This window comes from Amblyomma maculatum, chromosome 11, assembly GCF_055883805.1.
Source record: "Amblyomma maculatum isolate TAMU_Amacu chromosome 11, ASM5588380v1, whole genome shotgun sequence".
Taxonomy (NCBI): Eukaryota; Metazoa; Arthropoda; class Arachnida; order Ixodida; family Ixodidae; genus Amblyomma; species Amblyomma maculatum.
The window spans coordinates 26,591,719-26,663,807 of NC_139354.1; the positions used below are offsets into that span (position 1 = coordinate 26,591,719).

At 43.9% G+C, this 72,089-nt stretch overlaps 1 protein-coding gene across 1 annotated transcript; it reads left to right on the top strand.

Annotated features, from left to right (window-relative positions):
* Nucleotides 1-29,746: 29,746 nt before the first annotated feature.
* On the top strand, nt 29,747-54,573 carry Gpb5 (Glycoprotein hormone beta 5). The gene is made up of 2 exons (XM_084583891.1): nt 29,747-29,986; nt 54,358-54,573. The coding sequence occupies exons 1-2, from the start codon at nt 29,753-29,755 to the stop codon at nt 54,571-54,573; spliced, it is 450 nt and encodes a 149-aa protein (XP_084440017.1). The 5' UTR covers nt 29,747-29,752.
* Nucleotides 54,574-72,089: the final 17,516 nt, after the last annotated feature.

Sequence of the window (72,089 nt, forward strand, 5' to 3'; positions counted from 1 at the left end):
GTTCTTCACCGAAACCAGCACCACTATAGCGTCAGTGCGCGCTTCTATTCGAGCAGTACGGTTGAATTTCCGCGGTGGGATGCGGAAGAATTTTTAGGTAAGGGAAAGACAATACACACTCATATGTCCACTCCTATGATGTGACTTCGGGGAGTGGGAACGGGAGTGGACGGGCGAAGTCAGCAAAGCGAAGGACAAAGCGGCAGAAATGTGATCAAAGCCCTAAGAAATTGTGAAGTTGCTTAAACATTACTCAAATGCTGCAATGTCCCCAGCTTTCTGAGAATTAGGCTGAAAGCCATCAGGATTAACGAAGTGACCGAGCACCAACTAACTCCTGACACTCAGCGATATTGCATGAGAACAAGGCCAGCTTGGTGCAAGCAATCCAGGGGAGTGCATGGGGCTCAATGTGGTCTTGAAACGTTCGGTGAAATATGGCAACATCACCTAAACAGCACGTGCAGATCTCTCGTTTAATGACGCTTGGCATTCCATACATGACTTTCCGAAGTGTGTAGGGCTGGACCAGTTGGCAATATACGAAAAAAAAATTCCAATCACAGAAAACGAGGACGGACCTCGTTCGTGTTGATTGCCCATAATTTCGCTGTGTTTTCTTTTTTAGTATATGCTTATTAGGAGCAGAGGCCCTCGACCTTCTTCGGGGTTTTTATAGCTAGAGCGCGATTAAAGCAAAATTAGATAGGCCTTAAACGCGGTAAGAAATTGATTTAGGCTAACTTAGATATGTCCCCAGTATTCCTTCAAATTACGCTGGTGACATTAAAAATGATCGCAGCTATTTACTTTTGCAGTACATAAAAACTAAAAAGGTACAACCGCATGGGTTCGTTTCGTTTCATTTCGCATCAGAGCTCAATGCTTACTGGGTTGGAGATTATCTAACGTCTTTACCACCAACTCGCAGTTTGGCCTTTGGTGACTTACCAAACTCCAATTTCATGCCGTTGTTAGAGCGAAAACAGACACTATCGTCAGATTCGAGCGCAAACCGTAGCAACTGTGATGCAAGCTGTTTTCGAGCTACCGAAGGAGAAAATGGGGCGACGGCGCGCAATACAGGTACCCACGTTACAGGCCACTGCCTCATGTCGCCTCTGGCCTGCCATTTACTGGTATGGCATCACTAATCTTATGGCGCCAGATTTTTCCTCTTTCCTAAGAAAATATTGATACAATCATTGCTGCATTCAGAATAGTACGTGTAATACCATTTCGCCTCCCATTTGGCATTTTTTTTACTAGTAAAATTGGAGGCTAGCTTACAGTAGCAATTCTTTGTCAAAAGGCTTGTGTTGGCCTTCTTCTAAGCCATGTAAAGGCGCTCCTTTAGCATTCATGAAAATTCCTTCCCGTTGGAAAAGGTAAAACAAAATATATTTTTGCCTTCCGGATATTTGAGTGCTGGCAATGCATTCAAATCATTCGATGTGGCTCAGAAGGAAACTCTGGACTCCAAACTTTTGACAAAGTCTGTACCTTCAGTTGCCGTGCAATAATGACTTTTAATACTGCCAAATTCTTTGCCACTCTCCGAGTATTAAACCGCCAAGAAAAACAATATGAAACCGTGCCCAACATCGCTTGCGCACGTCTCAATCCTTTTAAGAGGAGTTAGAAGCTCGGTTAACCTTTCATTTCGTTAAGGAGCCGATGTTCAGCCTGGAATAAACCGACATTTGTCATACACCTTGGCTTGTATTCTATATTGCTTCGGATTTTGATTGATTTAAGCTCGTATGCTGAGCTGACATGAAGGGGGAAAATAATCGTCTGCTATCCTTCGGTTGTTGCATCCGTCTATCGGTATTTTCAGTGTAGTTTGTAGACCTCGCGAGAGATGGCGATATTAGTCAACGCTGCCTCATTTCTCTTTCTCGCGCTGGGGCGCCGCGATCGCGTATTCCACTCTCCCCTTCCCACGGGAAAAGTAACGGGCAACAGAGGCAAGGGGGATGATGGGAGGAAAGGGAATTACAACTCCAACTTAGGGATGGAAGAAGGGAAAGAATTCCCTGAACGAATGACGAGCCTCTCGCGTTTAGCCAATCAGCGCGAAGCTGGCGCGCGTTGCAAATGCTCTCCCGCACCGCGCTTCCCCTCCTCGCCAGCGCAGGCGTGCGCTAGAGGAGTATTACTTCAGCAACAGGCGACTTTTACCCGCTCGGCCTTCGGCGCTGGGCCGCTGTTCTGCAAGTTTCGGTTTCGCGTTCCCGCGGCCGCCACCAATAAATAAAGAGCACAAAACAGTTTGAGGAGAGAAGCGAAATTTTCTTTTTGTTTTTATTTCGCCTTTCTCTCGTTGTTAGAAAGGCGCCACTGATGCTAGTGACGAGCGTGGGTGCAGCGCGCATCTAGAACAACCGACTCGAAAAAGGTGACGCGCATTCGCTGAGGACTGGTGGTCGGGCATCTCCTCGCATCAACCGGCCCACCTTGGGTTCCTGGACACCCAGTCGGCCTCAGTCCTACCCTTCGCGCACCCGCTGCAATCTGCCCAACGAATCGCAGTTGTCGACGGCGGAGCGTTACCACCGACAGCTGTTCAATGTAAGTGTCCGCTGGTTCGCATATAAGTTGTTGTAAAGAATGCTTGTCCGACTGCTCGCACGTTCTCTTCGCTGCTTTCAGATTCGCGAAACATTATTTGACGCGATAAATGAGAGCTCGGTATTAGGAAAAGAGTTACATCGTCTTCACTACAGATTTCATTTTGAATGAAAGAGAAGTATCTGACAGGAACGGCGCAGAAAATTTGCAGTGGTGTACACTAGGAAAATGGGGGAGTGGACAAATATCTTTGTGTGTGTGTGTTGGCGTGGCATCTCTGTGACTTTGGTGCGGCCCAATATATATGAGGTGGCGGCACACCTCTTGCCTTAATTTGGTGCCACCAGTGGTACCGAAACCGAAACGGCTCGTTTCTCAGGGGGGATTACGCGAATAGCGATGTGAACCGGCCTTAATATTTTTTTTTTGTCTGAACTTCTGAGGAGACTTCCAATGCTCCCGGAACGTTGACGTTTTCATGGAGAGAAGGCAAATTAATTTCAGAGAACGTCACTCAGGAGTCGGGGATTGCGTCTTCAGCTTTGTCCGGCGCATATGTTGATTTGTCCGTTTATAGGTCATCTATAGTTGATACAGTTTTACTCTTAGTGATGTGCGCTGAATAACAGATGACAATGTAAACATCAGCGGAGCTTTTAAATAATGACCTGCAAATTCAGACACATTGCCACCAATCTTAGAAAAAAAAAGCAAAAGTCCTGAAAAAAAAGGGAAATCTTTGAAGATATCCAAAAACGGAGTGAGATCATTTACGTGAACTTACAGGAAGCGTGACTGTTGTTGCGAGCAGAGAAAAACAGCCGTCAAGCAATTGGTGAGCGCAGTGTTGTTTTGACACTTTCGTGGGCGTGTATCTGCTGAGAGTTACTTTCGGTCACAAACTGTGACCTTGTAGATATGCGCTTACAGGTGCCCACTAGCTCGCGAATGACGTTTTATTTGAACAGGTGATTCCCCGGTTCTACAGCACAAAATGTTGCCTATATACTTTCCGCCATTAAATGCTCTGTTTCCGTTTCGTGTATTCGAGTTACGAAATTGTGGCGGGAGGGGGGTGTTGATTTCGACGGCGCCCTCAAAATGTGATGCAGGGCGTTTTTTTTTTTTTTCGTTTTACGCTGGGGGTTCTTCGCGTAACTAGGTTGATAGAGCGCACACAAGCTTTACCGAAATGTTGTGCAAGAAAAACATTGTTTCTACCGACCTGTAGATGAGAATAAAGCCTGGTCTTCTAGACTTGACATTAACATTTCAACGTGGCAACGCGATATGGTTCTCGTAGTGTGAATAAACCTGTTAAATTTATGTATTCGTTATTAGGATAACATGGAAAATTATCCAGGAAACAGCAGATGCTAGTAACACTACCCTTGCAATTTACCTTTCTTTTTCAACTCCCAGAGGCTCAAAGATGCGAGCGTTTGGTAATGACTGTCTTTTGGCTTGGTTTGGTTTTGTTTGGTTTATGGGGTTTAACACCGCAAAGCGATTCAGGATACTAGAGACGCCTTAGGGGGGGCTCGAGAAATTTCGACCACCCGGGGTTCTTTAACGTGAAATGACGTCGCACAGCACACGGGCGCCTTGCTGTTCGCCCCGATCGAAAAGCGGCCGCCGCGGCAGGGATTCGATCCCGCATCCCCGGGAACAGCAACTAGTGGCGCGCCCTAACCACTGCACTACCGCGGCGGAGCTACTGTCTTTTACCTGAAGTTGCTAGTATATATATATATAGTACGTAAAGCCACTAGACCGGAGATAACGTCTGAATACTTTCCGAACCAGTGTATACTTCCTGATACATGCTCCCTTGTTAAACACGGTCTTGTAATATGAGCCTACGGTATCAATGAGCATGGCCGCTGAAATATCAACCCCCCCCCCCCCCCCCCCTCCTCAAATAATTTTCGGGTGTCTTTTAGTACCTTTTTATTTGATATGGAGGAATGCTGTTGTCGAGGAAACAGGTGTCGAAGAAAATAAGTAGCGTTATGATCATCAACATGACTAAACCAAACGTATGGCTAAGGTCTCTCCCATTTTCCTCCACTTAACAAGATCCTGCGCCAGCTGCACTTGCCTAATCCCAACAACTTTCCTAATCTCATCAGTCCATCTACTTTTCTGCCACACCTTGCAACGTTTTGCTTTTGTTGGAATCTAGCTACTCTTAGTGACCACCGGTCAATGTGTCTTCACATTAAATGTCCTGCCCATGACCATTTCTTCTCCTTGTTTTCGAATAGAATGTCATCAGCTCGAGTTTGCCCTCGAATACACTCTGCTCGGACCCTGCCTCTTACAGTAACACGTATCATCTTTCCATAAAGCTCTCTGCACTGGCCCCACTTTAAACTAAGTATTTTTCGATAGCCTCAACGCTATTGACTCATAGGTGAGCAGCGGTAACGTAAAGCTGTTATACACTTTCCTCTAGAGGTATACTAGTAAACAGCCATTCATTATCAGAGAATGCCTGTCAAATCTTCTCCATTCTATTCGTATTCCTCTAGTTATTTTACTGTATTGGTTCTGACCTGCGGGAACTGGCCGTACTGACTAGACGTGTTCTCTTACCACTACTAGAGCTTCCATAACTATCCAAAAACTTCTGGTGCCTTCCGAGGCTGTTGAAAATTGCTTTAGTTTCCTGGATACTAATTTTTAGACATACTGTCCTGATTTTTTTGTCTATAGGTCATTCAATGTCGTCTTCAATTCATCCCCTGAGATGGCATTAGCCAATCGCAGATTACTGAGATATTTTCTATTTGCACTTATACCTAACTTTTGCCAATACAGGCCTCTGAATATTTCCTGTAAGCAAGCGATGATTAGCAGTGAAGGAATCACGTCTTCCTTCCTAACACCCTTCCTGGGGATTTTGTTATTTTCTTCGTGGAGGACTTCGGTTGCTGTACAGGCACCGTAGACGCCAATAAGCGGCTCCTCTGCACCATGAGTTCTCTTCCCCTAACCCCCTACCCCTCAACATGCCTCCTCCTCCTCTCCAAAACCACCACCTCAGCAATGCCTAACTGCATAGGGTGTAACTAAGTCAAGGGCTTTCTCGTAATCTATGAAGGCTATACATAGAGTTTGGCCGTTTTTGCACATTTCTCTATCATTTCCTCGATAGTGTGGATATGATTTATTAAGGCTAAAACATTCCTTATGTATTGAGTGAGTGTACAGGATCTGACGAAAGAGTGTGTTCGCACGAATCATAAATCATTAATAAGGAAACTAATTTCAGAGAGAGAGATAGAATGTAGAAGATTCGAGTGTCAAAGCAGGGCTAAGACTCGTGGATTCAAGTATGGTTTCAATCCCGTAAATGTCATGGATTCGGGCTCCAAAGAAAGTCATTGGTTCGAGTAACTCGCTCTTGTCACACAACTGTGATGCCATGCATGATATGTCGAGGAGTCGAGTGCCTCGCACAACTCACAGTTGCCATGACAACTGCGATTCCAGCTGTTGTCGAGCCATCGAAGAGGCGAGCAGCACCATTGGCAGCAATAAGAGAAATTCTTTCGCATTATTGCACTTAGGCAAACTTAAATGCAACCGCGTAATTTTTCTCGCTTTTCGAGAGTCGCCTTTACCGGAAGCCTGCCTGGTCATTTGGGCGATTAAAGTCTAAGGTTCTCCCTTATACTTTAGTGCTTACCTTAGGAACTTCCTTGCATGTAACGGGCCGTAATCTGATCGGTCTGTACTTTTCAACTCTTTTACTACCACACTCTCTCCACCATCCTTCAAGACACCTGCCGTTACCTGATCCTCTTAGCTGCTTTCCTCCTTTGCTTCTAAAGCATCCCTTACTGCTCTTTATTTTACTGAAGAAATGCCCGATTCCTCTGCGTAACTGCAGCTTCCATTATCACCACGATTAGTTCGCTTACTGCATGATTAATGTAGAACTCTTCAGTTACACTGACTGTCTTATGCATATCGTTACTGAAATTACGTGTCTTGCCTTTAAGAGCGTATATCTGATTTTTTATGTGCCTTATTTCCTACTGGCCGAATTCACGATACCGCTGTTCTTGAGGGCATGCTCAATTTTCTCGACATTATGCTTCTTATGTGGGATACCTTACGCTTATTTGTTAGCTTTTATATATCTGTCAGTTCTAACTTGTCTGTCGGGTTTGAAGCTTTCATCCTTTGGTTTTTCTTAAACATACCTTTAGTCTCCCTAGATAGTTGGCCGCTATCCTCTCTAACTAACCTACCTCCGACCTCTACTCCTCATTTGGTAATGATATGCCTGAAATTATCGCTCATTGCCTCTACATTTAGGCCGTCCTCCTTCATTACATCTGAATATCTGGTCTACATTGAGATCAACCGTCAAATCACTGATGTTTGTTTTTCTTTTTAGGTTCTTCCGTTCCCTCTTCAAATCCAGACTAACTCGATATCTTATATCCATATGGTCACTGCATCGATGCTTTACCGATGACCTCCACATCCTGCACAATGCTGGTGTTAAAGCAGGATATGAAATCCATTTCGCTTATAATATCACCCTTCAGTCCTTTCCGTGTCCACTTCCGCTGCATAAGGTATTCATGATTCGTTAATTATTTTTTTTGCTGCGAGGTCTACAAGTAACTTCCCGCTGCTATTTCTAGAGCCTTTTCATAATCTCACACTTAACTGTTTTCAGTTTGCTCCTTGTTACTAAAGACTTTTTACATGTTACTTTAAAGAAAAAGTCAGTTTGCTTCTTGTTAAATGCAGCATACTGCACTGATGTCCGACTTAAGGCATTTAAGGCATTTTTACCTCACTCATTGCTGATTGCACGACTTCATAAAAGCTCTGGACTACCTGATCATCGTAACTAGATGTAGGCGTGTTACCTGTACAACCTTCTTTTTATACCTCTACAGGACTTGGTTAGGAGCCAGGCACCTGCCACACTCTCAAAATTCTGTAGAGCTTCGCTATGTTACCAGCTGTGCTTATTGACCAAGAATCTGGTTCTCGTCTGTTCGCTAGAACTAAAAAGCATGCACAGTATATGCCCACTGTTTAGTACAGTATATGTTTCATTTGTTTTCCTCACCTCACTGATCCCCATAATATCTCGTATAATTCTCGCCAATTCCTTGAAAATCACTACTAGACTAGTCTCAAAACGAAGGTTCTATCGGTTAACGTTGCCAGGGTCAATTTTCAATGTGCGCCACCGCTGGCCCTAGATAGTGTTGTAATTATCGGCAATTTTTATTTTCGTACAATTATCTTTGTGGACAAACCTCACCTGCTACCAAGTTGACGATTATAGTTTCGTGCGACTCTACGAATTGCTTTGCTCTCATCTCTGCATCGACTATAGCTCAGACTGAGAATAGGTTACTTCATTTAGACTCCTTTAGATAAAGACAATACGGTAGTAGCTGAAAGCTCGTTTGCACTTAACTCGGAGCATCCGCCAATTTTTCCTCAAGATCTTTGTTTTTGTAGTTATTGTGTGGTCCCTAGGGTTGGAACTATCGATAAGCGCCTTCTGCGCACATACCACGCCGTACAAATTATTGAGTAGATACATCCAGCGACCCCTCTCTCTGTGCAGCCGAAACCAAATTGTGTCAATTTTTCTAATCTTACAAATGCCCCTCCCCCCCCCCCCCCCCCCCCTCTTCCCCTCGCATAATTCCATGCTGTGACACACGGGCATCATTGATTAGCTACTCGAAAGCATACACATCTTATCGAAATCTTTGTTTTACCTCAGGGGATGTGTCTATCGGGCGGGATTTTATATCTCCCCAGCATCGGCAGCTATAGTTTCTTCAGCTGATAGTCACATGCACATTGCGCCCAATGGATAAAGTACACCATTGCAATTCATTCTTCCACGCATAATGTACTGCAGGATAAAAGTTAATTATATCTGCAATTACATTTACACAGTAATGTTGCGTGATTGCTTGGCGCCCCACTGATCACCGTTATTGGCCATTATCATCATCATCATCATCATCATCATCATCATCATCAGCTTGACTATGCCCACTGTAGGGCGAAGGCCTCTCCCCTATTTCTCCACTTAATCCGGTTCTGTGCTAGCTGCATCCACTTGACCCCTGCGAACTTCTTAATCTCATCCGCCCACCTAACTTTCTGCCGCCACCTGCTACGCTTTCCTTCCCTTGGAATCCAGTTTGTTACCTTAAGCGACCATCGGTTATCCTCTCTTCGCACTACGTGTCCTGCCCATGCCCATTGGCCATTATATGATCACATAAAGGACGTGCGATGTTCGAACGTGGAAACACGTTTCTTCATTGTAATTAACTACGGCTGGCCAATCTGAACGCAGGGGTGCGCCACTTTACAATGAGGCCGGACATAATATCAATCTAAATTCAAGTTGTAACTCAGTTCGAGGGCCTCGCAGCAGCTGACATGATATACAGTTTGGCACGCACATCTAACGCGGCGCCCTCTATTGAAGGCAGCTCATGTCTTGAGGCGGCTTCGTATCAGGTTTAACGACCGTCGTAGAATTCCCAAAATCGGTCCTGCATGATGTCGTTCGAATTCGGGGTCGACGCACTGTGTAGAAAGAATCTGCACCGACTCTTCAAAGCCGGCCATTTGTTGCAGAGAGAAGGCACCCGCTGCCTCCCCTATTTAAGATTCAGCACCTTTAAGACTTCCATCACGGAGTCAGACATCTCAATATCTGAAAGCGGAGAAAAGCGAGGCTGAGAGTCGCGACATTTCAAGTTTATTACTCTTTCCTTTCGGAATAAACAAGGTTGTTAAACAGCACCGCATAGGTTTCTTTCAGGCTCGACTGGAGGAGTGCTTTTGAGCAAGAAAAGCACCGAAAAAATTTGTACAATGCGTCGGCGATGAGCTGAGGTGTTAAATGTATTTATTGGCAATGCGATCGATTGTGCTGTGTTGCGTGTCGTGCCCACGGGAAGGAATTGTCGAAGGTACGCGTTTCAGATATTCTGTCTACCATTCAAGGAAAACCGGATACGGAAATAGGCCATTAATAAAGAACGATGCGTCCAAGTATGTACCATGCTAAAGCTGCCGGAAGCACTCCCAAACCGGAAGCGCTCAATGTTACCGTCTCTTCAGCCTTTTTACATCTGCCCACGGACAAAATGCGATTGTCGCTGCTTAGATTTCGATACGTGATGAGATAAAAAAATTGACAACTATTGCATTTCGTTTTTTTTTTTTTTTTTTTTTTTTTCGTTAGGGACACTTGCCCATATGCGTGTATGTGGCAATATACAGTTTTTGCAATGTCACGGTTGCGGTGATAACCTCTTCAGGTTTTCCAATATAGATTTAGAAAGACCGCCTTAGGGAGATGTTGTGTATTTATGGAAGTAAGCTGTATTAAAGTTTTTTTTTTTTATTTGAGGCCTTGCCTTATGGTGTAAGGTAGAACTGTTTGTATGTTATTGAAGGTCATGCAAGGTCATCACTGACAATGTTTTAATAATTGCTTTATCAAGCACGCATTCACAAGATGTTTTTCACCCGATAGACTTTAGCATTTGCCGTCGGCTTCTAAAGGTAGCGGTATACATAATTCTTTGTGTCTGGCGTGCTGTTCTTTTGTCCCGCTATGGAGCCTCAGTTGTTTAAGCACTCGAAAGCTGAACCATTTGTGCTCAGCTAAGCATTCACTTTGTGACGAATATTTGAATCTAGCTCAAAACGCATGGGTGTGACAAAAAAAAAAAAAAAAGAAAAGCGAAAACTACGGCTGATAAAAAAAAAAAAAAAAAAAACCAAATTGAGAATTGCGAGGCGATCCTCGGCAGCTCACTTCTGAAGGACTATATAAGCTCTGTTACGATGCTGGAGACATATACAGCCACGCCTAATGCTATCCTGGACTGATGATTCCACTCACAATGTCTTGCACAGTAACGATTTTTTTTTATAAAGATATATCAACACCGCGAATGCGGACGTGATCGCGGCCACAGCGACCGGTTTAAGTACTGACAAATCGCAAGAAACCAGTGTATTGTGTGAGGGCCTTGCACGACAAAGAACGCTAGGTGGTCAAAATTAATTCACAGGCCTTCACTAAGGCCTCAATTAAAGCTTATCTCGCTTTAGAACGTGAATATCTATGCACAATGGCGCGCTGGTTCATTTTCTTGGTGTAACTGCGAGACCACTGAACAACAGCTCTGTAGCTAATATAACAAGACTCTGGAGAGCGCAGTTGTAATACTTAACCAACACACGTTGTCGTACATTATACTTGGAGGGGAATTTAGTACAGAGCAGTTATACTTATGAGTAAAGTATCCCGGAGATTGGTGTCTGGGAACAATATTTTTATCCTGAACGTCAGATTCGCGCATATTTCGGCGACCCGCTTTGTCGGGATGAAAACCACTTATCTACTTCCTGTTATTCCGGTGTAATAGAAATGCAACTGACTCGGTTAATCGGCTAAATGTTGGATATTCAAGTTTTACGGCCTGTCGCAGTATTATTTCCGCACCGAAGTTTTCAGGTTATTATCCTGGCTCCTGGGTATAGCAGCCGTAGTAATGCGATCCATGGCGCCTGAATATTTTGGAAAGTTGGCAAGAATGAAAAGAAAAGTTATCTTCCTTGAGATATCTGGGCCGGGGTCGATGCAGATCCTGAAAGCGAATCTAGCGGTTCCGGAAATTTTAAAGAAACTTCATACATTGCGCATCATTTCACGCGGGAAATTTGTATTTATCTGCCGATGTTCCGAACCCGCTATCACGATCCTACCATTTTTTTGAAAATAGGGAGATTTAGTTTGCCGGATACGTTTACTAACGTAGACGTGTACCGGTTTACCGGGCGCTTAATGCGCACAGGCATTGACAGGGGTTGGGGCAGTCGTGGCCACTGTTCCTGCGGTTAGGGAGGGGGGGATAAACCAGTATGCTTCTACGTTAGTTCGTCTCCGCCTTGCTAAAAGCCTTTAATGTGTACGAGCGCCCAGATGTACCCGAAAAAAGAACCGGTGACAAAAGAACCGGGGAATATAAACGCTGCTTTCTCACACGAATTGGGATTCGTGCATGGACCAATGCCAGGAATGTAGTAGGAAACATTAGTCATATGATGGCCCGTTACTGTGACATTATTTTAAATTCTGTGGCACCAAGAGAGCACGCGTTCAGTAATGGGCCAAATTATTCATTATTTCCCTCACATACGGGGAACTAATACAATACTTCAAATTAGAAAGAAAACGATACGCAGAACCGCACAAAGACCTCAGCAGACAGGAAGCAGTAACCTGGAGGAACATAGAGGCTAGGACATTACCAAACCTAGCAAAGTACCACAAAATGTGGCCCGAAAAATTCAAACATAACACATGCACTGCATGCGGTGAAGTCTCGGACATCCTTCTCATGATATGGAACTGCAAAGAGCCATTAGAGAAATATAAAGCTCGAGCACTCAGCCAAGCGGAGTGGGAGGCAGAGCTGGCCCACACTGGTCTCTCTGAGCAGCGCAGCCTGCTCACCAGGGCCCGGGAGACAGCCCAGGCCAATGGTATCCTGGACTGAGGAAACCACCCACGCTATTCCGTTAAACAAATAAAGTTTACTCTCTCTTTCCCAAATACCGATCATGCCATCCTAAACAGCTGTTCATAACGCCTTAAGGTTGCCATTGCTTCTCCACGTTTGATCATACCCACACATTTTAAATAGTATAAAACGCAGAGGTGGCGCTAATATTATTCTGACAATGGGCACAAGGGGTATACACCGCCAGTGGCTTTACGATTTCAATAGACACTTTCGCCAAATGCCTCCTTTTATATAACGACAGTGTCGCCGCCACAAAATCCGACTTACTTCTGGGATACTTCGTTGAGAGTTTTGTTCGATAGGGTCAGTGCCGCTGCACGACAGGGTGGCAGGACCACTCACGAAATCTAAGACGTCTCAATCCAAATGCCGCGACTCGATCCCGTCCTCCTAAGACGAGAGAGAGAGCTTCCCCGAATTCGTTCATAAGATGTGGGCGGTGCCCGAGAACAGATGGGGAACTGAGTTCTAAGAAGAATGTATTGCCTCGCTTTCACACTCCTTATCCGGTCCGGCTCTGACTGGCTAAGCGCCCAAGTGCTTTTCTTCCGGCGAAGCCTATGATTTCAGGCTATCTTTTTTATCTATTTTATCAAATTCTTGTTATCAGATCATTGTTTTTGTATTTTCTCTTGTCACGCAGTTATCTTTTTCTCCGCTTTGAACGACTTGGGGCGAGGGCTTTTGATTAAACCGAGAGCGCTGACCATCGGCTTTTTGCGACACGCTTACGCAACAGTGAGGAAGGAGTAGCGTCACAGTACAAGCGTGCATTGTTTTCCTGCAATTTTCCTGTGGCCGACAGCAGCGGCTATAGATTTACAGGTACGCTCACAACCATCTTTCCAATGCGCAAAACTACATAAAACAGCGCGAGGTGGATTGCATCGAATATCCCAATAATGCTTATTTGCTTCCTTTTCCCCTTCTTCTGCTTCTCCTTCTACTGCGTAGCCCCGACAACAAAAGAGGAGATGGGACATAGTTGTGTATTACGTAAAGCGTCGAGGCGGCCCAGTGACCACTGTTTAAAAGCAGCACAGCACGCAGAGCGCTTCTCAATGTTCAACGAAAAGCGCTTTTTCATGCTGTACCTTTTTTACGTATACGCCATCCTAAGCTGATTTGCGATACACCATTCACCTAATTATGGAAACTTGTGTAGGGGTATTGCACGCAAAATTTATGAAGTAGAAACATAACCGTGTGAAGCAGGTTGTTGTAGCATACTGTGGTGACGACAACCGCCGGGATTTGGGGGCAAATAAAGGCCGGCCAATTTTCAGTGGGCGAAAAAGATTTTCTTCACTTGCTTTTTCTTTTTTGTTTTATGACATCGAAATGCACTGGTCGAGACGAGCTGGGGTAGGAATTTTTCACTTTTAGGAGGCGAGAATGCTGCCTGTAAATGTTTTGTTCAAACATGCTTGCGCACTGCTGCACATCGTCTTATATATGTATATTACAGAAAGCTTCAGTAAGTGACCTTGAATTTAAACGCTATGGCAGCGCGATATGTTTTATTGCAGATAATATTTTACGACCTTTTCTTCAACTTCATAATCTGATTGAAGCGAATTTGCCGCGGTGGCGAGGGCTAAGTTAATTCGTGCACCTATAAACATAGGAGCGAAATTACACAATCGGGACTGTCAGCAGACTCGCGTATAAGTAAAATAATTTTGGTAAAAAGTACAAGCGGCTTTATTGCATAGGATGCGTTAAATATCTCCTCTACCGGTCTGTGGAGCTCGGCTTTTCAGAGTCGGCGGCTTGTGATAGGAGCCAGCGCACTCATATCCCATCACTCTGAACTTGAACAGGCATATCCAGAATCAATGGTCGCTGAAAAAAATACCGTTCGTTTTATCGGTCTATTAAATTCTACGAAAAACATGAACGACAGAAAAAAGCAAAACGATGAACTTTTAACAAGTGAACCTCTAAAATAAATAATAATATTGCAGCAAAACGTTCGGCTTTATAGCTAAATGTTTACGGAAGCACCCTTTTCTGAACAGCTCATTATTGTGTCTATATAAGGTTCTCCCGGAAGGTTAACTTTCACACGTGATTATCGTCGAGTAGTAACAAATTCGAACGAACCGATCTGTCAGCAGAGGGTTGCTTTGGTATGGTAATCTCAAATCAAGATACAGCGCAGAGCTCTACATCATTACCTTCACACATGCACTCCCACCTTTCTTTCCGGGTGCCTTTTCTTTTTTTCACCACCCTCTGACTCGTTGGAAACAAAGAAACAAAGCAGTAACGTGTAGAAAGTGACTGGAAAGGAGACCCGGCACCCACCTGTCGGACATCATTACTTTCCTATTTCGGTTGCAAGGGCGAGGCACTGGACTATCCGGTTTGTCTTTTTCTTTGTTTTTCTGTGGTTCCGTTTGTTCATGGCAGCGCATACAAGAAGCACTGGTACAACAAAGCTCACTTTCGCTGCGGTGACGTCACCAACTCGTATTAAGTGATCGGCTTCTTTTGGTAGATAATAAAGTTTTTTCAATCAATCAATCAATCAATCAATCAATCAATCAATCAATCAATCAATCAATCAATCAATCAATCAATCAATCAATCAATCAATCGGGCTGAGCGGCGCGTACAAACAGCATCGACGAACTCAGCTCGTCAATGGTAACCGAAGCGCTAAGAAAGAAATGGACGGACGATTTAGCGTAGTAAGTAAATTGCGAATAAGATGCGCTAAAAAGGTATTATTAGGTTTGGTAGAAATGGTAAGCCATAGCATACAAAAAGTCGCATTACACCATTTTTAGTGACAGTATAGCCAGGTAAGCCAGGGCAAATCAGGTCAAATCGTGTTAATTAGTCATGGTATAATCATACTGAATTGTGGCAAGTCACAGCAAACCGCGAAAAGATAGCACATACTTGTATCTTTGTTTAGTTTTCACAGACTTTGTTAGTTTCCATAACAATATCAATTCATGTCAGTGAGCTCGGCAGAGGTTTCCCACTAAAGACGGCGAAACGCGCGGTGGTAGGTTAGAAGTGCCGCCGGGCTAAAATGCTCACGCCAGAACATCCGAACACCAGGTTGCGGGAAATCTCGCACCTGTTATAAAACCGATGAGTATATCTAGCGGCACCCGGGATCGTACCCAGTGCTTGTGTTGCATAATGTCATCAACGAGATAATGAGGAGAGTTCTGCATCGTGGCTTGTTCTGAATGACAGATAATAAACACACTGCATATTCGCGACGCTCATGGAGTGATTGCGCTTCGCAGTTATGAGCTACGCATTTATCCTTGCTTTTAGATGGAAGAAAATAAAATCGAATGCGAGACTTTTTTTTTTCCTTGCTGGAGGTTCCTTCTTTTGACATCATGTGTGACGTCACTTAACAGCGACCAATCAGCGTAGAGAGTGGCGCTCTGCTATGAGGCTTTGAAGAGATGTTATACTTGCTGCCCCAATATGCTGACGCATTAAGTTGGTGTCCAACCTGGCCGCGTATACTCCTCAGGAGTAGGAAACGGGCCATTAATAGTTATCATTGTAAGGTGGAAAAGTTTACAGTGCAAGGTTATAACTTTGCTAGGAACGATGATTGATGGTATTATTGCTTCTTGCGATGATAATGAATACCCTTGTATGCTATGACTTCTTCTCCCTCAGATGCATTATGCTGAAACATTTACTATCTACTATTTGAACTGGCCGGGGCGGCGCAGTGGTTAGGGCGCTCGACTACTGTTCCCAAGGTTGCGGGATCAAATTCCGGCCTCGGTGACCGCTTTTTCATGCAGGCGAAAAGCTAGGCGCCCATGTGCTGTGCGATGTCTGTGCACGTTGAATTACTCTAGGTGGTCGAAATTTCCAGAGACATTTCCGAAAGCATAACGACGGGAATTCTTCTGATGGAAGCCGTTATACCAGAAAGTGACGACAGTGAACACGGTATCATTACCCGTCGGAAGGCTCTGCCGCGATGGCGTAGTGGTTAGGGAGCTCGACTGCTGCGCCGAAGGATGCGGGATCGAATCCCAGAAGGGCAGTACTTCTTCAGTTCACTTGGTCGTTTTATTTCAGTTTCAAAGTCACAGTTGATTGCTCATACCATCTTCTAAAAACCAGACTAAAAATATGCATGTTCTGCACTCATACTCTGGACACAAAAGGATGGGCGGTACCACCAAGGATTTGCGCATCTGTATTGCGCAGCCTGCGAACTTTCTTTTGTGATTCCGAGAGTACATTTCGCCGCCGCAGGTGCAAGGATCGGCTATCAATTAACCTCTAGAATTTGGGTCTGTTCACTGTTTGGAAGCTGGATACATAGACTATTTTCGGAGTTCCCCAACTGGCATTAGAGAGATTTAGCACACCGTGATCCGTGATCCGCTACCATGATCCGCCACCGCGCGTTCTACTGCGCATGCCCAGATCACTTTGATGTCGATAGATGGCGCCACATACTGGATGTCGGCACATAGACCTGCCGCATCGGAACCAATCAGCTTGTGCGCCCCGCCCCGCCCACGAGTGGTAGAAGGCCACGGTGGCGGATCGCGGATCACGGCATGCTAAATCTCTCTAGTATCATAGGCATCGGGTACGAGGTAGAATATCTCGTGTCCATCGGCCTATAATAGCAACATCATCGGTGCCTGTAGAGCTAAGTGATGGTGACCGCTAGTTATGCCATTTTTAATGCAAGGCGCGACCCTCTCCTGATGACCGTTTATAACCTCCCCATTCTATCTCATTCTTGACTTCGTTTTGCGGTGGTATCAACCCAGTTATACATGGAATAGCACTAATTATCTCTTCCCATTATAAATGTCACAAAAAATCGACACAGTTAGAATCACAGCTTAGGTAGCGCTAGCTCTTTTTGGTTGCGTAATAAAGCACTAAGCAATAAGGGGCTGAAACGTGAAGGCTAACCAAGAGGGTTCTGCTTAAGTTGAGGACAACCCAGAGTGCTATGGAACGAAAAATGGTAGGGGTAACATTAAGAGATAGGAAGCGTGCAGAGTGGGTCAGAGAAATAACTCAAGTTATTGACATTCTAGTGGAAATAAAGAAGAAGAAATGGGCATGGGCAGGACATGTAGGGCGAAGAGAGGATAAGCGATGGTCGCTTAGGGTAACAAACTGGATTCCAAGGGAAGGAAAGCGTAGCAGGGGGCGGCAGAAAGTTATGTGGGCGGATGAGGTTAAGAAGTTCAAAGGGTCAAGTGGATGCAACTAGCACAGAACCGGGTTAAGTGGAGAAATATGGGAGAGGCCTACGCCCAGCAGTGGGTATAAGCAGGCTGATGATGATGATGATGATGATGATGATGATGAATAAAGCACACTTACATCGTCTCCTAGCGGCAGAGCTATAAATTTCGTTTGTACGATAAACACTGTCTTCAGCTCTGCTTTTTAAGTAGCCTTCATTCGTTTCTAAGTTTCGGCTTTGTATTTCATAAATACACTAGCAAAACACGCTGCTTAGACAATCCTTCTTTGGCAGTGCACTGCCAGTAACAATACATTTGTGCCTATCTGGCACATTTAACCTTATTCAAAAAGGCTTGCTTAGCTTCGCAATGATGTGCAGGCCACGCCTGCTTTATATAGATTGAAATATTCCGCTCGCTTTTTGATTTCATGTTCTTGCCGTCAAAAACAGTCTCGTTTTTCAATTCTGTTTAAATGACAACAGGAACAGTTTAGCGCTCTTGTTGAACCACATTCCGCAAAATATTTTCTCCCTTTTGAAGCGTGCATTGTGCTTTCCTTGTTTTGAGTCATCCGATCGCTGCAGTTAATTTTCAAGTTACTGAGCATTGCGTTATTACCTGGCACTCGATAAAAAATCTTGCTCACGTTCTTCTCTACTGTGCACACAACTTCCGTCGGAGAGAATCTATGGTTTCCTTTTTCGAACAGTTTTCAGGCGTAACTTTAGTATTTCTCCCTGTTCCAACGAAGGACTGTGGCGGTCGCGTAGTTCCTGTGTACGTATTTTAACAAATTCACATTCGTTTGCATAGCTCTTTGAACAGGCAACGCCTGCACTACTGTTGGCGTTTCGACCAAATTATGTAATTCATGAAAGACCGCAAACACGGGTTTGAAATAATTTTCTAACATTTCCATAACCGGAAGCAAGACAAGCGCGTGACACAGTGGCAACGACCATTGAAATATACATTTTTCCGACAAGAAAGCACCACCAAATTTGGAAACGTGCTCCGGCTTGAAGGCGGGAGATGTCCTGTTGGAAGGTTGATAAAATATAATGTAGTTCCATTCTTACGTCCACATGGTGAAATCTGCGGGCCGCTGTTTACAGAGTGTGTACACTTTAGAAGTAAACTTTCTTGTGCGGGGAATAATACATCTCGATCTCTTACGCCGGCCGGGTTTACTTAGGCCAGGTATCATCGTCCTCGGTGAAACAGTTCTGCCGATATCGAAGGGCAGGTTGAGATGCCGGTTTGAGCCCTGATTCCAAGCAACGGCCCTTCCAAACATGCCTTACAAGCGAGGCTGCTAGATATGAGGGCTGGAAAGCTATGGTGCCTGAAAAGTTTGCGGGTTTGGCAGGAAAGATAGTCCAGACAATGAGACGTTAAAATTTACTTCTACATCACGGCACTTTTGTAGTAGTCTTCTGAGTTGTTTTCTTTCCTTCCACTGCCCTCCTGTTCCATTTAACTTTCTTTCTTTCTTTGCCCCTCCTTCATTTACTCTCTTCTTTCATTCTGCACCTAATAATTTATTTCTCTCTTCGTTATTTCTTCTCTCATGTCGTATAGTGTAGAAATGGTACGTTTACCATCACTTTCTTTATGTTTTTTTTCTCTAACCTCTTTTCTCCTTTGTTTTAATTCCCCGGACTTTTCCCACTCTTCTCCAGCATAACTGTTTTATCCGGCAGCCGATGCAGGGCCAGTATTTTGACATTTCCTTTAATTCCTCTTCGTATTATTTCTTTTATAGTTCCAAATTCTATTTGGCTTTCAATTTAAATTTTCTTTCCTGTTTCAATACCTCCCCTTTCCCCCTCTTTTTTTTTTTTTTGCAGCCGCGGGTACAGAATCAGTGCTTTATCATTGCTTTGTTTTTCCTTTTCCTTCTTCCATTATTTGCTCTTAATTTCATTTTTTGCCCTTTTTGACTTTCCCTTCTTTTTTTGTTTCTATTCATCTTTTCGCTCTTCTTTTCCATATATTTTACGGCGCGCGGTGCGAGTGCCAGGCGTCGGCCTTTTGCTTGCCAGTCTTGCTTTATGGGACGAATTTGTGGCAGTGTCGTCCCTCAGAGCGGGGGCTTCGACCACAAAAGGGTGCAAACGTGTGGTACATCGGCTCGGTCAGCCAATGGCGTCCTTTCCGGGCCGATATAAAACTCCGACAAACGCCGCGCCGTAAGTGACACGCATCGATTCCAGACCAACGTTTTCTCCGTCGCTCGAAGCCCAGCATCTGCACGCGTGCGAAATACGAGAAATTGAGCTTTTCTTATCAGCGAAGAGCAGTGATGGGGGACGTGCTGTGTTGAAACATTCTTTTTTTTGTTCCACAAATGTCAGTCACTCTTGTTGCACGAGTGAAATTTTTAAACGCGCATTTTTTTTCTTCAGATCCGTTTTCAAAGAATGAACTCCTTTTGTTTTCCACAGTGCTTTCGCAAAATGCAGAGAATGGAGCCGAGGATTGTAATTACACAAGGGTAATTACTTTTACAATGTCTCATAGTTGTGATTTTTCATTCAGAATGCGACCGATTAAGTATAACCGGAAGCTTCTATAAACTTTATTTATCACGTTAAGGTCTCCTACACACAAAAAAATGAACGCTGAAGTCAATCAATCTATCTTCCCAGTTTCATTCCGTAGATGGCCGATATATCAGCTGGGTTTAATTTCTTACTTTCTAATGTAGTTTATTCCTATACTGCACACTAATGCGTCGATGAAAAACGAAATGTTTTGGCACTACATTTTACTATTGTCCTTAAAAATTACTCTTTCTATGGCAGTGCGGATGGTAAATCTACCCTCTCACTTTTTGTTCTTGCAAAAAAAGTGTCATGAATATTCTACATTCACATTGCAGGGATATTTCTCACTACACTACTTTGTAAACGCTGCATGTTGGTTTGGTATGAAGTAAAGGCAGTGGCTATCATAAAACAAAACAAAACAAAACAAAAAAAAAAAACGAAATGGGCGGACATATCAAAGCGAGGTCGATTTCTTGTTCTAATGCACCTGCCTTGCTGGCTTTATTAGACGTCTTCAGTGAATTCTAAATCACTCGTTTCGTGAATTTGGTTTCAATACTTGGCTTAACTTAAATGCTGGTGTCTACAGGAGGGAAAAGCAAGTTAGGAAAGTTCATTTCAGGAAGAAACCTTTTTGTTCGAATACCTGCTGACATCGTGCATAGATCTTCCTTTTTGTTCTAAATTTTTAGACACATTTACGTTTAACTTGATAGTATTGATGCTATGTTAACAAACAGTTGAATACGGTACTAATATAAATGTTTCAATCTCGTATAAGTTTAGAGAATGAATACTTTTTACTGCGTCACGGCTCTCTTCATCGTATTCTAGTCTAGAACATTGTCTTTATGAGAAACAGAGATCGATAACGCCTACGGAATTAGTAAAGCATAAGTTCTCGGAAAACGTGGGTGCATTTATGGAAGTTCTTTTTTATCAGCTTTGTGGCAAACTAGAGTGAGGGGAACGAAAACAAAGAAAACAAATTGCCGATTTCACTTTCTGAAAATTATTTTGTTAATTTTAATGCAATATCATTTCACTCTATATGAGCGCGAAAATTTGGTGTTGTCAAGAAATTTCATGACTGGTAGAGTTTGATGACGTCAAATGTCATACGACATGGTAGAGCCCTGAATGGCCATAGGGGTATCTGACGTCACGAGACCTAGAGTGACATGGTCGAGGCATTATTAGACGCCAATATATCGATTGTCATATAATCGATGGTCGAGTGACACGAGCGAGAGCGATGACGTGTTGAGCAGTACTTGGCAGCTTTTCGCGTGGTACCAGAACCAGCGCCGCCTTTGTCTTGCGTAGTAAAAATGCAAGTACAATTCGCTGGGTTGAATTCTAGGCCTATTGTAAGTTCGGAACAAAAACAAAACGAAGACCGATAACTTGTCATAACGAGCACGATTGGCAGCAATAACGGAAACATGCAGTACAAGCGTTGCTCATAATTATGTCGCAGTAAGCTTCTAGTGTCACTTAAGCGTCCTCCTAATTCTGCTGCAAAATTAACGTAGACGCCCTGTCACACGCGACGATGGTGGTTCTGAACGCGTAGTCTCAGAAATGGTCAGAAACGTGCATGCTGGCACCTTTTTCTTGAAAGCAGTGTATTTACCAAAATTTTTAAGGGGCTGGCAATTAAGGCGAGTTCCCCTCTCTCCAGTAAATGGCCGGAAATAAATGTTTTTCCGCCACCACCACCGCCCACACCACCACTAAAAATTCATGCACAAGATAGTTTCATATATATTTTAGCAAATGACGAAAGAATATCGTATATTCAGAAATGGAACCAGGTAATTAAATGTAAGCCCCTGATGCACGAACGCAAATTAAACGTTCCCACTCTCATCATGAGTGATTTATAACTCGGTCGTGGATACGTTTCGAATAAAAAAAAAAAACGTTTTTACATTCAAATCAACACGATTCATCCTTGTTTGTTTAAAACGAGGGCATAGAGTAACCAGCTACGCTCAAAGTCGACAACGTGGCAGCCCACTTGGAGCATATAATATTCATATTAGCAGAAGCGTCAACTATGAGTTGCGAACAAAGATGCGAGCAGGGAAACGTACACCTCCACCAAAACGCATTGTGAAACCACGACCACACACATCAAGCGAAATGGTGCGTGTTGCTTACGGCTTGTTACGAAACCTCTCGTTTGATTGCAACAATCGTTTCGTAAGGAGCAATTAGACTTGAGCTACAACGGAGAGCAAAGAATGCGTTTCCAACCGGTCTTTCTCGACATGAATGGACGCTTTCTTCGTTGCAACGACGACGCACACACGTGCGTTGCTTCGCGTAATAGATTCTGCGTCCTAAATTCGAGTCTTATGATCAAGCACCGGTAACGAAAAAGCAACGCTGTGGAATAGAGACGGGAGTGGAGGTGCATGGGAGGGGAGATAGAAAAATGAGAAAAAATGACAACTGATATGGCGCTATTCATTTCGTAACTAATGCGACAGCAACATCTTTTTGATTGGAATACGCGGTAATGTACTAGACGAATAGGATAATGAACAAAGTGGTATTCATAAAAAGTAGAAGCGTCTACTGAATAATAGACGAAGAAACCGGCATTCAACAATCGTTTAGTTTCTATATACCGAGCATTGTTTCGTAAGCAATTGTGTTGTACAATTGTGTTGTACCATCACAATCAATCATTTTTATCAGGGATCCATTACACGGCGCAAAAAAAGGAAAAGAAACGAATATGCGGATTTTATAGGCAGCGAGTTCTAGCGGCTAACATATTCCTTCAAACGCTCTCGTAACCTCTTAATCTCTTGTAGTCTTAGAATATTCTTATAAAAGTAATTTTACCAAAATGTATTCGGTTACCCTATGCGATTAAAATTTGAAGTGTTTCTGTAACAACGAATAGCGGTGCCTGATTGCGCAAACGTCTATCACGTAGCGAACAAATGTGTGTACAGAGTCCTTTTAATTACGGCACTATGTTCGAGTTGAGACACGGTTTTTAAGCGAAATATAATACGTCTGCATTTGGTTATGGCTTAACCCGACCGGCCAGCAATTTTCAGTGGTACTGAAAGGTGCGCGCGATTATTTCCCAGGTAATTGCTGCTGCTTACGAGAGGCTTTTCTTCCTGACTTTTTACTGGGTCTCCGGAGGTCCCTAACTTCGCACATTGCGCACGCTGGCTTTAGCGCTCTCGACATTTCTGCCCCGGAGTCAAGACACTCGCAGCAGGACATGGTCCCTTCGCACTTTGAGAGGTCGCTATAGGTCATCTCGTGTTCTTTGTTTTCACTCTGTGATATTCGGACAGCGAAAACTTTGGACAAGAAAATGTGAATGTTCATTTCTCAAACCTGCACTGCAGAAACGTGAAAAAAAAAAAAAGAAAAGTCGGATAGGTTGTTTTGAGTAGCGGTGCCTAGACATCGGGGTTAGCCTTTTACATTTCATGTGTATTCTTATACGACAGGCATCTGAGACTGCTTTGAGATATACGTTGGGCAAATGCGAGTTACGTCACACACTGCTAGGATTTAATTACCGTTTTCAATCAGAGCCTATAACTCTCGGATATGCTGTTACCCTCCCTTGAGCATTGATGCGCTGAGCATTTTGGGTAATCCATTTTTCTTTCAGATACCTTGCAAGACCATGCAGGGAGGGTAAGAAAGGTCGAAATGTAGAGATATATTGAATATCCTGCTATCCTCCTGCAAAAACCAAAAGAAGATGATGTTTGAGCTAGTATAAGGAGTAGTAAATGTCTCAGCGATTAAAAATGACTTAAATGGTTTTCTGAAATTCAAAAATAATTTCACCGACCGGGATCGAGCTCCGCCCATGATAGCATCACATAACCAATCAAGCACAGTTTTTTATTTTTCTGTCCACTCGCTTTCCTCGAAGCTAATCCAATAGAGGAGAGTGTGGAAAAGGAGGCAAGCCTCGACATGTGCTCCACCTACACAATTTTTGGCGAGCCAATCACAGTAAACCAGCAAGCCGGAGGAGTATGTGTTGGCTCGTGACTGGATGAATACGACTGCGCTAAAAATACAAATACAATATAGGCATAAGAGCATAACACGGAGAGTTTTTCTCGTTCCTTTGTCTTATGAGCGCAGTTGCATTCTTCATGTCATGAGCCAATGACGGCCTCTATACTACTGACATCACGAATGTTTACGGCCCCGTAAAGCCGAACAGTCACAAGAGACGAGGCACCAGAAATTGCCTTAACCTAAGAGAATGATAAATTAAGAATTAAGTTTTTTGTTTGCAATTTGCAAGCTTGAATTTGGGGATTTGCGCGCAGGACAATTGCACGTAATTTACAGCCACTTTGGAAACCGCTTCCCTGCTACTTGAAAACACAGTATTTACAAGGTGAGTATTGGCGGCGCGATCACGTTAACAAGATCAAAGGACACTCTCGTGACGCATGCGAACGGTGGACAAGGAGGTGTAATTCATCTGTTGGCCACACCTGAGGCAAATTTTCTGCCCTCTGAAATTTGTGATTCTTCTGCCAGTGTGGCGGTGGTTGTTCGTATTTAATCCTTAACAATGCGCTCCCTTGCAGCTTTGTTCATCAATATGTTTTGGTGTTTTAGTTTCCATGGTAATCATTCCTTGGCACTGGTTGTCAAATATGATTAAACGGAACTTAAACTTATCAACTGTGCTACGAACATCGACAAATTATGTTAAGTGAAACTTTAAAATTATCCAATTATAGTAATAATAGTAATTGGTTCACAGGAAGGGAAATGCGCAGTATCTGTCAAACTAGTTTCTATGGACACCTGAACCGCGCCGTGAGGGAAGAAAGGAAGGTGGGAGTTGAAATGTAAAGAGAGAAAGAGGAGCCGTAGTGGAGGGCTACGGAGTAATTTCGACCACCTGGGGATCTTTAACGTGCGCTGACATTGCACAGCACACGACGCCTCTTCGTTTCGCCTGATTTATTTATAGGAAGGGAAAGCCGCGGTAACTGTCTCACTTGTTTTCTGTGGACACCTCAACCGCGCCGCAAAGGAAGGGAGGAAGGTGGGAGTGAAAGTGGAAAGAGAGAAAGAGGAGCCGTAGTGGAGGGCTACGGAGTAATGTCGACCACCTGGGGATCTTTAACGTGCGCTGGTTTCGCCAGATTTTTTTTTTATGTATAGGAAGGGGAAGGCGCGGTAACTGTCTCACTTGTTTTCTGTGGACACCGCAACCGCGCCGTAAGGGAAGGGAGGAAGGTGGGAGTGAAAATGGAGAGAGAGAGAGAGAGAGAGAGAGAGAGAGAGAGAGAGAGAGAGAGAAGCCGTAGTGGAGGGCTACGGTGTAATTTCGACCACCTGGGGTTCTTTAACGTGCGCTGACATCGCACAGCACACGGACCCCTCCATTCTCCAATGAAAAAAATTCCAACCACCATTTTTTATTTTAGAGAAACCCGACGTTACGGATCCGGCCCAGCTTCCTCTTCATGGGTGACGCGAGCCTTGTGGTATGCGGTTTTAAGTAAATGAAAGAAGAGGCGAGGGGGGAACGAATACAGGTGGGGGAAGTGGATCTTGCGAAGGGTGCGAAGAAATGCGTAGATGATCCTGTCGAAATGTTTAGCTTTTAATAAAGAATGCTGCGTGGCATTTCGCAACTCGATACCTCTTTCGAGATATAAAAAGTTGTTAATTATAAATTTATTACTTGGGTGCACCAAAGTAATGCATAAAAAAGGCACGCCTTATTGGAGGGCTTGAAATCAATTTAGACCATCTTTGCCCACGTAATGAGCGTTGGAGTCGAGCAGCATGCGGATGCCTTTCGCTCTTCGCCTAGATCGAAATGCAGCCGCCGAGGTCGGGATTTGATTTCGGGTCCTTGAGACAAGCAATTGGACCCTCACATTTACCGTACCACTGCGGCGGGCTCCTTCCATATTTGATGCGCTGTGCACATAACTGCTGTAGCAGAGTTGCGTAACCAGCTTCTATCGTAAAGTACCATCTTTAAGTCGAAGGCCTTTAATGGCTCATGCTGTCATAGAGAAAGTGTGTCCCGCTTTTGCGGCGGCTCTGATTGGCCTAGGCGGGATGACGTCATAGAGGTCTCGACTAATCACAGAGCACCACCGCAGTATTTGCGAATGCGTGCCTTATATGGCCATAGTCAATCATTGACCAATTACTAATTAATTACCAATATTGTATAAATAATTGCCAAATTAATTATTATTCGTTTTTTGATTACGATTTAGATATTTCATTAGGTGTCTAAATAAGGATTAAACAATTAATCACATACAAAATGACGAAGTATTCAACTTACTAATGTCTAATTATGCATTAGTTATTAATAAGTGTCAGTTGCGTAGCAGAATGCGGCACTAAGGCTTTCGCCTTTCACTACTTTAGTCGGTAAAGTTCCTCGTAATTTTATTTATTTCGGTGTTTCGCGCTTTCGCGTTCGTGGGACTGAATGTAGTGCTGAACAGAATTACGCTACATTAAGAAACAAATAATATAGTAATGGGTACCAAAGCGCGGAGAGATGTGGGTGCGGTGCCTATTTTCAGCAAAAAAAAAGAAAAAAAGAAACACTGCTAGCGTTTGGGGCCAAGTGAGAATTTGTGCCCACCGGACCTGAAACCTGATTGAATTAGTTGGACCGGCGTCGACATCAAGCGAGAATCAGCATGTCACAGCGCGTGCACTACGAGAAGGTAGCGCTTTTTTTTCACGATATCACGTGATTGAAATTGAGAGACGAAGGCGTCAAAAATATCAGAGAGAAAGAGTTTCTTTCAACTACTACTGCAATCTTCAGAACCTCATTGCGCAAGATGATCAATTACAGTCTCAGTTCGCTGTGCCTGTCTTATCATTCCTATCATTACTCCTATCATATTGTACGTCCTATCATGTCCATATGATATGTCCTAGCATGCCTTATCATATTCAATGGAGAAAACCGTAGAGTTTGTGCTGTGAGTTTCTGCGTGGTCGAACCACCAGAAGCAAGCTCTTGGTAGCCTGCGGTCAAGATCATGGGCATGAAGCCACCTCTCTTGCTCTCTCAACTTTCATTAAAACAGACTTAGCGCGGCGACTTGAAGCAAATATTTATTTTTGCAAAGGCGGAAAGGGTGGAATGGAGTTATGCCCCTTTACAAAAATGCGGAGCATATTAAGACGCGACAACATTAAGCAGCCGCAGGTGAAAAAGCGGAAGAAGAGGATTTCAGCTTCCTAGAGTAGCAACCTCGCTGTTCCTATACAGGACTGAAATACTAAGCCTGCTACCGCGCGAATTCCGAAAACGTTTCGGAGAGAGAATGGGAACGGGAATCCATTTTCCTGCGCAGCATATTTCATATTGTAACCGCCCATTCAAACCAGAACCAAGCGAAAACTGGCAGCATGTGGGGCAGACGAACTAAGATTTATTGCAGAGGCACGCAGATTACATACACTGCCGCCTAACCACGTGGGAAGATTAGTAAAAGAACAGTAATTAAAAGAGCCTGTTACGTTGTTGGGCTAAGTGTGGTATTCTCTAGCGCAATGCTTCCTTTTTTGTGTGTGTTAGAGCTTATGCTCCGGAGAGGAAGAAGCCTTTTTACATTATTCGCCATGAAACGGTGCCAGACAGCACCATCTACAATCCTCTAGCTAGGTGACGTCAACGTCGATTGACAGATGTGAAGCCTATATACACAGCAAAAAAAAAAATCATTTACAAATGAAATGGTATTGCGAAAACATTGAAAGATGTGCCGCGATAGTTAGGAGTTATTCTGACAACTGAAAATCTGGAACGAGGAGTCCGCGCGCTGCTTCAGGTTTCTTTAAAGAAACGGCAGACGTTAGTACCGAAATTCTAGAGATCCTGGTCTCTTAGTTAGAAGCTGGAAGTTTTTTATACCGAAGGAAGAGTACGAATCAACTTGTTTTCTTGAAGTTTCATGGTTTATGCATTCATTATTCCCGTAAAAAAATATTCAACTGGCTGTCTGGTCTACAAACAAGCTTGACGAGCAGGTTTTTGTGTCGAAATGATTTAAATATATATTTAAATTGTTTATTAATTTGTTAAACAATTCTCAATGGCTGCCTCATCCGCTCCTTAGGAAGCGGATCACGGAAGAAGTGCTGCAGTTAAAGATTCCAGAAAACTTTAATTCACCTTGGTACATTGAGCATGCTCTGGCATCGCACCGCATGAGCTTCTATTTCGCTTAGCCTGTATTGAAAGGATTTAGCTTAGGCCTTGCGGTCGAATCGCCGATCGATAGCTGTAACTACCGAACTACCAGACGGGTACCACTTGGGGGCCAATAGTGTTCAAAGTAGAAAATCAGGGCCATATAATTGTCAGTTTTTCAGTGGATACAAGATTTTAAATGGCCTCAACATCGGCTCTACTGGTGTGAAATGCTGGAGGATATAACTATCGAAGATACCATTGTGTTTACGGGTGAGTGATTCTCCCCGGCCCCCAACAACTTAAATCCACGTTACCCGCCTTTTTAAGCAGTTCATTGTTAGGCTATTACTGGCGAGAATTGAGGGCTTAAGCTCCTCTCTCAAGCCAAGGGGCAATCTAATATGCTTCCCCGGGGGAGAGTTCATGTTGCTAAGCTTTCCCAAGGGGTGAGTGTTGAAATAAAGGAAGATTTATTGCCAACTACGAAATGAAGCAAAAGCGATTAAAGAAAATTTTCAGATATTTTCTTTAATGAAACTTGGCGACCTTCACAGCATCAATTCAGCAACTGCTATTATTTTTGTGCAAACAACCCCGGCAGTGCCATGTCGGCACTGCACTCTTTATTCTTTTGCTTGATCGAGCTTGCTTCTTAAAGCTCGGGACAGTTTTCGAGTTTGCATTAACACTTAGCGTCGGCTTCCAACCTCTCTGAAGAGCCGTGACGGGGCTTTTCTGCGTCGCCTGTAGCTTGGCGCTGCATTCTCGAACATAAGTTTATGAAGGCGAGAGCCTCTCTTGGCTTATGGTCAAAATCTCGCGCGCGCGAGATCTGTGCGCCAGATTCCGCGATATGTGTCATCCTTGTGTCTAGCTTTCTGCCCTCTACAATCCCACATTTGAACGCGCGCCAAGGAACGTCACGCGACATGAGCGACGATGTAGCGTCCTAATCCACACTTGCCGGAGAAGTTGACAGATAAGACGCCTTAGCTTTCTTTTAAACCAATTATAATAATATATAGCACTGCAGTGACCGCGCGCTAAGGAAAGCAAATTTCGACTGTGTGGCAGGAGCCTCCGCCTTGCTATCAAAAGCTTTACAATGGGTAACAACGCTCAGGCTTACGCAATTCTTCAGTGCAGAGTTTGCAGCGCTCTCGCAAATGTTTTTTCGCCGCTATCACTGTCGCTATACAGATGTCGCAATTACGTGACAAGATGATTAGCAAAAAAAAAAAAAAACTATCAGTCACGTACCTATATTACAAGGATGACGTGACTAGATGAAGAGAGACAAAGAGGGACAAAGATGCATAAAGAGGGACAAACAGAAATTAATGAGGCACCTAGTCGCACAAAGGAGACACTTTATCATTACAGCAGCGCATGCATTAGCATTTCTCTCATGTAGTAGATATCAAAGTTTTTTTGGTGAATCCCATTTTCCTTCGCAGTGGCAGCAGCAGGAGCAGCATCATCATCGCCACTAGGAACCGTACGTGACGCCGGACCACGATGCGTTTCCTCGGATCACCGTTGCCGGCGTCCGGTATTCTGTTCCGCTGCTGGCTGCTCATGGCGGTGGCCGCAGCTTCAGCTTCAGTGATGCGGGAAGAAGACGAGGAAGACTTGCTACCTTCGCCGCCGTCTTCTGCGGGGGGCGCTGACATCGCCGTGGACACGGTCACCACGCTCGAGTGCCATCGGCGGGAATATTCGTTCCGCGCCACGCGGACCGATGCCAAGGGGAACCGGTGCTGGGACGACATCATCGCCATGTCCTGCTGGGGCCGATGCGACTCTGGAGAGGTAGGTGGTTGCACTCTGCTTTAATGTTATGACACTACATTAAGCGTAGATATGTATATATTGGTTGCAACGTCCCGGGAGTCATTTGGTGGCACAGTATGGCCTTTCACGCTGTGAGCCGAAGCCTGTAGCGATTAGCAAATTCGATGAAAGTGCTGCTTTTTGCGGCACTTATTGTACTCCAAAACGGCGGCCATTGTGACGTCCGTTCATGCTGTCCGTAAAATCCGTGAAAGTAAAATCTGCCACACTCATTGGGTCATAACTTGAGAGATGAATAGTTGAGTTGAGAGAATCCATTCTGAAACTGGGTGAAGGTGAGAGCCACGATGTGAGGAGTGAAATTGTATCTTTTAACATTATCGCGTTAAAGGTCACGTTAATTAGGAAGTTTGACGTCAGCGTTTTGGGCGAAACAAGAGGGGCGTGGCTCTGGCCGGTGGCAGCTGCCAGGTTGCATTGCCACGTACTGATTTCTCGATGGTTTGTGCGATTTTACGAGAGCACGTGATATCACAAATTTGGGAGGCGCTGACAAATGGGGGTACTCATTAGGGGTGGAAAAATGCAATAAGCATAAACCTTCCACTGCTCTTGGATGCCAAGCAAAGCGCGCCACTCCTTAGCCACGCAGACACATTCTTTTGCTTTTAGTGTAATTTTTTTTTTCTCTTCCAGTTCCAGCTTCTTTAAAACGTTCGAAGATATACATCTCCTTTCATTTCAATGGCCCCTCGTGAAACGTCTCCGTTTTGCTTTTGAATTTACTCTTCCTCGTCTGTGGCGCTTATTTTCCGCTCGCATCGCGGATCAATCTTAGCCCCACTGCCATTCCTGTTCTAAACTAACATACCGTGATAATGCCTGATTCACTCAAATTATTAACGAATGGGGACAATAAAACATCTTGTTAACGTCCCGGGCAAATGAATGCCTGGAACAAACAGTTAACACATTTCCTCCGAATCTATCTTCCTTATCGTGATTCATTTGTTTAATTCTAAACAAGATAAAACATCTCCCTTTCAGCCCAACTATAAAAAAAATATTTCCACCTAAGCATGAAAGCTGCTTGCTTAGGCAATTGGCAGAATAGAAATTTTAGTCAGTCTAGCTCACTCGAAATCTTTCGTGAACATTACCCCCAGCATACGTAAAACGCAGTACTTACTACCGACGCATGCTAAAGAATAACCTGTACTATTCTTTATTCCATTTAACGTTATGTCATGGCTTCGTAATATGCGGAGAAAACTATAATATCAAGTTACAATTGCTCTTGGTCCTTCAAAAATAAGTGCTGCGAATCTGCGTAAATATCACAAATGCATCAGAAACTTGCGGACAGAACCACTTTTTATAAAACGCGAGCAGCTCAGGGAAGACCAGCTGTAATATATGTGGCCGCAGCTTTGGACTCACAAATATTGATTTTACAGCCCCTCTTCAGTTTATTGATCTCAATATTATATCCAGAATACTAGGCTGCGATACCCATAGAAACCAATTACGGACATCAAACATTACGTCTGCAAACATTTCAGATATCTATTTCGGATAGAGCAGGCGTCAACTTTCGTTTTAACAATACCTTGCTCTTCTTAAAAGAAGAAAGTGAAGAAAAAAAAAACCTCTTTGTTTGGCGTAATATTCTGTTAGCATTATGAGGGAAACGACTTCGATCTTTTTTAATGCTACAATTTTTCATTGACCACGGCGCAATATCGCCGTCTTCATCGGGCGCGTACGATTTGTGAACATGATAATAATGAATTGAAAATAAATGCTAATATATGCTGTTTTTTTTTTTTTTTTGCATTGGGAACTCTCCCAATAATCGTTCTATTTCGTGGACGCATTTCGTTCTTCCCTTATCAAGTATTTCTGCTGCGGTCATAGATTTTGCTTTTTTATTTCGTTTGTTCGTAATCACATGTATTCCTTATCTGTGAAATATATGACTACTTTACTGATCATTTAATTTTGCTTGTACTTATGAATTTAGTTTTATAATTTGCATATTTGTATGGATTCTCAAAGTGTAGTGCCCCTAGCTGAATTTTATTCATCATTCTTTTGTGCCAAATATGTATCGGGGGCGGGGGTTACTTCACGCTGTTTAGTCTACCAGGATCTGTTTATTGTTTTGTACATCTATCCTGCATGTAGTATCAATGTAGGAAACTAAAAAAAAAGATAAGTGTGTCACTGTTCCACCTCCTAGCATCAGGCTCGGCTCAGTATGTTTCGCCACTCAGACAGTCGCTGCTTAGCAGTTACAGTGTTGCTCTTTTGCTGGGTACGGCCGTACATGCGGTTACCATGCGTTTAGCTATCTTGCTCCTTCTGATTGTTGTTAAAGCGGAGAAAAAAAGAAGGTTGTTAAATAAGTGATAAAAGGTTAGCCAATCTAATAGAGTCGAGGTGGGAGTGGTGATGGCACCCCTGCACTTAGGCAATGTATAAAGATGAATCGATTGTTCGATTGTTCGGCGGGAGATGGGCTGCTGCCAGGTTTCGAATTCTTGTTGGCTTCAGCGCTGGCCAAACCCACAAGTGGAGAATATCAGCTAGAGTGTTTTGAGAAAGGCAGACAGGGCATCCTTGGCAAAGCTATAAGTGCAGAAGTTGAGGCCACGTTCGACCCACGGCGGAGTGAGGGCAACTCCGACACGAATCTTCCGAAGCGCAGCCTCCTCTGCGCGGGTAAGACCGCGGGGGAAGGTTACCGCACACAGAGGGACGAGAAGACGAGAACACGTGTTCGGCACCGAAGGTGTTCCTTTCTTGTGGCGAGGAGGGTACCAACATCCGTGCGGAAGAACCGAGCCATTGAATTGCGGGATGAGAGCTGCCAGACGATGCATGTTGTGACATATTTCTTGGGTGAAACTGACGCGTCGTAGTGGGTGTGTTGCTTGAAGGGCGTCAGGACGGATGACAATGGGGGCCGTGAGAAGAAAGTTAACGTCGGCTACTGAACGAAGCGCTTCCTGGATAGCAACAAGCTCAGCACAGAAGGAAGTTCCGCGAATTGAATCCCGGAACTCTTATTAAGTGCAGGCTTGCAGGAGAGTAAACTACAGTGGTAATCTTGCAGCCCTGGATGCAATGGTAGAGTCGTGGGGCAAGTATGGACGACGTTGCATGAGATGTGGTTGGCAGACAAAGATCAGTCGATGTGTTGTAGCTGAGCTGGACAAAATTCCATGGCGGTAGAACTGGTGATGCCGGCGACAGCATGATGTGTGGTGAGCCCGTATGGGGCGCTCGTGGTGCGCGCAACAGGGTCACCTTAAGATTACGATTTTCACGCTGCTGCTGCACGAGCTAATCCAGTGTGTTCAGCTAGGCATTCCCTTAAAATGCCGCAATCGGCGTGATGCGGTGAAGGCAAGTTATCATAACCCCTGGATTGACGGCTTTCAGACAGTTCCATTGAGTGGTGGTTAAGCGCTGGACGTGTGCTTGATAAACGAGGCGGTATTGTAGAATTCATCAAATGCGGTGCGATATGGGAGCTAGCGCCACCTGTTCCGGGAGCAATAGGTTTGGTTAGGCCTATGGTCTGGAACAGCTACTTTTTAGCCTGATAAATGCAGACAGGCCACGTTTCCGACTGATGAAGGGATAAACCTAGAATCGTCAATGTTGAACTTCCTTGAAGTGAGGTTCCAGGTAATTGGAGACGGGTTGACGTTGCGGCGATCTTAGGGTGCCCTCAGTGGTTTTCGGCTGACGTGAACGTAATTTTGCGCACGGAAAGCTGTAGGCCGAAGATCTATATAACTAAGTATCTAAAGATGACTGTAGGGCTGCCCCTTGAGTCAGCAGGTCATGCTGAGTGCTTCTCACCGTGATATAATCAGCACAGCAAGAACGTAACGTAAGTGAAATCGTGTAAACGTGATGTAAGTGGATTGAAGGCAATATTAAATAATATAGGGGACAAAACCGATCCCTGGGGTACACCTCGAATAGGGACAAATGAACCGATGCAGTCACCACTGAGGCGTATATGGTAAATAATCAGCCTTCAAGGAAGCCTTTCATAAAATTGCTTACTCTTAAGAGCGAAATGCAGCATCTCAAAGTCCAAAATGGTAGCATGATATAAATTATCATATGCCATTTCGGCATCCATGGCACGATGGTACGTACAGCCGCCCAAATCTTAAACTGGCTTGCGCGACAGCCGCCTCTTATGTGCTCCTGCGCCTTAGCGCGAATTGAACTTGCCAGGAGGTCAAGAATACGCAAAAGCTTGATGAGCCCTTGCTTATACTTGAACTTTTCGCAAGTTAGCTCCTGTGTAACGCTCAGAATCACAGAAAATGCGGCCGTCACGCATGTAAGTTAAACACTTGGGCGGCTGTACACCATATGCCGTTATTTTTTTACTCGGGCCCTATGGAAACTTTCGTAAATAGTAATAATGAAGAACTCCGACATAAGCATCTTCGTTACGGTTCAGTAGCGCCATCTAGCGGAGGACGTTTCAGTTGTCATGGCAAATGAGCACACATTTGAAAGGAGTTCAAGTTTTCAGTTGTGCGGTACATTTTCTGTTTTAATATGAATTGATTAATAAGTGGTTTCTATTAGCACCAAAGCCGGCGGAGGTGAGGCGTCCAAGGTAAGAAGGTCGCGAGTTTCCCTGAAAATAGGTGGCAGGTGGCATAGCCGGACGCTGATTGGTCGACGGTTCGCGTGATGTCACGAAACCACATGCCATGATCGAATTTGCACGATCTGCCAATTAGAAGTTGTCTTTAAAATTTATGAACGACCAGCTCATTCACGTGAATTAGCAGTTTGCGATAGGGACACTCCTTTGCTGTGTTCTCGTGTGGTGAATACACACAAAAGCAAACTAGATTAAGGCAGCGCTTCTTAACGCGTAAAGCAGCTCAGTGAATCTTCTTCCTTGCAGTCATTTCTTCTGGCACTCCTCTTTAACACTGGGCGTTAATGGCGCTAAAATTCTTCACCGTCTTCAATTTGCGCGCGTTACCTTTTAAATTAGACTCCTGATTATTTTTAGACTAATCCATCGTTTAAAAATATGTTAGATAAGCCGGGAGGCTAAATCGGAAGTTTAAGTGCTGTACCACTGAGAGAAGGAATTACGCTTCGTACCTTAGCTCTGCACCGAACGACTGCTGATGATTAGGTGCCTTGAGATTCCACAAAAGTGGTTAAATTATTGAAAGGCTCCGTATAAAGTAGATTTGCACATTTACGGTTTTTCTTAAGATCTATAAAAAACATGAGATGCTTCGCAAGTTTCAGTGCTTGGCTATTCTGTGAGGCGACGTCACTTCCACTGGTAGTCAGTAATCTACCATTTGATGTATGTACTCTGAGTCCAGTTGAATCCACACTTCAGGGATTGCATTCGGAAGAACTTTGTACTGCTAGAACCAGTTGAAGGAAATAGATAAATCAGGCTGCTAAATAAAGCAGCACATGTCAAGGCCGCAATCGTAAAACAAGCTGTACACCCCCCTACAAATCAGCTGACTGAGATTGCTTTTGGCCTTTAGTGGATCATACAAAGAGCTTTCAAGTTGTAAACATGTGTGACGCTAGAAGGACCCTTGGGCTAGCCTTTCAAAGCGGTTCTCAGACCTTCACCTTCAGCCCGAATGTTCTTGCGCTGCTAACAACATACTGACGAATGACTGGTAGGGAGAGGGGCGGGGGGGGGGGGGGGGGGGAGAGAAAGCAGTGGAAGGCGTATGTATACAAACCAACCAGTGTATCAATGTGTTAGTATCTATACAAGCTACATTAAGTGTACAGGGTTGTGGAGGGTGCTTGAATAGCATTCTTTCGCAACAGGAAGGAGTGAGAATAAAGGGCTGAATACTGGAGCGGGTAGGTATCTCGCTTCGCAGTTGGGCTCTGTCACGAACTCTCGACGTGAACACAGCATCGACACAGAGAGATGTCTTACACAAACGTTCTAAATACTCAGTGAATGCCTTTACGTAAGCACAACTGACCACTTGCTTGCCGGTCGCCGTGCTGTTGTCTGGACGGCACGCTTGATTTACGTCTCAAGGGATATTGGCTGTGCCCTTCTCTAGAGCCTTTGTTTCCACGTCAAGTGTCAACAAGGAAGGTCAAAATGAATAGCGAGCGCCCGAGAAGACACAAAACAATCGGCTGGCTATGACGCAAACTAAACGGTGTTCTAAGAACAATTGTTCATTTGAAGCGAAAAAGAAAGAGCCAGTTTGGATTGGGTCTCTGTCATCTTGGAGAAAACAGACAAAGGAAGTGGAAGGACGAGAGAGAGAGAGAGAGTGCTCAAGATAGTTAAGAATCTGTATCACTGAGCTCATGGCTTAATTTATTACATTAAGTTTGAACGAGTAGGTCGCAGATATAGGCTGGACAGGAAAAAGCACAGTGAGGTACCCACTGCGCATGTTTCAGTTCAAGGAAAGGTTCATGCAAACGGTCGGTAATGGAACAGCGGGGTACACTCGATTCACACGTAGATGTTTTTGCTGAAGAGGGAAGCGAATGATATAGTTACTGCAAACAGCAGCTGCCAAAGTGGAGTGAAGTGGTGTCGATGACAGTAGGCATGGTGCAAACGAAATCGGTTTCAATACGAACTGCTTAATACTTATGTTCGCAAATGGAAAGCTATAGGTGGCTGGTATATATCGGCATAGTGTCTTTAACCCAGGTGCCCGACTGACCGTTGTTGCAGGGAGTGAAACGATCTCCTAGCCGTGAAGTCCGTGAATAACAGGCATTTCATCGCACTATATTCTGCAGCTAGTGGGCGAAGGAGTTACCTACAGGCTGTGTTGGAGAGGGTGGTGGCTCGCATACATTCAAAAACGTTTGAAAGGCGTGGTTCGGATTCGGTTACTGATAAAAATACGCGTCAAATGTTTACAACTTCATGGGGAAGTGGGAGGCTGAATTTACTTTTGTACAGCGCATTCACAGCAATCAATGTTTGGGCAGACAAAAGGGACAAACCACTGCACACTGGGCATAAGCCACTGCAGAGCTGCACTGCTCTGAAATACGGCTTATTTGCTAATAATTACATTTTATGATATTTGGGCCAAATATAGTTAGGAAAGAAGGGTCAGTCGTCCCCCCTTTGAATAAAGTTAAAATGGAGCTGTCTGCAATGATGACCTGTTTTTTTTTCTGATTCTTTGCGCTCTAGACATGACGTGGCAATCTGTGAAAACAAACAAAAAGGCCTAACCACATTATAGCTCCGAAGACGCAAGCACGCCGATGTGGACTATGTCGAAATAAGAAGAGAAAAGTCACAAAAGGAGTACTAAACCTGTCTCACATATTGTCACAGAAGTCAGTGAAACTGGTTCAGCAGGTTTACTAGGACTAAGTAAAAGCACCGGCAAGATCAGGCACGGAACCGACTGGCGGGCGAGCACCGAGAGCGAAGAAGACGAGCGCGTGCCAGTCTCCCGAGCTCGCCACATGGCGGCGCCAGTACGATAACATTGCGGCAATATTATTAATAATGATACTGAGTTAACTGGAAGGCAAAAGTGTATTTTCCCAGTTGTCTCTAAATGACCCTCCAAATTCAGGCGCCGAAAACGCGTCCCAAATGCCGTCTGTTCAGATGAGTGTTTGACGCCCCCTACTGCTGTTACTAGGGCCCTCCTGCCCTAAGTCCCTATGTCCAACAGAGCACCGGTTATCAATTCTGCCCATTTTATTCAAACTGATTTATGATAGCTCACCCTGCAACAGTGCTTGCGTTTCGTAGTACAAGCTGCCATATTCCGCCCGATAAATGCACACTAGTGTAAGTCTCAGGCAATTTCTGTTCTGTGTAGAAATTACGGAACTATCGGCGATGCAGATGACGCGATTTTTGGAAAGCAGTTGAAACTACCTTCATCATTTACTTTGTTTTTTTTTTCAATATAAGACGAGGCTTCACACATGACAGGCTTTTTTTTTTTAAGATAAAGGAGGGGCGGGGGGGGGGGGGGGGATGCTGGTACTTTTGGACAGCAGGCAGTTTACCCGCTTCCTCGTATAATTCGACTTTGTCATTTATGCGTGAGCTATTTCCGAATGGGAGCTTTGTAGGAGATGTAGGTAGATGTATTAAGGGAAAAGGAGGGGGTGGGGGGCTGCTTTTTTAGGGTAAAGTTGGGCGGAATGTAAATGCATCAGTCACTAGAATTTTATGAAAGCGGTAGAATCACCCACACATCCACCCTCTTCCTCCATAATTGAGACCGAGCACCACCTCTGCCTCCCGGAAGTGCTCTACCAATCAGCACGTGCCAGAAACTTCCACCCACCATAAGCCCACGAAGAGACTGAACAAATAGGTGACGCGAAAATAACCCAAATAACGAAGTAGAAGGGTAACATATGTATAACTCAAGGCAAATGTCCTCGCTTTGGCAGCTCCGCTTCATCATTTCGTGGGACAATCTATCGGTTGTTGCTTTCCTTTTCCGGATTGTCAAAGCGCGGTTTGTAATTAGAAGTAACCACTTGGTTATAAAAATAAAGCGGTTAGCAAACGGACAGCCCCGGATTTAATTTGTCTTCCGTGTTGCTTTAGCGTTGCCCTCAACTCATTTTGAGCCCATCGAAATGACGTGCCCACCATCGCAGGGATTAGGAGCCAAGCAAAGAGCGGGCGTCGACGCCGGAAAACTTTCAGTGAAAGCTCTGTCAGCGTCTGTGTGTACTACGCGTGCGCCCGGCTGGAAAGCACCACAAGTTTATTCGGTCACGGTCCCTCACCGCTAATACAGTGGCCGCCCACGATGCCACGTAGGAAAGGCTTAGGAAAGAGCGGTTTACTAACGGCGTTCGACCTTTCGTTGACTCGACCTAGCGGGAATACCCTGTCATTCCGATCACGACGTCCTTAAACTCGTTAGAGGACGCCGAGCATTGGTTTGACAAATATTGGGACAGCTGCGGGACTGAGCGCGCTCTCTTGCTACATGCGCTTTGTTGTCGTTGCTGTCTCGGAACAAAACTGGAAGGCAGCAAGCGATTCGCTTTCGGTATTCGCTACGCTTCATCCCCATTCCTGCAACCCTTACAGCGTGCCATTAGCATTGAGGAATAACGGACAAAGCGGGGTGGCGACCTTTTTTCGACATCGGATGCATCGGTCGGTAAGAAAAACATGCCGATTCTCGCCGACCACAAATGCTGTTGTGCAAACGCGCGCACGTAAGCGCGCTCGGAGTTCGACTCCAGAGGGCGTGCACCGCACTGGGGTGAATGTTTCACCACGCGCTTTCACAAATCGCAACTTCTCTGGGCGCAATAAGCAGTGAACGCTCGCTGTTGTTCGGTGTCTCTGTTAACACGTGCCACCATAGGTCGCAGTCGCAGCGCTTTCCGTTAACGAGGAGCTCTCGAGGGAACAGCGAGGCATTATGCAAACAAGGACACTGTTTTCGCCAACTTTCGGACTCTCTGTAGCGTTCTCTCCAGAATTGTGCGCCGTCACTTCATGTCTTTAGCTTCCAGCTGTTCGCTGCTCTAACAGTAAACAAGAAAAAGTTGTAGCATACAGCGCCAGACAAGCATCACATGCTTAATTTTTCTGAGTGCCTTGGGCCTAGGCAAATTAGGCTGTGGCTGTGAACGAAGCACAGCATAATGACGGTGATCTCGCTGGCTTGTTCAAGCAACACTCATTGCGAGAAGATCTTGCCCCCCACCATGGACAGAGGAATAACGAGATACCTCGTTATTATAATGCCGAGGAGGTTGTTGCTGTTGTTAGGCTCCGCAAAAACAACACACACCTACGAGAAGGGTTCGGCTTGGTGCATTCCAAATAGATAAAAGATGACGGCAGATAAATCCTAAGCATGTGTATGCGGCTAGTATTCTGCCACTAGTTTTCGCACCTAGTAATATCTCTGCTTCTAACGTTCATTAGGTGCCAAATTTTTATTTGTGTATAATGCAATATAATAGCTTCAAGCTTCTGAAGATAGCAGTATACAATCAGTGTAATGGAGGAGATGGGATAATCGCATTGTTTTTATATTAGTATAGATTTTGTATTAATTTTGGTTCTGTTCATGTTCCGACTAGGTCAGTCAGCTTACTCTTTTATGTGATTATTTGACAAATCGTTTTTTAAATAATTACTCTATTTGATCCCTATTTGGCTGTACTACTTCATCGGCCAATAAAATAACAATTAAGTCGATCAACCAGTCACTCAGTGAATGAGCACATACTCGCCCACAAATCAATCAATCAATCAATCAATCAATCAATCAATCAATCAATCAATCAATCAATCAATCAATCAATCAATTAATCAATCAATTGGTCGGTCGGTCAGCCGGTCGGTCGATCAATCAATCAACACCTGAATAAGCCAATGTAGCAATCATTTAGTCAATAGGCCCATCTGACAGATCGATTCATCAATGAATTAGTAAATTATATATTACGGGGCGCTTAGTAATAATATGCGATGACAATGCGTTACCACTAGGTCTTCTGATTTTTAATCGCCTCACTCGTTTCCTTTCCACATTTTCTTATAAATTTTGCCAAGTATTTATATGCTATGTAAAGGTTATTCTCGCCTTCGATAAGAAGCCTCCTGTAGTCTTTGCTGACTCATTCTTAATAATTCTTATTCATCTTCACTGCTGCTGCTTTGTTCTTAGTAATTTTCATTTTTTTTCTTAGTCTTTCATACAGCTTTTCGTTTTAACCCAGTCATTGTTACTCATTTTCACTTTTGTTAAGTAATTTCCAGTCGTAATTTTCTGTTCACACTTTTACAAATCTAGCTAATCCTCAGTCTTCTCGTGGTATCTACATTCCAGCTTCTCTCTCTTCTCGCCTACAAATTGGGATTTCCTTCTCTCTGCCTGCCAGGGTTGGTAGGTTGCAAATAAATACTTCGACAACCACCAACCTTTCTTCCTAGTAGAGCTAGTAGTGATAACGCATCATTATGTGAGAGAGTAAGCCATTAAATAAACCAACTGATATATCAAGCAGTCGTAAATCTGTAAATAGTATTCACATTCAAGCGACGAACCGTAGTGTTGAACCCAGTATTCCCGAACGAATGGAAAACCAAAAACGTCAACTCGTTAAAGGGTGCTTCACTGAGATGCAGCAGTGCGCACAGAAGGAGCATCTGTTTTGTAAGCAGGGGCAGGTTGTTGGAAGTTGGAATGTCATACGAACCGCTTTTATGCTTATTTAGGGGGATGATTTCTTATCCCCTTGATTTTTACGTAGATGCTTCCAACATGAGAGAGAGAGAGAGAGAGAGAGAGAGAGAGAGAGAGAGAGAGATAATTATTACCATCATATTTTAAACAGTGTGGTGAAAGCGTCCCTAGCTCATTATATGTCGAGTGCTTGATGTTTTTTTTTAATCAACTGATTACTTTTTTTAGACAGTGCAAAACTACTCTATTGACCTTTTCCGTCAATCGTCAGGTCGTCTCTTACTTGCTTTCATTGTTTCATAATTTAGCATGCCATGGCTGTCCCGAAGCCCCAGCGGTCCTCGAATCACTGCGTCGATGTCTTGCACTATTGGTTGAGGTGCCTTGCAATCTGTAGTAATAAGTTCAATCGTGTGCCTGCTTTTGCATGCAGCAGAACGAAGTGTCATCTGTACTATAAAACTTTTCCAGTAGCATACCGGCCTGAAGCACACAGCCCTAGCCTCGTAAAGTAAACCACTATCTTTGAAATTGTCAAAATTGGCTTTTCTTAAATTTTAGTTTTAGTCATTTAAGTCGCCCTATAAAGCTTCATCGTCGTTTTTTCAGCATTCTCATTTGCCAATAGATATTTTCTGCGATCCCTACCTTTCGTTTCTCGGTGGTCTTTCTGTCTTTTTTTCTGTGATATTTGTATCTATTTGCTAGCCATCTAGTTGTTCTCCTCCTGTCGTCTAAATAATGTAACTAGGGGATTTCGTCATAGTGCCATCTTGCGGAGTCTGGAGTGGAGATTGCAAGCGCGATGGTGTCGAATTTTCTCACAATTTAAGGGACTGTTGATAACCGGTTCTTCTTGGTCTCAATACAAGCCGCAACAGTGTGCGCACTGGAAAGCGGGTCAAGGAGAGTGCAGCGTAGGTGGAAGTGTTGCCAAGAGAGAAAAGAGAAGTGGTAGAATTATTTCGCTTAGAAATGAAGAAGGCGCAGTACCTGTTTTACTGTTCGGTGGACTGGTAGAGAGCGCAAAAAACTGAAAGCGAAAAAAAGAAAATACAAGTGCCGTAGCGGAGGCTTCTGAATAATCTGTTAGGCATGGCTGAGCAGTCGAGCGCACGAGCCAACGAACCACCACGGGCGTCAGGAGTTCAAGGACTGAAATGGGAAAAGCAGAGAGGAAGGGGAAAGACCCATTGAGATGAAAGAAAGAATCTAGCGAGGGTGGATGCATGTGTGATCGCTGCCTGACTGGACGTGGGGGCAGGCAGGCCTCTGTACCGTCCAGACCGTCCAGACCGGCCATTGCGGTATGAAAGAGGAAACAGCTGAATGAGAAGGTGGGCTTGCACCGCACATCTGTCCGGATCAAGCGAATAAGATTTGGCATGCCTCATAACCTGTACGATTTGAGACGTTAAACCACACAAACTAAACCATTTCCCATATTTTACAACAATTAATTTCAAGGCACTGGGGTAACACGCACGCATCGTTCACAGTGGTGTTTGACTCGATCATAGAAATTAACAGAATCGTTTAACGTGCAGTACAGGCGACCTGCAAGTGGTGTTTTAGAGCGTAAACTCTAATGCTTTCATGCAAAATGTCAATGTTATCTGGCTTCGAACATATGACCTCGAACTCTCGCGCTGAGCGAGAAACAACGACGTCTTCATTTCCCAATACACAGTCGCACTATACAGTGAGCTTCGTCATCTTCGTGAAGTTCCACCTGCGCTGCTCCTTGAGTTGACCTCAGTAAACACAAAATACACATACGCGACCTGACCGAGTGCGGCCGAGGTCCGTGAATGTAATGTCGAGAAAATCCACCAGATGGCGTAATTAAAAGAGGTGGCGATGCATAGAGGAAGCCACTCTCGCTAAAGACAGAGACAGCAGCCTTGCGAGACAGGCGACCAAAACCTTCGAACAACAAGAAACCAGAATAAGCCGTTGCCGAAAAGCTTAACAAGCTCGGAAGCGAGCCAAGATTGAAGCGGAAGCAGCGACTGCGGCTGTCGCCGATGTCTTAGGTTTGTGAAACTTGGTTCAAGAATGTGAAAGAGCACTGAACAAGGATTGAGAAGAAAGCCTCAATTCGCAAGCCGAGCCAATGTTTTGACAAGTGGGCTTGTCTTCGTCTGGACAAAGACGAAGACCCAGACGAAGACAAGCCTACTTGTCCCTGCGTCATCGCTCACTTCTGGACTTCATAAAATTAGCCAACCTTTTTTCATTTATTTAATCATTTATTCATCCTTCATCTCATACCCTACTGATGCCCTGAGGCAATAAATATCGATTAAAAAACAAGAAAAAAAACAAGCCTACTTGTCGAAACGTCGACTGAGCTTGCGAGCCGCAGTACCCCTTCAACCCTTGTTCAGTGCTCTTTCATATCCTTGAACCAAGTTTCACGAACTTAAGGATCGGTCATCTTCTTTCTCTTATTCAGCCTTGGTTCAAGGATAGTTGACTCTCTAGAATATTTTCACTCACGCGTTAGTTTGCAGGCAGTTTTGAGATACATGCCAATTTGATCATTCATAACACCGTGGTAATGTGAAATACTGACAGAAGACAGCTTTCAACTGCAGCCGCACCAAGTCAACGTAAGGCCGATTTTAAAATGTACCACTCCGATTGCATGACTCACACTAAGTTTACTACTCAACGTAAGAAATATTAGCGTGTTTTCATGAATGAAAAAGGGTCCACGAGGCCCGCACTGCCATGTTTCGTGGTCCCATCATCCTCTTCCAACACGGTCTCGCAATGTTATTAAAGCTAGCAATGCGCACTGATGGGAATCCCGCAGAGTAGTTGCTCCCTGAAGAAATGTTCTTGCAACATTGCAATTTTCCATGTGTTTCGCAGGTAGAAAGAACGCGAGGGAGAAGAGTGGGTCACTCCATTTCCACGCAGGGTTGCAACTTTTGGCACATTTGTAGAAGTGATGTTCGCCCTGATGAAAAGACCGCACATAGTATCTTCCCGTGTTTGGTTCGAACTAGTTATCTTTAATGAACAAAACTTTCGTGGATGTCTGCCACTTTCTGGTCTCTAAATAACATCACTTGGGAGAATCGGTAAGAGGGTTAAGCTTTTCTGGGAGCTATTAGGAGAAGTGTTATCAGGTGAAGTAAGGATAAAAGGGGTTAAGGGGCGTAGTACTGACGATCACATCCGCATAAAAACGAAAGAACTGAACACCTGTTTCTTCCCATTGCACCGCCAATTGAGGCAGTGCGAAACCCTGTTGGCAAGTATCTTATCCATGGTGTCGTTGTGACGTGGCACACATTCTCTCCTCACCGTCGCTCTTGCCTCAAGGTTTGGAACTGAAAGGCGTGGGAGCAGACTTCATTTCTTACGCCTCTGCACAAGAATCCATTAAGTAGAAAAACTAATGGTGCCGGACCTTTGAAGAAAATAGCAAGTAAGTTCAGCCAATATTGTGTATGATTTCGGGTTTTTATTTTTTTGCCAAAAAAAAAGTGCAGGTACCATTTTAGTAAGAACAAGAGTGAGTTGGTCGGCGCTGTTCAATGCATAAACGATGTCGGCTAGCCTGGCGGTACTCATAGTAACATAGAGAATTACAAAAATGCATTATTCGCGTTTATGTTTCGATGCTTCATTCATATCTTTGCTACTCTTTGCTACCTTAACATAGTAATTGAAAAATCCACCTAGTAACTCAGTAATGACATCACGTACACGCTCGTTTCTAGTTTAAAAAAACAAAAAACGTTCAACTAAAGTGTACTTTGCAGGGAAGACAAGGTACAAACATTAGAAATGAACGAGCACCACAAAGCACTTTTTATGCTATCCTATCATCAATAAGCAGACTACAGACATGCCGAGAAATATTACACCGCAGCAGTGCACCGTGGTGGGCATTCCTTCATCGTGTATTTGGTTTTCCTGATCTTCAGATCACTTTCAGTATGAGCCAATATACCAAGTGGTACGTTCTGAACACTGCAAAATTACAGAAGGCTGATACCGATCTGAGCCGCGAGAATTTTTGTGAGATATTCCCCATAAATCTAGCCAACTTTCGCAGCCAATGATTGTTTCGTCATCGTAATCTATAGCTCATGTTGCGTTATGGAGGCCGACCTATTCACAGACGATACGTGACTTCCTGAGTGATCACGTAACGACATCATAACTACATCATAACTAAAAGAAAAAAAAGAGGAAAATAGCCAAGAAAACAGAAAATGCATTGGTCCCTGTCCGATGAAGGCATGTGAGGCACTAAAGAAGCGTGTCAACACTGACGCAACCATGTGCGTTTACCCTGCAAAATTACGCCGCAGTGTACTAGTTGTCAGATGCGCTGCAACTGTGTTTGCTTAGACAAAAATCAAAGCTTTGTATTTGCAAACAAAATCTGCTGCATATTTATGAAATAGAATTGAAAAAGTCGCAAGCCAAGCCAATGTTTCGACAAGGCGACTTGTCGCTCTGCCGTACTGCATGTTTAGTTAATTTTCTTTAAATATTCATATTTCCTCGCGCAGGTCGGGTAGACTTTTCGAGGAAAGTTCGCACGCCGGCCGCGTCGTCGTCTTCTTGCATTGCAAAGCAGACAATGCAGATGCGAATGAACGCTGCCCGGATGTAATCTGCATGGACACACCTATAGAGCTGTTCAAATTTGCCTGGAGAAGAGACTGGCACTTTGGTCAGGAACATCGGAAAATGTGGCCTTCTCATATGACTTTGCTAGCAGTTTGCCGGAGACTTGGAGCAAGTTATAAAGTGGAGGAGAGACTCAAATCAAATGTTAAATTGCGGATCAAAAAAGCACGAACATTTTATAAAATAACCTTACCGAAATGTTTAAGGTTTTCAAACGCGATAAACAACTTATTCCTTGCAATAAGGTTGATCAATTCAGCTCAGTTCAGTCGTTCAGTCTTGTCCGACTCTTCGTGACCCTATGGACCATATCACGAAACGCTTTCCGGTCTCTCACTATCTTCCTAACATCACATAACTTCATCTGCAGCGCCTCTAGGATGCCATCTAACCATCGCGTTCGCTGCCTACCCCTTCTCCGGTGACCCTCAACCTTTCCCAACATCAAATCTTTCTCCAGCGACTCCTCTCTTCTCATCCGATGACCAAAGTAGCTGAGTTTTAACTTTAGAGTTTGACCCTCCAATGAGCAGTCAGGGTTTATGGTCGTCAATATCGACTGATTTGATCTTCTGGCAGTCCAAGCAACTCTCAAGAGTCTCCGCCAGCACCACAATTCAAACGCGTCAATTCTTCGGCGGTCAGCCTTCTTCACAGTCCAACTCTCGCATCCATACATCACAAATGGAAAGACCATAGCACGAGTTATACAGATCTTGGTTGTCAGTGTAATGTCTCTGCTCTTTACTTAGGCGGTCAAGGCTAGCCATGGCTGTCTTTCCCAGAAGCAGGCGTCTCCTAATTTTATGGCTGCAGTCTCCTGCGTGGGTAATCTTGGCGCCCAAGAAGAGAAAATCTGTCACAGCTTCCACTTCTTGTCCCTTGATGTTCCAGGACTTGATAGGGCAAGACGCCATGATCTTTGTCTTTTTTTAATGTTTAGTTTAAGCCCAAACTTCTCACTCTCCTCTTGTACGCGCATCAGAAGTCTCTTGAGTTCCACTTCACTTTCTGCCATTAAAGGTTGATAGAGTGAAAAACATATTACCCTAACTATTTCTTGTGCTCAACCTTTGGAGAAATCTAATTGGCATTGTAGGCTTAGCTTTAACTAACCCGAATATAAAGATAACAGGGCTTCTCAAAATTTTATATGTAAAGGAATTCGAGTAAACGATTTTGGCATGCTGTTCTATACCCCGAAAGGCTCTTGGCCTTCGAAAGGGAGACTGAGCGTTTATCTTAGCACTGTACACATTTATCGAGAGTCTGAGCTCAGATTGGGCTTTTGTAAGCAGCGCGCCTTCAGTGCTACTGATCACCCCCTAGGGATCACAGGCAACGCGAGTTTAGGGACACGTCGCGAACCGAGCGTTTCTCGCCCGGATCCAACTTAAAGTACAAGTGACGCGAACACGTTCGACGTAGCCTGCCTGTCTGCACTGAAGCTGATGACATATTTATAGCTTTCCCGTGAAGAACGAACGCAGTTAATAACAAAGAAAGCTAAAAAATAAGTGAAGAACGAAGGAGAACATATTGTGTTAGACACGCCAATTTCTTTGCCTCCTTTTACGGCGCAGAGCTGGGTTGCGCCAATTAGGAGGACGCTATTCGCAATAACTACAAGTCTGGGCAAGCGTTTCATTTTATGCCAGAGTGAAGCGAAATAACGAAATGAGTAACTTTTCTCTCGGACCTGGAGAAACGATTAAGGATGTAGACGTTTGTTTTTTGTACGGAAACCTCCAGTGTTTGGAAATAAAAAGAAAAACTTCCGCTCATGAACGTTCGTGAGTGGTGTCTAGCAGATCATTTTTATGCAGCGCAGCTGCTTGTCTCCCATAGAACTGATTTCCTTTCCAAGGAGAATGAGGTTCTCTTTATTGTAGCTGACGTACCCTTCACAGCTATTGCTTGCTCAAACGCAAGCGCTACAACCATCACCCAGACGTCTTACTCCAGGTAGTGCATCGTTGTAGATGGGAAAAAAGAACAACACTAACCGAAAGACGTTATGGAAAGGGATGAGGCGTTTGGAAACTGTCAGCAATGGTAGGTAAAAACTATTAATGATTCATTTGCAGCACACCTCCAACACTCACAATAATGAGGTACAGAGGAGAAATCAGTGCTATACACCCAAAAGATGGAAGCCTAACAGCGCCCCCCCCCCTCCCACCCCCCGGTAAGCAGCCGTTAGGTACATAGAGTTTTATGGTGTTAAAGTAAAATAAAAAAATATGCTTGGTTATATCTCCTGTTGCAGTGAGTTCCTTCAAACGCAGAACTCAGCCGCTTCTAAATGGACCTCAGAAGGTCCCGGTCTGCGAGGCGAATAATGGAGCGGAGACCTGAAAACAGCAGTAAATAAATAAATAAACAGGAAAAGGGGAAAACACCGTAACAGGCTTTCGTGTGCGGCCACTCCAATGGTCATTTGGTGACGGCATCCTAAACATCACAAAACGGCAAAACTACATCCGTGTAAACTGCAAATTTGGCTATTGTGTTACGAGATTTTCTGCTAAATAAACTTCAGACGCGCCCAGGGAGCTGCAAAGCAATTATTAGGGTGCCAATTATTTATGTGCACCTAACATACAATATGCTGTGAAGGCCATTACAATTCGATCTCGGAGTCCAGTGTACTGGCCAGGTTTTTAAAAAGAAATCCCGCGCCGATACCGTAAACCCGCATGAAACTTCCCGAGTGTCACTGAGCCTACTCTAAAGTGGTTGCGCTACCGGTGAAGAAGTAATAAAAGAGAAGTAAAATGTTACCTGCCGAAACAATAATTGAAACGCCAACATTTCCAGTGAAATACTATAGACATCGGCGTTACCACAGACGTCAGGAATGGATTGTTTTCCCACATGAAATAACGTTATTGCCAGGGAGTTGAGGGCGCAAACTGGTTTTGAAAAGAAACAATGGGATGCTGCTCTGACACTGAGCTCTTGCCTGGGCACAGAGCTGAACATGAGCAAGCACGATATGATCATGCACTAGCGCATATGTATGTCTAAATCATCTGACCGAAAAAAAATTTTTTTCGTTTCTGATCCCCCACAAAAACGCACTGCTTAAAGTACCAGAATCGAGTCTTATTGAATACAACACACCTCGAACTAAGATTAACCCTAAGGAGGTCCGTCATTATTAAACACAATGAATCTAATCTCTATCATACAGAAACTGAGTGAAACTACTAAGTAGCTCTTCCCTAAACGTTTCCAGCTTTAAGTAAGAGATCCTTAACTTAAACATATGTATGTATGTATGTATGTATGTATGTATGTATGTATGTATGTATGTATGTATGTATGTATGTATGTATGTATGTATGTATGTATGTATGTATGTATGTATGTATGTATGTATGTATGTATGTATGTATGTATGTATGTATGTATGTATGTATGTATGTATGTATGTATGTATGTATGTATGTATGTATTGCGATTAATTTAAGTGAATATAAACTTATATACTTATTTACAAATAAAATTTGTTATTTATCTTGAGATAAATAACAAAGAGAAAGAAAAAAAAGAATAAGACTTCCAACAATTTCGTTTGTTTTTTTTTTTTTTCACCAGTAGGAGTGCTGAGTGCCTACAATTCGTAAGCAGCATTTAACAAAATCAAAAATTACATTGGCGTAAGGGATGTGCTAGATGTCTGCTTTGTCTTTCTTCACCTCCCTCCGCTCTTCATTTTATTTTGGAAAGCCTCGTCGAAAAAAAAAAATCACTGCCATCAAAAAAGCAGTGCTCAGTGTTTCCATGTCTATAATTCCATTCTTGACGAGACGTTATTTAAACGTGTGATGGAGAAACTCTGACGGCACTCTTGAGACAGAATGAATTCATGTTCTTTTTTTTTTTTTTTCAATTTTGTCCGCCGGTGTGGACTCTTGCGTCTTTGTTATTTTAAACACATCTTGTCGTTCTCAACAGACTGCAATACTGAGCGGATTTTGGGACAGCCATTCGAACGTTTTGTTCAAAAGCCCGTCGTCACTTCATACAGGCGTTTAAAAACGCTAGCTCACCATTTCGTATTTCAAGGGAAGTCGCTTACTTTAAGCTATCTTGACAGACCAAAGCCTTGACTGCCGGCTACAGATGCTTCAACTTCTCAATGGACTGATGTTAAAGCAGTGCAGAATTACCGCTACCAGAACACAGGACCAATCTCTATCCGCTCCTCTTTGTGACTTTAGTGTCATTGCTATTAATACTTACTTGATTTATCTATTGTGTTTTAAACCAAGCATGAATCATTATTGGCCTTAACAGTCAGGGCGCCGAATTAAAATTTAAAATATTTTTTTTCTTGGGGGGGGGGGGGGGGGGGCGTATACTTGCTAGAATTGTGCAGCGACAGCTGCACGGGGCCTTTCTTTTTGCTGTCAGTCTTTTTGTCGCCACGATGTTTTTTCATCCTCTTATTTGATCACAGCAGAAGCGCCCCTGTGTGCGAATATGAGGCGCATGAAATTTGCAGTTCGCTGCTGAAACTACTCGTAAATGCTGTCATAAATCATCTTTCATCTTTGACATACGAGGCTCTCTGCCAGATGTGGTTCCGGCTTACGCTCTGTACGAAAATAGCCAAGCGCAGTTTCAAATGCGGAAAACATTTTTCTACTCTGGAGCTTGCTGGATGGATCGCGGAATATTTGAAGAACGAGTTATATCTACTCACGAGCAATAAGGCATCAATCTAATAGAAGTAGCGAAGGCAAGGGGGAAGGTAGGGGGAGGGCGTGTCTACGGTTTAATGCTTCCTTTGAGATTTCTCGCGATCTAAGAACTGCGTCGAGAAACCTACAGAGTGTGCTTTCTGCTCTAGATTTACTCTGCCAAAGACGTGGGAATTCTTAGGTGACGCCAACTACTACTTTCCGCATCACATGACATTGGGTGCCCTTTTGGCAACGTCAGAAGGTAGACATAAAAGAGCGGATTTCTAGTAATGGTGTAGTCGGGTAACATGTCTAAACACAAACCTTTTTTTTGTGTGTATTTATGGCAGATAATAAACAACGCACGTAATAAGTTTGGTACAGATCAAACTTTTTTCTGCCTTCTGAGCAGCCTTTTTGTTCATGTACGATCTTTTATTTTACTCTATTTGAGACATGCCACAATGTTACGAATCGTGTATATTCTCCGAAAATAGCCCATACAAGCCACGAGGTCGACATCACTTGTTATGAAATCCCGAAACATCCATCATCGCCTTCTGCAAAAAGGTGCATTATATTTGACGCTTCCCAGAGGATTTCTTGCCGCCGGCGTTCGCATCTAACATAGACGCAAGAAATGTCCCCCATCTGCACCGCCAGCGCTGTCACTCTGTTTGGTGCAGATCAGTGAGGCGCGCTGTTTCCACATCGATTTTGGGGGATTTTGACATAAGCACGGTTGCTAGGAATACCGACATCATGCCGACAAGAACAGGGAAATGAGAAAGGGACCTCGAGGAACCTCGAGCAATGAGCCATAGGGCTCGGCTTTCAAAAATCTTGAATAATTTCGTGATATTAACACTGAATATGATTATCAACACGACCACAAGAATAGCGGTGTATACACGCCTGTGCATCTCAAGCGGTCTAATTTTATTGCACTTGTCCCAATCAAGTAAGCAACGGATACTCATGAGGGAGTTGGTGCGACATACCAAGCCGAATCAACATACCTGCACAAGAACCATGTGTCTTGTCTGCTCTCTTCTTATTTTATGCACTTGTGCGATGCTTTGGCTTGATTTTCTTAACACTTAACTTATATATGTCAGATATTTAGGGGCTAAAAAATTATTTTTTTTTACGTGATGTTAAATTCACTTGGTTGAAACACTTTTTTCTCGTCACTGACTTTCAAGCTTTCCTACATTGTAGGATACCAGTAAGATGCATATGCACTGTTTAGGTCAAGCTTCAAATATTTGACCTCAGTACGCCGGGTGTTTGTTTTTTTATTGAGAACTTGTAAATGAATATTTTTTTTACTTTTCTTCCAGAATCGCATGTAGGATGATCAGGTCGAATCAGCTGCTGCATTCATTCAGAGAAGACTGCCGACGTTTTGTGAACACACACACACACACACACACACACACACACACACACACACACACACACACACACACACACACACACACACACACACACACACACACACACACACACACACACACACACACACACACACACACACACACACACACACACACACACACACACACACACACACACACACACACACACACACACACGCACACACACACACACACACACACACGCACGCACGCACGCACGCACGCACGCACACACACACACACACACACACACACACACGCACACACGCACACGCACACACGCACACGCACACGCACACGCACACACGCACACGCACACACGCACACGCACACACGCACACGCACACACACACACACACACGCACACACACACACGCACACACACACACACACACACACACACACACACACACACACACACACACACACACACACACACACACACACACACACACACACACACACACACACACACACACAATGAGCAAATACGAAACTTATGCAGTGCGAAGCTTGCACGCGAGTTTAAAGCGTCTCGAACCAGCGCTAGTCGGCACAGATGTTCGCACAATAAACGTCTAGTGTCACAGCGAAAACGGACGGTGTCCTACATGTCCCAGAGCGGATCCCTCAGGGCGAGCACTTTCATTTTGTTGTTTGCTTGACCACTACTTCACAAATTCTTGCTTTTATTATCTCAAAAGCACTCTTCAGCCCACAGTCGCAAGCTGCCATATATGTGAAAAACCACCAGGCATAGATATAAAGCCTCGGTTTGACCAAGCCGTGCTAAACATGCCTGCGTCGCCTGGAATTAGCATGTCCTGATTAGGAATGCAATGGGCTTAGAAGCTTCCATTCCCCTCATCCTCCGGTTTAATTGGTACACTCAAGTTGGCAATACTTGTCAAATGAGCACGTCACGTGATCACGTGACGTAACCCAACCCTACGACCAATCAGCGCCATGCTACGTTTGCTGCCTACCTCGACCAATCAGTACAACACCGAGGCCGAATTTTCTGGTAGAGGAGTTATTTAAAGCTATCGTGTACACACGCACTTTCGATTCGAAGCCAGCTGTCAAATATATAATAAAAAAACTGGACAGGTAGCTGTCCAGGGCCATAAATGTGGACGGAATATAAGCGCACGACGAACAGAGTTGGTGAAAGACCGTCTGCTGACCAATCAGGTCGCGCTTCGCTGTTATATGAACGTAGTAGGGCAGCGGTCATTCGAGGGTACAGTTAAGAACAACGTTAATGTTTGCTCGAGTATCACAGTCCCTGGACAAAATCAGTCAAATCAGCGCTTTGGGAGAAGAGACGCAGAGAATCCTGCAGCGGCAGAGAGGAGCGAGTTGCCGTTTGGCCCAAAGTTTGTAGCACCAATGGCTTTAGCGCTCACGCGCAAAGGAGGAGGGAATGTTACGGGACACGTGTTGTTTGAGGGAGAGCGAATTGATAGTGGTCATGTGGTCATGATTACAATGAACACCCTACGTTAAGCATGCATTGGTCATTGAGCTATGGGTTTGAGGATCGAAGTTGTGGAGCCATTTCAGGACTCTGTTGTCGCCTCGCAAAGCATTTATGAGCAGAACTATCATTCCCACTGTCCATAACCTACCAAAAATCAAAAGCCTTTGGTGCAATGCTCCTAGTTTATATGCGTCACCTATAAACGAAGTTCAGTATTGTTTTACATTGGCTTACAACACAACGGACGTTAAAAGGATTATAGGGGTGTTTCACCATCCATATTTGCGCGTTCTACGTAAGTTGTCACAATTAAACGTCCCTGAAAAATCTGGAGAAGCTATGACACCTGAATGGCGCGCAAACAACACGAAGACACAGTAAGAAGACGAGCAGAAGCGTTTGTGCTTTTCTGCGTACTTTGTCTTCGTGTTGTTGGCGTTGCATTCGCATGTCGTAATTACCTGTCCAGTGCAAACAGCTCAAATTGCTACCCTTCATCGGTTCTGGACAAGCGCATGTTTAAACGGGTAGTTTTTTTATGGGCACATTGTTTATCGCAAAGAGTGAGATAGCACATTGAGAATCAATATGACTAACTCGCGGAACGCATCTATTTTTTTTTTAAATAAATACACACCCATTGTTTTTCTATGGAAGCCTTAGCTACTCGGTGCAAACACAATACTAGTTCCAAAAAGAAGTTTTTGCTACATTTCGGAGAGTTAGACCGATCCCATCGATTATTCGTAACATTATCTTAAATTAGTTTCAGTTTTGTTTGTCCCGCAGTACACAGTTGTAATTTGAGAACGCCTGACTGGCATCATGCTGAATGATCAAGAACAAATCCATTTTCCCTGACCTCATATAATTACATCAATGAACGAATTCTTTTCCGTCCATGCAGATCGCCGACTGGCGGTTCCCGTTCAAGCGCTCCTTCCACCCGGTGTGTACGTACGACTCTCGCAAGCTGGTGCGTACGCAGCTTCGCTTCTGCGACCCGGTGGACTTGGACGAAGAGAGCGAGCTGCGCATCTACGAGTACTACGAGGCACTGAGCTGCTCCTGCCAGGTGTGCGACTCGACCTGGACCAGCTGCGAGGGCTTCAGGCATCCCTAGACTCAGCCCTCGGAGCGCCGCCTGGCCCCCAGGGAAGACGCGTCCCGTGAACAGCACGGCACGCTCGGCAGGGCACTGCTGCCCTTCTTAGGCGGACCACCGTCCCAGCCGCGTTGAGGCAGAGAGAGAGAGATGGAAACAGAGCGAGCCGGACGATGCGGAACTTTACCTCCTACGATCGATAAGAACGTTGGCGCTGCGTTTCATGGCTGTAGAATCCTGTCAGACCGGATGGAGAAGCTGGTAGTATTGCCGATGTTGACGTGCTGATTGGCTGCATTAGAAGCGACGTTTCGGTTTCCGACTGTCGGTCGTCTGTTGGGAGCCGAAACATCGCAGTGTAATGCGATTCGTCACCGCAGTCATTTTCTTTTTCTTTAATTCTCTCTACAGCTCGCGGAATGAAACCAAATGAAGAATATGAAATTCGGGGCTTCACTTCTCGAGTGACGGGGCCACAGGCTCAGGAAGGAGGGTCATACGTATCACCCAGAGAAAAAAAAAAGTTACTGAATTCATGGTTAAAAACAAGCTCATTCTAGCTTGCAGCTGTTTGCCTCTTACTGGGGTGAGTTAGTTTCGGGACATTACGTCTGAGCGCGTCGGATCGCAGCACAAGCCACCAGAGCAGCGTGAAACACAAGCCAGTTAAGGCTTCGCTATACTTTATCAGAACATTACAATGCCCAAAATTAGTTCCCTCTCTTGTTTTAGTTCTGGACAGCCTTATGCACATGAACTTGTAGCGATAGGCTAGTACAGCTTAAGAAATATATTAAGGAGGTAAGCTGCACTTAAACGCGTATGAGCAGTATTTCTCTCCCTATGCCCGACTACGTAGAGATGATTGGCAACGGTTATTTTTTATGGTGGCATCGTTCAGCACTGTAGCTCGCGGATATTCCGCGAGTCTGATAGGAGGTCTCCTGCGCAGAATGGCTGCCAGGAATTTTATGCCGAAATGTAAATTCTTTTTTTCTTCGCTTTTATCTCCACCCTCCATTTTCACGTACCTTGGCCATCGTGATTAGGAACGGGGCTCTCGACCTCGGGCCAAGCTGCAGGCGAACATATGGCATAAATAAAGATCCGTGCGATAAGCTTAATGCTGCATGTAATTTATGACAAGGTCGGGGGGAGGGGGGCTTATTTTCGACAGCAGGTCGGTAGATGTGGTAAAATGACCATTAAGGGCAGGCATTACAAAAGCATAGCCAGGGGTCCGCGCAGTATGAATTAACGGATGCGAATTAATGGCGAAGGCTGAAAGACAACGCTCGAGAAGATGCTGCTCCGGTTTCTTGCTGGTGACTTTTCGTGCCAGGTGTTGTTTGAGCCACATATTTTTCTTTTACTTAGATGCATATGAGCAAGTTACGTCACATGTCATTAATCATTAGACTATGTTAGAGAAATTCTAAGCCGATATCAACGCCACAGGTGTTTCCAACCCTCGTCCTATAGGCTGCGTGCGCTCTATCACAATTTGAATTAGTATCCGCCATAGTGGCTCTGCGGTTAACAACGTCTAGCTGCTGAAACGTGAGGTTGTCAGTCCAGATGGAGTTACGGCTGCAAAAATGAGAGAGGGGACATGCAAAAACAAAGGAGAAACGTAGAAGCTATTCTAGACCCGTCCACTCCGGCGCACCATGCATGATTAAAAAACAGAAACTTCAAAATATATTCTCACGTTTGCCTCACCAAGCATTCAAAAAAAATATTTAAAAATTCTACACGCGAAACTTGTAGCTTCCAGGAAGCTGTACGAACCTCATAAAAATAAGTGCTTTAGCGCGTAAAGTGCCACGAGGTTCAAACTCTGCATGTTTCGGCCCGCTCTGTGTCTGCCTAGAATGATCCTATCACTGGTGAATGTAGAAAGCATTGAGATGCTACAAAACTGTGACCAACCTTGTTTTTCCTCGTGTCCTTAAGCAGGACCTGTGTATCAAAAAAGGTTTTCAAAGTCCTGCCTTTTTTCTTGTCCCACTTGTTAAAACACTTAGGGTCTCAGGACGGCCAGGTTGCAAGCTCAAGGAAAGTGTTGTTGCACTGTCTTCTAAGGGCGTCATGGTCTCAGAGCACAGCCGCAAAAACGCTATCAAAACTAGCTGTAAAGAACCTGAAGGGACTGTAAAGCTGCTCCGTGTGGGCCGTGGTTTCGTTAGATATATTGAGTAGAGCGTGTACCGCCACTGCTACTCCGCATATCACGCACCGCCAGTGTGCATATGAGGTGATCTGAACATAGGTTTTCGGGCCTTGCCCACATGCGCATTGCAGGCCCGTGGTATGCGGTAAGTGATAACAGTGGTGTTTACATCATGCCAAAGGTCTCTATAAAGTGTCGACTGTAAGCCACTTTATATTTTTCTTAAACTTAAATAACACCCCTTTCATTTTGAAGTTAGAACCCCTAAGGTTGTACAGGTATATAAATCCATCTACGAACGTGAAGAAATTTTGGTTGGTGGGGATACGGTGACGTCATAGTTGGTGCTTACTTGTGATGTGTTGCGAAATGCGGTCTGCGACTTGCGTTCTGTCCTTGGTCTCCTCTCTGCGTACGACAACGCAAGGTCACGTGTAAAGCAGGTCTACAAAGCAGGCAATGTGCACTGTGACTGGAAATGCCAGACAGAAAATGAGGACTGAATTAAAATAAAATAAAGGCTGTCTACGCTGCCTCATTCACTGGACGATCTGCTACACGGACGTATAAATCTCAATGTAGTTCTCGGTTGGGATTGATTCACTAACCTTAGTTAATGTGCCATCCAAACCTGATGATATTTAGTTTGTCTTAATATAAAACATATGCTGATTTCGTTCCCGGTAGTTACCTGACATGGTTTTATGCATTTGTTAATAAAATAATGTAGTCGTACAAATCTCCTCAGCGTTTTGCTGTTCTTGCTGGACATCTGTTTGTGATCAAACAAACACCGTCACTTGACTATGAGCAATTTGGAGGGGTTTGCTTGCTTTGAATCACAGTTTGAATGCTTCCATTGCTGTGAAAAAATAAGAACACACGTTGTGAAGTGGCAAGCTTTTCTGCAATCTGAACTTAATCGTTTAGTTGTACTTTCGGAATGTCTTAGCCTTGAGGTCTGTACAGACGTCAAAAGGACCGTCAAAATCGCCAGAGTAATGTAATACGCAACAAGTGAAACAAAATATAAGAGAAGAAGGTAAAACAGCGCAAAACCACACACAGGACGCAGAAAGGTGAGACGAACACAGGCGCTGACTGACAACTCAGTTGTCAGTCAGCGCCTGTGTTCATCTCACCTTTCTGCGTCCTGTGTGTGGTTTTGCGCTGTTTTACCTTGTGATGATCAACCAACTAGCCCGCAATGTGTTATTCACGTTCATATAACAGCAGTTGTTTCGTGTTAAAGACGCAAAACCAGTGATTTTGTCTTTTGTATGATTATGTATCCTCGCTCGAACGAGGCCAGTGTCAACCGAGAAATTAAGCTGCTACTGTGCTAAAAGTTCGCCTCCTCCTCTCGTATGTTCGAGCATGCACACGTCTGTGCACATCCTAATGGCAGTTCCTTGTAAGTATCTAATCTTATTATGTCAGCGGTAGGCTAAAGCGGGATATTTTTAGACTTATTCTTCCACACAAGAGGAAGAAAAGACATACCTATAAGGCTATTTTTTGATGACAAAAAGAGAATTAAAGCACGCAAACGATATAATGACTCAAGTTCCTGCCGGACGTACATCTTTGCTGCCGGTTACCAAAGAAAGCTTTTTCATTGATGTCGATCCTGAGCTCACAGCAGCTCGTCCTCCATTTCGTAAACTTCACTGCGCAGATACCTTATTACTTCTCCCTTTTCGTGCAGAGATAACTAGGATAAGCGTGATATCTCGCAGAACACTCAATGAATAACAAAATGCAAGTTTTCCGGCTGTACCCAAATACGCCGAGACATAAATAAAGCCCCGCGTGTCCTAAGTAATGCGTTTTTATCCATTCTATGAGAAATTTGTCATTCACTATCTTTTGTTTTCGCCTGGTGCAAGTGGTGTTGGTAAGGCGCAAAGTGGTCCCACTACGTTCGTCAATACGTGCGCTGCGCGTTTCTCGGTGACTGGCAATGAATAGAAAAAACTGCGCCGAGAGCATGAAAATATAAACAGCATCTTTCTAACCCTTTGGAAGTGAAATTGCAGCAAACATTATGACGCTGCAAAAAAAAACATGAAGAAAGAGTATGCTATTGAAGAGGTGTGCAAGCCTTTTCAAATTCTCTCATGCAACTTCCCCAATAATTAATATACGGTTTGTGGCTCCAGGTGAGATAACGTCATCTGATGAGAAGAGAGGAGTCGCTGGAGAAAGATTTGATGTTGGGAAAGGTTGAGGGTCGCCGGAGAAGGGGTAGGCAGCGAACGCGATGGTTAGATGGCATTCTCGAGGCATTGCAGATGAAGCTATGTGATGTTAAGAAGATAGTGAGAGACCGGAAAGCTTGGCGTGACATGGTCCATAGGGTCACGAAGAGTCGGACACGACTGAACGCCTGAACTGAAGTGAACTGAAGGCGGTAATAAGCTCTTCACTCGGCCATCAAAAATGTGCGATCTATTTTTTGTTGTTGCTGTTGATAACAATGAACCCAAAGAGAGTATGCGATCACAACTCTTCTGTTGGTTCTACAAAGCGAATATTTATCTACTACTTCTAGCTTTACGCGTAGAAGAGGAGAGTAAAGCTCTAAGCTCGTAGAGGTCAGGCAAGAAAGAAAAGGAGAGGGGTGTGTTGAGTCCAGACTTGCCTGCTTTGCCTGCCACCATCCGGGAGTATCCCATGAACCCTCAAATTGTCTGTGCTTACATCGACGTTTTGTTGTTATTGTTGTTGTGGCTCAGCTGGTCTCGGCTAAGTAAAGGATGACTCATTCCTTTTCATCACAGTTTTCCAGCCCATCTTACTGCACCTGATGTACACTGTTCTCCAGCGGCCATCACGGCGATGCCTTTAAGTGAATGTGGCCGCCCTCCCAACAGCACTGACTGCACCGGTCTCCAGCACCAACTGCTTTGTCCGAAACATCACTGATGCACAACGCACTTTAATAGTACTGTTTTCATTACTTGCACATAATTGAACTGCGCGGTAACTGGTCGAGAAACCTGAGAGCTTAGGAGTACATCATGACCCGGTGACAATACGCAAGTCACTCCGAACAGTTAGCGCTTTGGTTGTTTCCAAAAAGTATGGTGCAGGAGCTTTTTTTTCTATCGATAAAATAAAAGCACTATGATCATGAAGATAGTTCAGAAATTCGCAGGAGAGTAATGGTTCAAGTGCAAGTTCAAGTTTATTGTGTACACATGACAACATTACATATATAATAAGTAAATACAGTAAAAAGTGCACAGTAGATAATTATAACGAACTTTCGTCATAAAGATTCGTTTTGCTAGATTGCTACAGCTAAGTCGTTAGTGGACGAAAAGAGAGAGAAATTTTTTTCTTCTCCACAATGCGATTAAGAACTTGCAATCTCTCGAGCGGCTTTATTTCTTAGCCGACCGATAGCATATCACGCGGGAAAAGGAATCCTCCGTGAACGCTACTCAGCAGGAAGCAGATGCTGCGTTGCAAAAGGTACTCATCAAATGATCGCCGAAATGCACATAAAAAGTTAAGCGGGAAATAGCAGTTACTAAATTCTTGGAATACCTAATTACAGTGATACATGTTGCACAGAATTAGAAAACACTGCCAGTGAGATTAGGTCGGAAAAGCGGAAGTGAATACAAGAATGAAGCCTTGTTGTGAAAAATTGACTGAATGACGAGATTTCTTCTTTATTCTGGGTGTGCACACTCAGAATACTTTCATACACTCGATTGTCAAGCAAAACAGACAGACAAAAAAAAAAGCGAGATAGCTACCATATTTTTCTTGTTCGCTTTAAAATATGCACCGATACATTCATGATAAGGTGTAAGAAGGCAATAAACTTTCATGAACGCAGAGAAAAAAAAAGTGTTAAATAGTGAGTTCTGAACCGGAAATTTGTGCTATTCTGGCACTATACGACGTTTGCTTGAACGGGTGCTCTAAGGTTCCTTGCACTGCTAGTAGCGAACCGCAAGGTATTACTGCTACAGCGTCATTTGACGCGTTTTTCTGAGAGTGTAAGTGTAGCGCAGGCGAAAATTGATCGGCGCGCATTCCACGGTAGAGAAAAAATACGGCAAAAAAGAAGCATGAGAAACAAGTGGATATGAGGCTACAAAAAGAGAAATAAAAGTTTCGCGATATGCTCAGCGATCACTCAAGTGCAGGAGTGTGTAGTGAGGAGACCTTAATCGAACTCAGTGCATGAACATTTCTTTCTTGCTCAACAAGTGAATGATCGGCGTCCAGCGCCATGAGCGCAACAGCCGTGATGCGTTTTATCGCACTATTCCGTGGTTGTTTTTATCTCTCATTGCAGCCACCTTTCTTGTTTGATGCTGTTGTCACTTTTGTGCTGCTGTATACTTAAATTCCGAGCAGCATGGGGTTAACGCTTGCCTCCACGTGTACTTTTCATGCAATATTTGTGACGTCACATGCATGACTAATATATAAAAGGCGAAATCGGAGTTATAAAATACAATATATTATTTTGCATTAAATCCCTGTCCTTTTAACATATTGATCTTTAAGAAATCACTGCGCATTACGCAAAACTCGTATTATGTGGACTGTGGCACCTTTGCAAAATATGATCCCACTCTCGGCGAAGCCTTAGGCCTATTTTTTCATAAGCTTCTTTTGCTCCTTTCGTGTAAACACTTTGGTAATTGGCGATGTCTGCGAACTCTTTCTGCGTCTGCGAAGTATGTGTCAGCTATGTTTTTCACATTTATTGATTTCAGCCTGTTAAGGAAATTTTAAAATGAAATACGGAGATGTTTCTTGTTCCGCGTTTCTTTCTTGAGTGGAGATGGCCATGTTACATTGTCATAAAGGCAAATAATGTTATTATTAAAACAAATACTACTACTACTATTAACGCAACTGAGGAAGCCAAGCAGATCGGTAGGCTGGGTGTTTCTTGAGCGGCTCACCGGCGGAACGTGAAGGTTATGGTCGGATGTGGAAGATTTTCTCGGATGTGATTGTTACGCGCTGAACAGGGGACTTGGAAATGTGCACTCCTCTTGCATTTTTGAGCTTTCTTGTATACCCCGCTGCACTTCTCGTGGAGTAGCCTTACCGAGTGTTCACTTTGTGTTCCGAGTGTGTTCAAAGATAAATAGAAACAATCCACGGAACGAAGAAAGCGGGGGTGAGCACTTCTTGCCTCACTCGTTCACTGTGTGTTGCACATCGTGTCGAGAATGTGTGTGTCTTTCAAGTGAGTGAGAATTTGAATTTGTTGCCCTACCCAAGTGCTTACCCGATTCGCGGGAAGGTACGCCAAAAATGCGGTTAAAAATAAACAAACAAAAAAAGCATGAACGAAGGTGTTCACTGTCTTCCTTGGTTTTTGACTCCCTTTGCGTCCCGCAGGCCCGCGAGGTGACGGCGAGGCGACACCTCGACGTCCCCACGTGGGATGTCTAAGGCCACGTCGGCGAAAGCTCTGCAGGACAATAAAGTTCTTACTAACCAACCGATTGTCGCCGGAGGCTGCGTTTTGATGGCGGCGGAACGAAGTGGCGTCCATGTACTATGCGATTTCAGCGCACGTTAATGTTCCCCAGATGGTAGAAATTACTCCGTAGCCCTCAACTGCGGCACATCTTTCTATCTTTCTGCTTTCACTCCCATATTTCTTCCTTTACTTACACAGTAGTCGGGTGTTTTACCTACTGTGGCACCACGGCGGGGTGCATATTGTTTTTAAATAATTAATAATAGGTGTATTACAGGAAAGAAAACACGCTGTATCTGTTGCACTTTTTTTCGTGGACGCCTTAACCGCTCTGTCAGTACCCCGCCGTGGTAGCACAGTGGTTAAGACAGCCGAGTACTGCTCCGGAGTACCAGGGTTTGATATCGGCCGCCGGCGGCTGCGTTTTGATGAAAGTGCAGTTGAGAGGCATTCATGCGCTGTCCTATGTCTGTGTACGTTAAAGATCCCCAGGTAATCGAAATTACACCGCAGCCCTGGCCTCTCTTTCTCTCTTTCCACTTTCACTACCACTTCCACTCCTTGGCACTTGTGATATCGGGCGGGGGGTGCGCGCGCATCGAGGCCCCCTATTGGCACCCACTGAATACTTTCTACAAGGATTTCAGAATTGCGTTTTATCAAGTAAAGGTATACGCCTTCTCAAGAGTTTCGCAGCGCATGAATAGTTCGTCCTCACGCAGGGTTCGACTCAGGATCATCACCTAACCGGGACAGCCTCTGAGCCAATTAGTCTAACTAACCGAGACAGCCACAAGATGGCATTGGCGATGCTGAATATATCAACACAAAGCAGGAATGCTGTTAGTCCGATGACTAAAACTTCCCTCATTTACAGGTTTTCCTCGTTATTCTAGATTAGAATCATACGCGGTAAAGTTATCATTCCATTCGGCTTCGCTTTAACATCTGGTAGCTATGCTGGTACGTTAAGTTGACAGAGTGACCGCACCGGGTACGTTGCGGTCTCGGGTTTAATATAGAGGCTCGGATAGAGCTTAATCCATCTTCTGGCACAATATTTTTTATAAGATCTGAAAACCGTGAAATTCAGCTTACCACCCGTAAGGACGAAGGGAAGGGTAGCTTGAGCACCGCTTCCCTCAAACGAGGATGTTTTTTTTTTTCGCAGAAAGTATCAAGGCCTTTGAAGATTCGTATTTTGTTGAAGAGGCTAGCTTTTTCAGGTATACTTGCGAGTTACATGGTTATGACGTTGCGTACCTGAGAGTCCTTGACACTCGTAATCAGCGCCTAGAGCCTAGATCCGGCGTGATCGTACGCCAATCGATCTCCAAGTCCGCAGAAGGAAAGGTCGCGCTGGTAGAAAGGGCAGTTAGGTAAAGCATTCCGCGTCTACGAGTTAGAAACCGATTGTTCTCACGAACTCTGACTGTACAGCTTTGTTGAGGCTACAGCAACGCCGATCTTCTCTGCGACGTTTCCTGGTACTTTGAAATTAGGCAATATTGCGTCACTCTATGTAAAAGCCATTTTTATTTCTGTTACATTAGCATCTTAGTGGGACACCATACTTGATAGGGTGAAGACAATTTTATATTGCGTACTTTGGCTCTCGAATTCAATGTAAGACATTTAAAGGCATGATTTTATTGAAGTATAAGTAAAGTCATGATTTTCTAAAAAAAAAAAAACTAGTGGTGTATGTCCAGAAATGTTTTGATTCGTCGAGAAAGATCACGTGGTATCGTAACCTAACACGCTCCGACAAATAATCAACGCTTGACCAGGTCATGTGACCTTGTGACGCAGTCAACCACTTGGCCAATCAAGAGTTTCCTTGTCGTGTTAAGAGGTGCATTTGTTGGTTGTAAGTGACTGGCGTCATGACTATGGAGCTGATTGGTCGGCGGGAAGTGTGACGTCATAAGAATACGTGGCATAATAGAGCTGACAGGTTCTCAGGCAGAGCAGATCTGCAAGGTTGTGACGTCATTCGAGGTGTTGATATCTCAGCCAGACATACTATATCAGCCGCACATTGCATTACACCGACACTTAGTTAAAAATAAGGCACCAATTAGCACTGCTACTTTGCCTTCTTATTTATTTATAGTAACTTACCCTACTAATTTGAACCATGGTTTAGCAAATAAGACAATCAGAAAAAAATGCGGAACGTTAATACCGTAACGCATTCGCATCACTTTTAAGGACTCGAAAGTGTCTTCTAAGTTTCGTTTTTTTTTTTCTGGTTACTCTCAATCGGCGCTGTCTGTGATTGTATATTCAAGGGCGTAATCGGACCAGCACTCCTGAGAAAGAAGGAGAATAATGCATATTCACTTTGTACAACACTTATGCATACAGCGCAGATTAATTAATATGTTTAAGAAATAACACCCCTAGAAGACAAACTTTCGATCACACAAAGTAACTGTAGAAAAGTTAATATCGAGCACAAAACAATCGTGGAATGTCAATGACATAGAATTAAAGACTGAAAAACGGAATAAGCATACTATGATAAAAAAAAAAATATGGTTGGAGCAGAAGATTTAAAATAAACAGGACGCATACTGAGCACCATCTTAACTGTCTGCAGGAGATGCACAGTTTCAAACAGTTGAAAAGTTAAAGTTGCGATGATATCTGAAGTAATAAGTTTTCAGAGAGGTTCTTCAGTTTTGACTCCAGAAGCTGACCAAAAATTTGGCACCACGCGTAGTAATGTTTTTTTTTTTTTTTTTTTTTTTTTTTTTTTGAGGTGAACAGGACCCAGCGATACAAATTCTGCTTTGTCGTTTCAACCCGCTCCAACAGTAACCTTTTTCATAATCTAGAATGACAGCGAATGAACAAACAGCCGTTATACTGCAGATTTTGGATAGCTTAAGGGATCTCACACTTACTTGTGATGACACAAACCCCTTTCGATTGCTCATAATTATTGCGGAATTGCATGGGCAAAAAACTTCACTGAAATTATTTGAAGGACGAAGGTATATTTAATGTTGTGATATTTGCCGATTAACGTCTTACGCATCATTTTAAAGCCAAAGCACTTATTGGTGTCACTTTTCATCTTTATTAGAACAAAAAATGTAGCGCAGTAAAGAAGACCACAGCAGAAAGACACCATAAAGATGAAGCATTCGTGTTTGTGGAGTGTTTCTTCTGTGGTCATCCTTATCGGGCTACCTTTTATTCTAAGTATGTGTCACCAACTAGCCCAGCAATAAGTTTTACTGAAACACTTTTCACATTTACTGAGCTCTTTTTTTCCTCCTACAAACCGAAATAAAAAAATGACGTGTAAGACATTAGTGAACATGGGCCAGCATGTTAAGTTTACCATTTTCCAGTAAGTACAGCCTTACTTATTTTTAATAACATCGCCTGAGCATCGATTGCCCGGTACCAGGGTGTCGAACCAGAACCAAGTTGAAAACCTGAATTGAAACTCGAATTTTCCCCTTCAGCTTGTTTTCTTTTTTTTCTCTCTCTCTCTTTGAGGAAAGCTAGAGGAAGCTCCTAGTCGAGCAAGAATGATTTAAGAGTAATTTCAAAGGAGAGGAGCAAACTGCCGGTAGGGAAGGAAAAATGGACCCATAGGCTCAATTTCACCACAAGGCGCACAAAGGTTGGTCATAGATAACCCTGGTTAGGGTGCCTAAAAGGTAAGGTTTGAATAACGCGGCGCGTTACCCATAGAAAGTAGTGGCCCTCTGCGTGTGAATGCCGCTAGGGGAAAACAGAGCGCTGCAGTCAAGAGCGCCGTCAGCGTTTCGAAGGAGGGAGGCGGAGGAGAGAAGCCAGTCAGCTTCGTAGTTTGGCTTAGATTGTCGCTATTTGTTTTTGGTGTAGGTCGCTACGTGTGCTGCTTTTTTAGGCTTTCTGTATGCCGCAAAGATGCCGTCAACGTGAAATTGGAAAATATCAGAGATAGTGCAACGTTCGCGGTGGGACTCCGGACATATATCGTGTTCCGATAATGCCCTTTTTTCACCTTGTATCGACTGGCCGAGGGTACTTCGCGAAGTGGGCGCGCTTCATCCCAAGGGCATACAAACCACCGCGGGACATATCAGCTGTTTACGAAAGGCCCCTTGACGGAAGACGTGCAGTTTCTGCGCATGTTATTGCTTTTAAAACAACAAGGTGTAAGAAGTGCAAGGCGGGGGTTTATTTACAAAAGCTTGAAAACGGAAAGAGGCCCAACAGCAGTCCGAGATGAGCGAGCCCACCCAGGAGTGTGCGGTAGTCTATGTACATGTGGCTCTAGCTTAAGCCCGCCTTCTTCTTTGCACAATAAACAATGCTGTAATGCTGAAGTAGAGCTTTTGATGGCGTGCTGCACATCTCTTAACTTTGTATCGACGTTTTGAGAGTAGCAGTCTAGCACAGCTTTTTCAGGTCTTATCTGTCGGAAGGTACAACCAACGTGAATGCAAGCGCATTGTGGAAGGGAATAAGGTTATAATACAACACAAGGCTCTGGTATCAAAAGGATGTGTAGTTTCTGCACGTTGTCGTTTCCAAAAGAGAACAAATACCAGGTGAGCAAACAACTCTGAGAATTGTTTTCATTCGAAGAAGATGCGCACAGAACCAGAAGCGCATTAGCATGAAGAAGAAAAGGTCATAAATATGGAGAAAACACAAGGTCAGAGTGCTCGGTCATAAAACTATAGGACCGACAGGCTTAATATCATGAGACCCAGCGGGGAGATTGAATTGCTGGGCAATACGTAGTCGAATGACCGCAAACTATATCACTACAATGTGTGTGATGGTTTATTTAGTTCGTATTTGGCAGGGAAAGCATTAGATAGCTTTTGAACAGGACGGCACCTACCGCTAAGAAACAGGTGCACGACCAAACTTCTTAGGTGAATAATGCCTTTTTCTGGGCCAATCGGTGAGGCATCATGTAAAGGAGCAGCCCAATTCCCGAAGCACGGACACAAGAAGACACGTAAAGCAGGACTAGCGCAGGTGAGGTGATCTTGACAATAAATGTCTCATTCCAAACTTCCCCGCTTCGTTAGTGATTGCATCGAACGTTGGCGAGAGGCTGAAAAGGCGGCCAATTCCCAAAAGGCATTGTCAGCTGTACGTATGTACTACGTAGGTGGCTACAATATAATACGGTGCATTTATTTTGCCGACAAGAACAGATGCTGTTGTTTTAGTGCGAAAGCAATATCATGCCAGGTCTAACCGCTTGTCTTTGCGTGCCGTGTCCGTGTTCGAATTAAGAAAGAAGAAGAAGAAGAAGAAGAAGAAGAAGAAGAAGAAGAAGAAGAAGAAGAAGAAGAAGAAGAAGAAGAAGAAGAAGAAGAAGAAGAAGAAGAAGAAGAAGAAGAAGAAGAAGAAGAAGAAGAAGAGAAGAAGAAGAAGAAGAAGAAGAAGAACAAGAAGAAGAAGAAGAAGAAGAAGAAGAAGAAGAAGAAGAAGAAGAAGAAGAAGAAGAAGAAGAAGAAGAAGAAGAAGAAGAAGAAGAAGAAGAAGAAGAAGAAGAAGAAGAAGAAGAAGAAGAAGAAGAAGAAGAAGAAGAAGAAGAAGAAGAAGAAGAAGAAGAAGAAGAAGAACGCTCGGTCACCCGCAGATAATGCTTTAGCTAAGTATTCGGTTCAGCAGCATTGAACCCTTCTTAATATTTTTGTTCTTACTCTGAAGATGAAAGTACGTACATAATTTGCGTTATTCGTACAATAAAATTCTATACGAATAAATAAAAAATGTGTTTTTCGCTTATGGTGGTAATTATTAGTTCAATGCTGTGTTCTCTTTCTTATCGGAAGGATTTATACAACGGTGTCTAAAATGACTAGGCAAAAAGGTTTTGCTTTTGAGTAGTATTGTCGGGAACGCATACGGCATGATTATGAAGCTACCGAGATCTCCAGAGGTAAATAATAGTTAAAACTCGGCAGATTCCGAGCTTCACATATTCTGTAATGGTCTATCACATGCCTCTAAAGCATATTCTGTGGTTTGAGGTTTTTTTTACCTACTCTCTACATCAAATTCTTATTCATACAGGTCGCGGTATAACGCTAAGCTGAAGACGCCCCCGGCAGGGACGCGTGGAAAAAAAAAAGTGGATTGAAGTTCGCAAATTCTTCTAAGTCTCACGAGACCACAGCGAGCATGCCCACAAGAACAAAGACTCTTATGTATCGTTCAACCATTGTGGACATATTAGGGATGCTACGGCCGACGTCTTCCCTGGTCACTGAAGGAAGCTGGAGCTTAAGAGATGTATTGAGATGCCTCCCCTTCCCCATTCTTTTATTTCAAGAAACACATAAATGCCCCTGTCCTGATGGTATTACACAGAGGGCGGTAAAATGTCAAACATGAATATACAACCTAAGAAACTGAATAAAAAACTGCCCTTGGTTTAACTCTGGTCAACCCTAGTTAATTGCGATAGCAGCGGCGGAAGCTTTTTTTGCCTGCTACACTATTTCCCTATCACGCCTCATCAGTGTAAGGTGCTACATTATTGGGGACACTTAAGCTCATCCTTTAAGAGTATGGCGCGAGAGCATAAATTACCATTCTTATTTTCCTCCTCCTCTTTCTCCTTCTTCTTCTTTTGCTCCTCCTCCTCCTCGGCTGTTCAAGGTCAAGCGTGGCCTCCGCCGGGACCAGGTGACGACTCGAAACCTGGCGCAGTATTGCTATCGCAATAAAACAAAACAAGAAAAGCGACAAAGAACGGCCTACGCTTCTGCTACGGCACCGAAGTCTCCAGAGTGGGTGCAAACATTAAAGTAGAAGTTTTGTTTTCGTAATCTAGCCCACTTTCCCCATTTCTTATTCATCTCACTTAAAGTATGGCTCAAGTATGGCTCATGTATAGGAGCCCTGCAGGACCTACCACACTCTTCCTTACAACCTACTTATAACTCTTACACAAACATACAGAAAACGTGAGTGAGGCATTTGGAAGCGTTCGGTGGCGTCCGTCGAAAGCAGCTTCCACCCGATGACAGCTACACTTGCACGAAGCTCCAGACAAATGAAAGAGCTGCGCATGTTCGGTGGCGTAACGCGTTTCATAAAGAGGTCCAGGTGTAATACTAATTGCAGTGCGTTACTTCAGTACAGTGAGGCCGAGGCAACCTTCACATTTTTTCGCGAGAGTACTTGGTATAGGTCTAACCTCTCTATTTCGATCTACGGCAAGCAGTAAGCGTTTGTCGCGGAACACTTGTACGAGTCGCGTAACAGAATGCAGACGACGGAAACTCGATACGCGGAGATCAAATTTAAGCCTTTCGTGTTGTGCGAAACCTGACAATCTCGCTGCATGGTGTTTCGCTGAACGCGTGGGAAGTGGACCTGTACGGTCTCTTCGCTACAAGAGCTCAGCCGTGAGATCCGATAGCACTCACCCGCGGGGTCGGTGCCAATGGCTCCCAACTACAATTAAGCTGTTTTTAGATCATGAAAAGCGTACAATGCATAGCAGTGGAAGGATGATAAATCCCGGCTTCCGATAATAAAATAGAGCTAGGCAGAACTTAGCGCGAAAGCGCATTGAGTATACCTTCCCCGTAGGAATTAACTACAGAAAATTTTCAGATGTTACGACAGAATGTCTGTGTGGTTTTTGACGGAAAACCTGTTGTGACAACAAAACATTCTGTAGTAACATCAGAAATTTCTGTAGTCACAACAGAAAAGTGCTACAGAACTACAGACAATAGAAATACACTACAGAAAAACTACAGAACTACAGAAATGTACTACAGAACTACAGAAAAATTTGATGGTTACGACAGAACTACAGGATATTTTGTCGTATTTTTGACATAGTTATGCAGCTTTTTTCGACTGGGTTGTGCTCGTTGTATTCATTGTAATCATTGTATCGTTAAGAAACGTGCTGTTACACACTTGATTACACACTAATTTGGAAGTGCTGCCGTTCTTTTGGCGAACACAACCGCTTGACTAAGCCTTTGTGGCACGAAAGGCAGGCGTATGCACTTTCTACTGTACTGCACGCTTCTACGAGTACAGAGTGCCAACGCGGAGGTGTTCGTGGGCGAGCGATTCAGCGGTGCTTCCGTTTTAGCTCCCCGTTTCCAAACGCCTAACGCTACTGAGAACCTCTCCGCATTTGGCCTTCGCCGCAAAACACGTGACAACCTTAGCATGTGACGCCTGTGTGATTGTTTTTGGCAGAATGTTTCGGTTCTGCTTTACGTGTTACCTCTGGTGTTACGATGTAGGCTAAGCTATATATATATATATATATATATATATATATATATATATATATATATATATATATATATATATATACAGAGAGAGAGAGAGAGAGAGACAAAATCGGTGGTTTGCTAGTGTGATCCCGACGACAATATATGTAAGCATATCTCAGGAGCTAGACTACTTAGCAATCAGGATGTGCACTGTAAATTGTACCGCTGAAATTGCGTTCGTCAGCGAAAATACAATAAAATTCTAATGCGTGTTATGTTTCCCCAATAATTGGATGACTGTAACCCACAATTTCGTGATTAACGACAGGCGTGACTATCGTAATGTGTAATTTGTAGGATAATATAAGTTTTTATTTCTATAAAATTTTCGACATTTAGGAACATGAGAAATTTTCAGTACCATGCGCTTGCTTGTCCAGAGGGATAAAGAAAAGGAGAAAATTAGAAAGGCCTCACGTCGTCGGATTTTCATACTTCAGTAACGCACAATTGAAAAATAGGTATCCTTAATGTATGGCAATTAATGTTTTGGAAAACTCTTAACACAGCCAGCATTCTTGTTTTGTTAATATTTAACAATCAACTGCGTAACTGAACAACCATATACAATAACAATTCAATAAAACAATAAATAATAAAACTGTAGTGAATATATCGTTCTCGAGGTAAGGTTTGCTGGTGACTAGTTGAGCTTCCATGATTCTGAGGAAACAGTGCACGCACGCACACGCGCGCACGCACATAAACACACTCACACGCGCGCACAAATACACGCACAAATACACAACACGAATTGTAAAAGTCGTCTGTTGAGCGCAATTCCGTCAGTGACGTTCTTCTATCGTGTGTTATTCGCCGTGTTATTTACGGTGGTTCAGCAAAACAATTTGTAGAAGTAATTCTGAATTTAGATGCGCACTCAAACACGCACTTACGCAAATGCGAAGTGACATGGCGGATTTTCTTTTTGCATTGCAGGCTGCGTCATAAAAAGATGACAGTGGTTTTGCAACAACCAAGTGCACTTTGTAGTTTCAGCTATGACCATCAAATTTAACAAAGCTTAATACGTTCGGTTAGGTTAATAATGCATAATACTACGCCATTGTGTGTTCAGAAGCGTTCAGACTTTATTCGCTAACATGTGCTTGGTTAGTGCTTGGTTAAGCCTAATTTTAGGCCTAATTAGCCTTGTCTGAGCCGGCTCATGATCATAGGAATATCACCGTCAAGGTCATTCATAGTAAGTCATATAGGGCGACGTGAACCTATAAGGATGGCCCACACTACATGACTGTTCGTACTTGTCCGTATCGCTGTCGGCGATACAGGGAGCACAACCGTGTTATGCATATCATCCAGACTGGCCCAGACTTCGCTTACTTTTCATAGTGCTACAAAAGCGATTGTTGCCATAGCAACATTCGGTTAAGCGGATGGAAACCGAAATGCGAAAATCGGCGAAATTCATCGTGCTATAACAGCCTGTAAGTACTTTTGCACTAAAAGGCGGCCAGCTCTGCCAGTTACGCTCGCAGGTGGTATAATATTCGTGATCTCGCGCTTCATGTGATCGAGTTAGGTGTCGAGAACGCAAGGATCGGTGAAGAATACCACGCTGACAGAATTTCAGCACGGGCAGTTGCAA

Bases quoted from the DNA above. Each gene is read 5' to 3' on its own strand.
- Gpb5 (XM_084583891.1), top strand. From the start codon at position 29,753: ATGGCGGTGGCCGCAGCTTCAGCTTCAGTGATGCGGGAAGAAGACGAG. The intron at 29,987-54,357 runs GTAGGTGGTTGC...CCGTCCATGCAG, and splicing joins GCCGATGCGACTCTGGAGAG to ATCGCCGACTGGCGGTTCCC.